Here is a 72,089-nt window from a genome sequence, read left to right on the forward strand (position 1 = left end):
TTCCCTTCTGGTGAATGTATAAGGATTACAATTTGACTTGATAGATTCGTTTGTACAGCATTTAGCTGAGGTTTGGACAACAGCGCTCTCTTGTGGTGAGAAAAAAAATACTCAAACGCACCTGTCCAAAACTAAAAAGTTAAATTAGAGCACCACCTGCAGGTGAAAAGGCATGGTGTCCATACAATATGTTCAGTGATATAATTTCACCCTTACCTACAGTATTTATCTCTACTCTATTCAGTGTCATGCAAGACAACATGCATGTATTGTAACACTGCACTCATATCGCTATTTCATTCATAGATTGTTGCATATTTCTAAATGTTAAGTACTTAGTTCAGTTGTTTTCAAATAACAGCAATGGTTGATGAATTCTGACTACTGAGATGTCTATCTAAGCATCAATCCCCATCACTGTGCCCAGTTTCCACCCTGGCATTGTTCACACCATAGTTGAGGTGGCACTGGCAGATGTATCTACCATTACGGCTCTGGCTCTATAAATCCCTGGTGCCTCCATTGCTCATTAATCTAGCGGTGTGTTTAGGGTGACTGGGACACAGATGGCATTGAACTAGAGCCACTGGAGCCCTGCTAGCTCTTCAGTAGGACTGGCTAGTTGTCACCAATGGGGTGTGAAGGTGTTTAGAGCTGAGCAGACCTCCAGACCTGCATGCCCTGCAGAGTACCAGATAAGCAGCCTCTTTCTATCTCGCGTTGGGGGGAACCTGGAGGGGCTGTCTAGGCTAATTGGAGAGCCAGGAATCAGTGGTTACATTCCACTCACTGTACTAACATCCTATGCACAGTAAGCTGTAATCTATCAAGTGGAATGAAAAGAAGGATACACCTGTATGGCAGGAACTGGCTGATAATGTTGTCTGTCCCTCATTGTAAGAATGTAGATGGAATTCCTTTGTATTGAATCAACAGACAATCTATTTCATGTTCAGTGGTTATTGTACACATGTTCATATGCAAGCCTGATGACTGCGTAGGTCTAAATCACTCATTAGTCACACAGTTCGTGTCAGGTGGTTTGTGCTTTCAGCAGCTGAAACACTGTCCAAGTGGACTGTCTGGTTCTCTGTTTCTGGAATGACAAACTGTAGCAAGAGACCTGATTGGTTGACCAGAACGAGATGGCTTGATGCAACCTGGGCTTAACAGGTGCCCCGCTAAACGCTGCAGCTATTCAGGACTCATGGAGGTCCCTCCCTGGTTCCTCCCTCCCCCTTCCTTCCCACCCGCCCTCGGTAGCTGAGAGCAGCTGCTCCAGCATACAGTAGAGCTGATCTGCAGTAGCCACGTCTCCAGATGTCTCTGCTGGGAGGTATTAGTGGAGGGTCATGCTCTGGAATTTACTGCAAATCTTCCCCATCCTTCACTGCTACCAGAATGTGCGGACCCCCCTGGAGTTTGGCCCTGAGACGAGTTAGCGGGAAGCATTTCAGTGCGATACCTACTGCATTTTTGTAGACCCTAGCATTAGGCCTAGGCTATATCTGTATGGGCTATGCTGAGTTAAGGGAAAGCACTGGTTAATAATGGTTTACTGACTGTAGTGGCTCCCACATGTGTGACAGGTGAGGAGACAAAGTTGAGATCCGTTTTCCCCATCCAGTGAAATAAAAACCTTGTTAAAGCTCAGCTCTGTTTGCTTTTTAAAGCCAGGTGGTCATGGTGATGGCCACTTAAAGGTCAGAGGTCAGAGGGAGTGGGGCATCTATTACTCGACACCGACGTGCACTATTTCCACCACCAGGTGCGGAGAGCGCTGTGACAGCCGTTGTTAATGGATGGTATGCCACTAATGTGGCGCAGATGTCTTCGCATGTGGTTCCCCCACCGCCACACCGTTTCATTGGAGTTGAACGAATTAGGCAGGTGGCCGCGGAACGGAAACTCAGACATAACTGGAGCGTATTCATTAGGGCACATCGTAGCAAAACGTTTTGCAAGGACAATTATAAATGTCTTATTGGAAGTGTTCAAATTGCCCCTCCTTGTCTAAGTTTGTTTTCTACCGTTTCGTGCCTAATGAATACAACCCGGATAATCAAAAGTGATAGGCTTCCTCTCTCAGAACTGTCTGTATGGATATTCCGTGAGAGGACCTATACCAACATGCTGTTTAGAGGTGGGTCGCCATTATGGAATGTATGACACTGTATGCCACATGTTTACTGAAGAAAATAGGCAGGTTGGTTGAACAGCTGAAAAATATAGGCCTACATCAGGAACATGACTGTGTCCAAAATGGCACCATATTCCCTATATAGGGGAGCATTAGCTAATGACAAGAGCTGAGCCTTGGTCATGGTGAAAGGAAGCAAATTGTTAAGTCATAAATCCTCATCTTGTCATCCTCTCGATTTGTCTTCTCTGAGATAAGAGGGTTTGCAGAGAAACACGCCATCAGCCCCAGAGGGCTTTCACTCTCTACCCTGTCTGGTCTTGTCTGGAGTGCCACAGCAATAGGACAAATTGTTATTCTGTAGGGAAGACTGATGGTGCAGCAAGTTGAGCAGTGCTATTACAATATCAGAAAGAAAGATAGATATATTGAGCAATGCATACATGTATATGACTTGGCTTTATGTCTGTACTGCTTACGTTTTGCTTTCGTCTGTGCCGCCCCCATCTTTCCCTGAGGATGGGATTGGAAGCCTCTTCCTTATAGGAAACATATTTCTGGCCACTGGTCTTATCACAAAAGTAACTTCGTGTTTAATAGTATTAGAAACCTCTACCACAATAGCACATCTGTTAGCTGTCTGCTGTAAATCGTTATTTGTAAGGGTTAACGTTAGGAGGACTATTTTGGTACTTGAGATGAGGGTACTTCAACACTAGATGGTGCTCTGGTCTTACTCTGAATTCAAAACAAATCAACAAAGTTGATATTACTCACAAGTCTATAATACTGAACCAACATTTTGGCACAAAGCCTGCGTTTACACAGGCAGCGTTTACACAGGCAGCACAATTCTGATATTTTTTTTCTCTCATTTGTCTTTTGACCAATCAGATCAGCTCTTTTGCCAATAATTGGAGAAAATATCTGAATTGGGCTGCCTGTCTAATTGCAGCTATGGTGACTCAGGGCTATGACATAGTTGAAACAGGTTATTTGTATGCAGTGTAACCAATGACCATAGTGAAAGGTAACGCAATCTTAGTTGTGTACTCAGTGGTTTTTAAACAATTCATATCTGGCTTCCATTTGATAATATCTAAAAGCATTTAATGAAATACCATTTTCTGAGTGTTTATTGAGTGTGGTTTGTCTGAGGCTGAGGGAGGAATCAACATGCAGCCAACTGAGCCACATTCCCTCTCCCACTCCCCACCACAGAGTGAGACATCCAACCAGGCAGGAGTATAGCCTGACAGATAGAAGCATTAGGGAAGACCGGGGCCCCGTACACTGACATGGAATCTGAACCTTGGAAGGACATTGGGGAACTACTTGCAAGCCCATTGATCCCATTTGTTTAGATGGCAGGCTTATGAACTCAATTCCAGCCATTTCTTCAACATAGAAACATAGCATAGGTCTATGTCAAATCCTCTTCAGTATAATGTGTGGCTTCCATAGTGTTCATCAGTATTCAAGTTAAAACTCCGCAGGGAAAGGCCTTCAATACACTCTTAGACAAAAGGGTTCCAAAAGGGGTTCTGCGGCTGTCCCCATCGGATAAACTTTTTTGGTTTCAGGTAGAACTATTTTGGGTTCCATATGGAACGTTCTGTGGAAAGGGTTCTACATGGAACCCCAAAGGGTTCTACCTTAAACCCTTTCACCTATGGCGACAGCCAATGAACCCTTTTTGGTTCTAGATAGCACCTTTTTTTTCCTAAAAGTGTAGTGCTAACATCCTTCTTTTAGCCACGAAACCAAAACATTAGCTTACTTCGAAAAATGAAGAAATGGTCAATGGAATGTACAGTACATAACGTTAAGTACATGTAAACAACAATACTGTGTGTCTACTCAGATGTAGATAGTACAAAGGGCTTGGAGATATTTTCAACTTAAGATAATCTAGCCAATATAGACTGAATATGCCTTCTGTATGCATGCATGTACACACCGCCAGTATAGGTTGTGCATCGTTGTATTAATTCAATTACATATCAAGATGATAGAAACGGGAGGAGGTGTTATGTGACATCAAATATACATACAGCTAATAATTTAGGGTTGAGACGACATCTATTCCTAACGAGAGTTTACACAGCATGGAGATGTGTGATGTTTAGTTTTAGACTTCACATTGCATACACGGTGCAAGTGACAAGTGAGTAGGACGCAGAGCATGGAAACAGACCCTCAGGGCCTGCAGAGGCTAACATGGCCCACAACAACCCATTATTATTTACAGCATTGATACAGGTGTAGGATCTTAATTTGATCACTTGCTGCAAGAGAACCTGCATGCAGGACATTTTCAACGTGCGGTGTATTTGAGGTTTACAAAGGCTTCTGAATTTTGAAATTTCCACTTAGAAATTTCAGACTTGATTTTCCCTTACGAAATGTTTTTATCAACCCCTACAAAAATAGCCATTAATTATAATCCACACAATAATTCACATTTCCTGTTGTTGCGGGATTCATTTCCTGTTGTAGCAAACGGGTTCAAATTAAGCTTTCTGCTCGAAATCTCTCACACAGACCTTCACCAGAACTGACAGTGGACATAAGAATATTCTCAAGGCATGGGAAGGATAGCCTCAGGACCAGGTCATTTGCCCTATCGTACCAACTCCTCGTCACTCATTGTCAAGAAAAACAATATTTGGCTTGACAATGAAAGTAAGGGAGTTGACAAGAGCACCTTCAGATCTTGGACCAGACTATAAGAAGGAGGCTTCAGGTGTAAGAATGAGAAAAGGACATATTGATGTTAGCAAGAACTTACAAATGCTCCATATACTGTATGATAAGATGTATTCTGGAGATAAGCAGCTATTTTTTGTTTTGAACAATACAATAAACCAATTCAGCTAGCACAGTTTCGGCACTTCAGTGATCCATGTGTAAAAGCGTCCTCTGGCTAAGTAGCGAGGATTGCGTACTGTATAATAGCTAACAAACCATGCAGTGCTACAGTCAAATGTCCATTTGACATAGTATCATCCAGGTCAGAATTGTATTCCTTTCTAGGGTGGTGAGAGCGACCCCCCCTCCCCCACCATAGACTTTAAAAAGACAGCAGCGACAGAATCCCTAAGCGCATGAATAATAACAAAGTGCAATGCCCATCACAAGTGAATCTGTCTTGCAACAATGGGGATCTCCTCATATAGAGATCGGAGCAGTGTGCTGTTGTCATTTGGCTGTGTATCCCTCCACATCGCTCAAGCGCAAGGCCTATTTTGTAGCCTGGTTAAACCAGACTGAATGCTGTGCTCAACATTGTCTCACACAATGGGGAAGCATAGAAAACTCAATGTATCAGATACATGGCTCTGAGGCTACCTATTTTGTACTTTCCTTCTCTCAAATAGGTTCGTTCGGTCAGAGGAGACTCAGTATGAAGCTGACTCACAGGACAGTGTTTAATTTGTTCCGGTAAAGTAATTAAATCTCTCTCAGTTTATGCATCCCAAATGCCACCCTATTCCCTATATAGTGCACTACTTTTAACCAGAGCCCTATGGTTCTGCAGGTAGTGCACTTAAAAGGGTGCCATTCAGGACGCAAACAGTCTGTCTATAAAATAATCACACAAGTCACTGGCTAGATCCATGGGACTACAGTAGAAAATTAGCCGGCTGGCTAATGTGGCACAGATATTTTCACACATGTTGATTAATGTGCACTATAACAGGGATATCACACCCAATGTGTGCATGGATTTGTATCGTATACAATAAATGAATGAGCAGCAATAACCTCCAACCTGTTTAACTTACCATCTGAACCACTGGGACACTGAGTAGCCAATGGAAACTTAGGCAGGATTAAAGACTTCAGATTCACTGTCGTTCCAGACATCTGAATGCTGTGCAGAATATATTATTTTGATGCCTACATTTACTTGGCTCTCAGATGGAAAAATCGACAGAAAGCCTCTCAGTATGAGACCCAGAGAGACCTGTCACGGACATCTCATTGGCAGAACACAGTTGTTTTTCTAAACTTCTTTATTGTTCAATCAATCCAAAGACAATGGCTATTCATCTGAAGTGTAACAAACCCCAGTAAAAACAAAGACCGTAAACTCGTACAATATTCTGATAGATCAACCCCTGCGACACATATCTCAAAAATATACACACTGTATACTGGAAACGTACAGCTGAAAACAGCATATCATAAGACATGAAAAATAGCACATTATCAAATAATTCATGGTGTTATGTCCTATGTAACATCACCTAATACGTGTCTATATATGTGCGTGTCAGTAACTGAAAGTAAAATGTAGACATTATTAGAGCACACATAAAGAATGGGATAAGACAGACGGAAAGCGGTAGAGTTGTGTTCATGCTTATTACAATTGGAATAATGTGGATAAACGTGGGCTTCAACAAAAGTATGCTTTTCACAGTATGATGATACAGCTGATGGTAAAAGCTGTGGAGGGAGAAACCAGTGTTTCACTGAGTGGAATTTAAAAAATGTAAAACAAAAATGACATTTAACCCTCAGATTTGGTCCAACCACTGCGTTATTCTACAAATAGAAAGCCTCCATGATCTGTAGTCCTGTTTGTTGCAAGCACGCACACACGCACACACAAACCAAACACACACACATACACACACACACACACACACATCACATTACCCCACATCAGCTACAGTTGAAGTCGGAAGTTTACATACACCTCAGCCAAATACATTTAAACTCAGTTTTTCACAATTCCTGACATTTAATCCTAGTAAAAAATCCCTGTCTTAGGTCAGTTAGGATCGCCACTTTATTTAAAGAATGTGAAATGTCAGAATAATAGTAGAGAGAATAATTTATTCCAGCTTTTATTTCTTTCATCACATTCCCAGTGGGTCAGAAGTTTACATACACTCAATTAGTATTTGGTAGCATTGCCTTTAAATTGTTTAACTTGGGTCAAACATTTTGGGTAGCCTTCCACAAGCTTCCCACAATAAGTTGGGTGAATTTTGGCCCATTCCTCCTGATAGAGCTGGTGTAACTGAGTCAGGTTTGTAGGCCTCCTTACTCGCACACACTTTTTCAGTTCTGCCCACAAATTATCTATAGGATTGAGGTCAGGGCTTTGTGATGGCCACTCCAATACCTTGACTTTGTTGTCCTTAAGCCATTTTGCCACAAATTTGGAAGTCTGCTCGGGGTCATTGTCCATTTGGAAGACCCATTTATGACCAAGCATTAACTTCTTGACTGATGTCTTGAGATGTTGCGTCAATACATCCACATAATTTTCTTGCCTCATGATGCCATCTATTTTGTGAAGTGCACCAGTCCCTCCTACAGCAAAGCACCCCCACAACATGATGATGTCACCCCCGTGCGTCACGGTTGGGATGGTGTTCTTCGGCTTGCAAGAATCCCTTTTTCCTCAAACATAACGATGTTCATTATGGCCAAACAGTTCTATTTTTGTTTCATCAGACCAGAGGACATTTCTCCAAAAAGTACGATCTTTGTCCCCTTGTGCAGTTGCAAACCATAGTCTGGCTAATTTATGGTGGTTTTGGAGCAGTGGCATCTTCCTTGCTGAGCGGCCTTTCAGGTTATGTTGATATATGTCTCATTTTACTGTGGGTATAGATACTTTTGTACCTGTTTCCTCGAGCATCTTCACAAGGTCCTTTGCTGTTGTTCTGGGATTGATTTGCACTTTTCGCACCAATGTACGTTAATCTCTAGGAGACAGAACGTGTCTCCTTCCTGAGCGTTATGACGGCTGAGTGGTCCCATGGTGTTTATACTTGCCTACTATTGTTTGTACAGATAAACGTGGTACCTTCAGACGTTTGGAAATTGCTCCCAAGGATGAACTAGACTTGTGGAGGTCTACAATTTTTCTACTGCGGTTTCTTTAGATTTTCCTATGATGTCAAGCAAAGAGGCACTGAGTTTGAAGGTAGGCCTTGAAATACATTCACAGGTACACCTCCAGCTGACTCCTATGATGTCAATTAGCCTATCAGAAGCTTCCAAAGCATGACATCATTTTCTGGAATTTTACAAGCTGTTTATTAAAAGGCACAGTCAACTTAGTGTATGTAAACTTCTGACCCACTAAATTTGTGATACAGTGAATTATAAGTGAAATAATCTGTCTGTAAACAATTGTTGGAAAAATTACTTGTGTCATGCACAAAGTAGATGTCTTAACCGACTTGCCAAAACTATAGTTTGTTAATTAACAAGAAATTTGCGTAGTGGTTGAAAAACGAGTTTTAATGACTCCAACATAAGTGTATGTCAACTTCCAACTTCAACTGTATGTCTTGCCTACATTGGACACCTAATCAACAGCAAACATCCCTCGCGAGGGCAGAGCAGTCATTGTACTGCTTCAACATAGCGATCCCAGATCCACACACGGCCCGCCTGCACGTCCTCCTGTCAGTCACCATCTAAACCTAGCCCTGTCAGTCATCATCTATCCCTAAACCTGTCAGTCATCGTCTAACCCCAACCCTGTCAGTCATCATCCTCTTTCCCTATCTCCTCAGGTAGCGGTGTGCTGAAGTCCTGAAAACATGTTCTGAAGTAGCCAACCAGGGACTCAGACAGGTGCTTCTGGCTCTGCAGGGACAGGAAGTGGCCCTCGTCTGGGTAGAGCTGTCTCAAACAAAGGTCAAAGGTCAAACACAAGGTCAGTCAGGATAGTACTGTCCAGGATTGGGACTGTCATTTCTGTAGTGAATTGTGGTTACTCCTCTATCAGTTAGAAGGAACAAGAAAGTAACTCAATGTTTTTCCTGAGAGGTGTGTGTGTGTGTGTGTGCGTGTGTGCGTTGCATATGTGTGTGTGTGTGTGTGTGTGTGTGTGTGTGTGTGTGTGTGTGGGGGTGTGCATGTGTGTACGTGCGAAGGTGGTGGGTGAGTGAAAATATATTGGCTAGCAATCAAAATCACTTCAATAATCACATTATATAATCACTCATTCAACATTTTCATTCAAATTTGTTTATCACGGCTCGTACCTGCATTGTGTAGTTCGCTCCAATTTTGATCAAGTGCTTAATCAACTCTGCTGAATGTTGGAAATGAACATTTGCTGAAAAAAAGGACAAAAAAGCACCAATGGGTTTTGCAAATTGACTTTGAATACAACACCAATCACTGATTTTGACAGATTTAGGATTGTCTATTTTCCATTTCTGTTGGACAAAAGGGTATTTACCATCAGCGGTTCCATGAATCAACAGAAAATCCGGTCCTTGCGGTCCTTTCATCATGTTTCCTTGCAACCCTTTCATATTTGGAAGCACTCTAGAAACCTGAAAGAAAAGATATGGGAGACAGCGTAACCTCAAGGTTTTCCATTATTTTTTTACCATTATTTTTGACAAGGAGTCATGCTGAGACCAAGGTCTTTCTCACAGATGAGCCCTGTATACACATCAATATAAACATCAATATACACATAAATATTCACATCAATATACACTATACACATCAATATTCACATCAATATGCACTACCGGTCAAACGTTTTAGAACACATACTCATAACAGGTTTTTCTTTAGTTTGACTATTTTCTACATCGTAGAATAATAGTGAAGACATCAAAACTATGAAATAACACATATAGAATCATGGAGTAACCAAAAAAGTGTTAAACAAATATAAATATCTGTTATATTTGATATTCTTCAAATAGCCACCCTTTGCATTGATGACAGCAGCTTTGCACACTCTTGGCATTCTCTCAACCAGCTTCATGAGGTAGTCACCTGGAGTGTTGTGTTGAGACAAGGTAGGGTTTGTATACAGAAGATAGCCATATTTGGTAAAAGACCAAGTACATATTACAGCAAAAAAAGCTCAAATAAACAAAGAGAAATGACAGTCCATCATTAAGACATGAAGGTCAGTCAAAACGAAACTTTGAAAGTGTATTCAAGTGCAGTCGCAAAAACCATCAAGCTGGATGAAACTGGATCTCATGAGGACCGCCACAGGAATGGAAGACCCAGAGTTATCTCTGCTGCAGAGGATGGGTTCATTAGAGTTACCAGCCTCAGAAATTGCAGCCCATATAAATGCTTCACAGAGTTCAAGTAACAGACACATCTCAACATCAACTGTTCAAAGGAGACTGTGTGAATCAGGCCTTCATGGTTGAATTGCCGCAAAGAAACCACTACTTAAGGACACCAATAAGAAGAAGAGACTTGCTTTGGCCAAGAAACACGAGCAATGGACATTAGACCTTTGGTCTGGAGTCCAAATAGAAGATTTTTGGTTCCAACCACTGTGTCTTTGTGAGATGCGGTGTGGGTTAACGGATGATCTCCACATTTGTATTTCCCACCGTAAAGCATGGAGGAGGAGGTGTTATGGTGTGGGGGTGCTTTGCTAGTGACACTGTCAGTGATTTATTTAGAATTCAAAGCACACTTAACCAGCATGGATACCACAGCATTCTGCAGTGATATGCCATCCCATCTGGTTTGTGCTTAGTGGGACTATCATTTGTTTTTGAACAGGACAATGACCGAACACACTTCGAAGCTGTGTAAGGGCTATTTGACCAAGAAGGAGAGTGATGGAGTCCTGCATCAGATGACCTGTCCTCCACAATCCCCCGACCTCAACCAAATTGAGATGGTTTGGGATGAGTTGGACCGCAGAGTTAAGGAAAAGCAGCCAACAAGTGCTCAGCATATGTGGGAACTCCTTCAAGACTGTTGGAAAAGCATTCCAGGTGAAGCTGGTTGAGAGAATGCCAAGAGTGTGTAAAGCTGTCATCAAGGCAAAGAGTGGCTATTTGAAGAATCTCAAATATAAAATATATTTGTATTTGTTTAACACTTTTTTGGTTACTACATGATTCCTTATGTGTTATTTCATTGTTTTGATGTCTTCACTATTATTCTACAACGTATAAAATAGTAAAAATAAAGAAAACCCTTGAATGAGTATGTGCTCTAAAACATTTGACCTGTAGTGTACACCATACTTATCAATATGCACATCAATATGCACTATACACATCACAATATACACTATAAACTACACACATCAATATACATCAATTATCACATGAATATTCACATCAATACACGAAAAGCAAAACAAAACCTCAGGTTTGAACAGAAAGCAATATTTGAGGGAAAACCAACCACAGCACTGAATAAATAGTTGTGAAAAGATCGCGTTAAACAATTAGCCTTGTTAAATCAGACTGCTCACTTATTCCTTCACTTCACAAACAATGCTGAGCACAGTGTTCAGTCTGGTTGAGCCAGGCTACAATACAGGACTGGATCAAACCTGTCTAACACCCTAGGGGATCCAGTGTGTTGCTTCATTATAAATCTTCTTCGGGATCGGTGTCACTTCCACGGGACGGTTAAGCTAACGTAGGCTAATTCGATTAGCATGAGGTTGTAAATAACAAGAACATTTCCCAGGACATAGACATATCTGATATTGGCAGAAAGTTTAAATTCTTGTTAATCTAACTACACTGTCCAATTTACAGTAGCTATTACAGGGAAATAATACCATGCTATTGTTTAAGGAGAGTGCACCGTTTTGAACATGAACGTTATTAACAAATTAGGCACATTGAAACAAATGTTTTAACAGAAATGCAATGGTTCATTGGATCAGTCTTAAACGTTGCACATACACTGATGCCATGTAGTGTCCAAAATCTAAATTGCGCCTGGGCTGGAATAATACATTATGGCCTTTCTCTTGCATTTCAAAGATGATGGTACAAAAAAAATACAAAAGAACGGTTGGTTTTGTCTTTGTATTATCTTTTACCAGATCTATTGTGTTATATTCTACTACATTCCTTTCTCATTTCCAAAAATTTCAAAGTGTTTCCTTTCAAATGGTACCAAGAATATGCATATCCTTGCTTCAGGGCCTGAGCTACAGGCAGTTCGATTTGGGTATGTCATTTTAGGCGAAAATTGAAAAAAGGGGCTAATCCAGAACGTGCCTTTTTCCATCTACCTCTAAGGACTGTATGAGTGATGCCCCGCTGTTTGTTTATGATCAATTTTACCTACTTCTCTGGACCAGCATCATTTACATATTAAATGGCTGGAACTGGATGGCCCACAAATCAACAACCCACTTTCAGGGGAACACTTATAACACAGTAATCTCACACAGGAAGTTGTACAGCTTCACTAGTTATTATTCTGACTGATGAACAATACCTGGCCCAAGAACATACGCACACACAAAAATTTGCGCACGTACACACACATAAATACGAACACCCAACACACACACACACGCACGCACGCACGCACACACACACGCACACACGCTTCAGTGTGACAGTTCCCGCTGTTCTCCAATCTGCTGTGATATACTGTAGAACAACAAATAGAAAAGCATCAATAACAACAACAGATGGACTGTGATAAACAACTTACTTGATATCTGTTGTCGTTCTTTGACGTCAGGCCAAAGTATCGCTCTGAAAATGCTGAAGCTTCATGTGGAGAAAGTACGCAACATTTCAAAAAAGTATTCAGTTCTTTCATCTCCAATTTCATTGATAATCACATTTGTACAATATTTAATGTAATTTGTTGTGGAAAATGTACTCACACAAAACACACAGCACCGGTTACCCAATCCTAGATTGAGCCTAAACCTTGACTCAAAAACCTATTTCAATGGAGATTGTCCATTCAGCTTGCTTTTCAATTCAGGACTAGGTTTAATCTGTCAAGGAAACTGACCTAAAGGGTACGATCATGGAAACATTACTCACCGTAAAGTTTCCAGTCAACCACTGGGGAATTAGCAGCTGCACACTTAATCAGCGCAGTGGACCTCAGAAGCATCAAGGTGAGGTAAGCACCGTATCCCTGGAAAGAGAAGAAACACCTTCACTTGTTGAAAACGCCCGTGAGTGTGAAGCATGGTGATCAACTGAAAGACAGCCGTTAAACTTGCCTTTCCGTAGATTCCGATCCGCGCGCGGTCAATGTATGGGAGTGTCATCAAGTAACTGTAATGAGTAAAAAATAAATGCAACCCAAAACAGAATGACTAATTATTTTTTACAGACATTTCATGGGGGCTTTAACACAGATGACTGACAGTGAAGTTAGAGGGCACAACCATGACATTCATTTTCAATGGAAAAATATTGTGTCGTACCATATTACATCCTGTCTTATGGTATTGTCTTATATCATATTGTATGGCATCGCACCGCACTGTATATAGCATTACATCTTATATATTGCATATCGTATCATATCATATAATAGTGTATATCGCATCGTATCGTATTGTATTCTATATTATATATACATATATACATATTCTATACAAATACTGTCCATAATGTCTATACATCCCATCATATGTAAATAAATACATATATATAGATATGATAAAATATACACTGCTCAAAAAAATAAAGGGAACACTAAAATAACACATCCTAGATCTGAATGAATGAAATATTCTTATTAAATACTTTTTTCTTTACATATTTGAATGTGCTGACAACAAAATCACACAAAATTATCAATGGATATCAAATTTATCAACCCATGGAAGTCTGGATTTGGAGTCACACTCAAAATTCAAGTGGAAAACCACACTACAGGCTGATCCAACTTCGATGTAATGTCCTTAAAACAAGTAAAAATGAGGCTCAGTAGTGTGTGTGGCCTCCACGTGCCTGTATGACCTCCCTACAACGCCTGGGCATGCTCCTGATGAGGTGGCGGATGGTCTCCTGAGGGATCTCCTCCCAGACCTGGACTAAAGCATCCGCCAACTCCTGGACAGTCTGTGGTGCAACGTGGCGTTGGTGGATGGAGCGAGACATGATGTCCCAGATGTGCTCAATTGGATTCAGGTCTGGGGAACGGGCGGGCCAGTCCATAGCATCAATGCCTTCCTCTTGCAGGAACTGCCACATGAGGTCTAGCATTGTCTTGCATTAGGAGGAACCCAGGGCCAACCGCAACAGCATATGGTCTCACAAGGGGTCTGAGGATATCATCTCGGTACCTAATGGCAGTCAGGCTACCTCTGGCGAGGACATGGAGGGCTGTGCGGCCCCCCAAAGAAATGCCACCCCACACCATGACTGACCCACCGCCAAACCGGTCATGCTGGAGGATGTTGCAGGCAGCAGAACGTTCTCCACGGCATCTCCAGACTCTGTCACATCTGTCACATGTGCTCAGTGTGAACCTGCTTTAATCTGTGAAGAGCACAGGGCGCCAGTGGCGAATTTGCCAATCTTGGTGTTCTCTGGCAAATGCCAAATGTCCTGCACGGTTTTGGGCTGTAAGCACAACCCCCACCTGTGGACGTCAGGCCCTCATACCACCCTCATGGAGTCTGTTTCTGACCGTTTGAGCAGACACATGCACATTTGTGGCCTGCTGGAGGTCATTTTGCAAGGCTCTGGCAGTGCTCCTCCTGCTCCCCCTTGCACAAAGGCGGAGGTAGCGGTCCTGCTCCACGTCTCCTGATGTACTGGCTTGTCTCCTGGTAGCGCCTCCATGCTCTGGACACTACGCTGTCAGACACAGCAAACCTTCTTGCCACAGCTCACATTGATGTGCCATCCTGGGTGAGCTGCACTACCTGAGCCACTTGTGTGGGTTGTAGACTCCGTCTCATGCTACCACTAGAGTGAAAGCGCCGCCAGCATTCAAAAGTGACCAAAACCTCAGCCAGGAAGCATAGGAACTGAGAAGTGGTCACCTGCAGAACCACTCCTTTATTTGGGGTGTCTTGCTAATTGCCTATAATTTCCACCTGTTTGTCCATTTGCAAAACAGCATGTGAAATTTATTGTCAATCAGTGTTGCTTCCTAAGTGGACAGTTTGAATTCACAGAAGTGTGATTGACTTGGAGTTACATTGTGTTGTTTAAGTGTTCCCTTTATTTTTTTGAGCAGTGTATATATATATATATATATATATATATATATATATATCACATGCTGGTCGGGGGTTACATACTCCAGTGCAGCTATCTGGTCCTGAACATCCACGGTACCCAGGCGCTGGTGGACCTGCTGCAGGACTCTCAGGCCCCGGAAGCCTGTCCCCCTGCCGTCCAGCCTGGCCACGATCACCTCATCACTACTTACCAGCACCGAGTCCCAACCCAGCTCATACTCATCACTCACCGACTGACTGCCAGGCCCACCATCACTAAGAGAGGGGCGGTAGGGAGAGGGGAGGGAGAGGGAGAGGGATGAAAGAGGGTGGTTAATTCAAGCTTCTCAAACAAGATGACAAATTGAAAGTTCCACATTATGTGAAAACATATTCCCGTAATTAAAGAAAGCATAATCTCACATCATGGACTTAGAAAATCATTGTGTTTGTTCTCAAGGTACTCAGTTCTAAACGTATTGCTGAATGAAAATGGACTGAAGACTGTGTAACTATGTTAGAACGCTAGGAAAGAGGAGCGATGCTTACACAATCAAAAGAAGGCCGTAGAGAAGAGATTCAGAAAAGTCAAGGGGATAGGTGAGTTTCAAAGGCAGCTCTGTGAGGAAGAAAATACTGAATTACAGTAGTTATTAAAATAAACAATATACTGTAGAGAGAGAGAGAGAGAGAGAGAGAAATGTGACCGACAGACTATAGAGCAGAGAGAGAGAGAGAGAGAGACAGAAACAGAGACTACACAGTGGCAGAATACCTGACCACTGTGACTGACCCAAACTTAAGGAAAGCTTTGACTGTGTACAGACTCAGTGAGCATAGCCTTGCTATTGAGAAAGGCCGCCGTAGGCAGACATGGCTCTCAAGAGAAGACAGGCTATGTGCACAATGCCCACAAATGCCACCGTGTGCCATCACAGCAGCAAGATTTGTGACCTGTTGCCACAAGAAAAGGGCAGCCAGTGAAGAACAAACACCATTGTAAATACAACCCATATTTATGTTTATTTATTTTCCATTTTTTTACTTTAACCATTTGTACATTGTTACAACACTGTATATACATATAATATGACACTTGTAATGTCTTTATTGTTTTGAAACTTCTGTATGTGTAATGTTTACTGTTCATTTTTATTGTTTATTTCACTTTTGTATATTATCTACCTCACTTGCTTTGGCAATGTTGACACATGTTTCCCATGCCAATAAAGCCCCTTGAATTGAATTGAATTGAGAGAGAGAGAGAGACAGGGAGAGAGAGAGAGACAGAGACAGAGAGAGACAGAGAGAGACAGAGACAGAGACAGAGACAGAGACAGAGACAGAAATATACACAGAGAGAAAGATTTAGTTACCAAAGTCTTCACTTGGAATAACCCTGACATCTGACTTAGAGATCTTTTTGATTTCCAAGGCAGCTCTCAGAGGCATGTTGTTGTCCAATATAAAGTAAGCTGTGAGGATAAAGTGTGAAAGTAACCATTGACACACTGTGTGTAAAGAGACACAAGGATAGCGATTATATGGGGTATTAAACTGTGATGGAAAAATCAATCAACATATTGTTTCACAAAGCACATTCATTTGAGTTGAACATTTTTCTAATACAGTTGGCTGACTTCACATAGGCCACTGCATCTAAACCACATGTCCTGTGATCCTTTGTTTTAGACTGTCACCAATCACATCATTTCAGTACAATTATGCCTCATATTCAGTATCATTGAAAAGCATCCAGGCATATAAAAGACAAATCAATACAATTTGCATTAAAAAACACTTCCCAGATGCTCATTTAAACCTTGGCAGAACATTTCATTTGGACAGCTGTTGAAAATGTATTTCACACGATGTGAAACACAGCCAACAATCTCGTGGCCAAATATGAAATAGGAACCATTAAAACAGACTGGAAATAGTACAGTACAGTACAGTACAGGAGATGAGAATTCATATCAATACTTAGCATTACTCACTGTTTACATCATTAAAACTCTGCAGCATCACAGATGGAGCACCGGGACCTGTGGAACAGAAGATACTCTAGCAATACTGCATGGCATCGTTTTGAGACTGAACAAATGTTCAGTAGGATTTCCTAACATGGTTTTATAGTAGTATCGTAGCTACCCTAGACTATGTGAGCCCAACGACGTCACCCGCGGGATATACTTATTAAAGCAGTGGTTCGGAGACCCAGGCGCCATCTGCTACTGTATCATAAAATACATCATGGCATAATTACTCCCTAACCATGTCTCATATATTACCCAGAACAGGTTGGGTTTTACTACATAAAGCTGTATTTGGCTGAATGATATCCAGAAGGAAAAAGCACAGACCTTACCTTTACACTGTAGAATAACATGCTGTTTGTTCGGGCTGATGTCTGCATCAAAGAACGCGCATGCTTCCTGGTTCATCTCACAGGTCAAACATCGTTGAGAGAACAGACCAATAGTAGACGCACTGAAAGAGGGATTTTTGTGTTGGTTTGTTGAAGCACTTCTTCGCATTCTTGAGATAATTGCATTTCAACAATGTATTATGTCTATGCAATACGGATGGGGTAAGATACACTGTAGCTGAATAGGGCTAACAGCTACTAGAATGCAGCTGAAATGTCTGGTGTTATTGAGAAGAATGTTTTCGACATACAGCATGCGCATTTCTTGATGGGGAGAACGTTTTGGAATGATTTCTCACCTGTACACGTGTCTCTTTTGTGGGGAGTCTTGAGTACTGATAAAATATCTATATAGGTGAAAGCAGAATGACTTTAACCAGGGCAAGTACAATAATCTACAGTTACAAATAGGATAGTTTCAACAGAAGAGATGTTTGAAAATAGAAAAAAGGTCAACACTTGTTTGAGCTCATATCTGTAACACAAAATATGACATTCATTTATTCTCCTATTCTCTAGACTTACATGGTTTGCTCCCCCTCATCATAAGCTAATATCTTGGTCACCTCCCAGTTGCCTGACGTCAAGTGACGGACATCATTTTGATCACTTCTGAACTGAGAAAAGACAAATTGTGATTTTTTTTCTCTCTCGATAAAAAACATGTAAAAACGTTTTTTTTTTTTTTTTAAAGACACAAAGTGAGCCCTGAAAAAGCCGGAGAACGACAAGATGACCAAGGTGTATTTCAGAATTGGAGTATGACAGCACCCACCGATTTGGTGAACATGGCAATATGATGGAAGTCTCCTTGTCCCCCCTGCTTCACCGGTATGGTCAGGAAAAACCTGCTCCTGTCCTTTGAAAACACTGGCTTCTGGTTCTGAGGACATTGGATTTTAAGGGACAGTCAAAGTGCATCAATTTCCTCTTTACTATTAGCATATAGATACAATACTCACTGTTTTAAAATTGCAGCACAATGCGGACCACATCAAGCCCACAGTAGCATTCAAATAAAATGTTACTAGATAGAAATATGAATTTGCTAATGTTATAGAACATTAACATTTCAAACTTACCTGTCTGGTGAGCCAGAGATCTGAAGCTTCCTCATGTTTCTGAAATTCAAGTGAAGGAATACGTCTTAGATCCAACATGGAGTACGACACAGACGACGCCAATAAAACCCTTTTCTAGGGAGGACCACCTTAGCATAGATGAAGGAAAAAACCCACCTGTACACAGGATCCGACGGTGGCGTCACACACGGTGAGGAAGGACACGTTCTGGGGCCGGTTGAGCCATCGAACCGCTGCATGGGTGTTGCTGATCCACTTCACCATACTCACATAGTGTTCTCTGGGTCAACGTCAGACACATATTCAGATGTATAGCAACTACTTCTCCGGGCCATTTGAATCATATTTCTGAATGATGGTTGTGTACTTGTGAATGGAACTTGATCAAACATGCACAGTAACAATCAGGGGCGGACTGGCCTTCTGGCATTTTGGGCAAATGCCAGATGGGCTGGTTCATTTTTAGGGCCTCAGTCTATGGGCCTCTTTAACCTGGATTTTTCATGCAAAATGAAACCATTCAGGCTAATAATTGGAGCGTCGATGGGAAAAATGGGCCAATGTGGGGGCCTTGAGGAATATAATGGACCAGTGTGGGGGTTTCAAGGAAAAAAAGAGCCGGTGTGTTAGAAATTACAATACCGATTTCTGGTCTCAGTCTGCCCCTGGAAACAATTAAACATGCAGCCATACAAATTCAATTGTCGTATACTGGTTATAACGGTTAGTAAAGAAATAACATGCAAAGAATAACCTGACAAGCCTGGTGGCACCACAACAATTACAAATGCACACTAAAAGAACTAAGGGGCTGCCAGAATGATGTGTCTTCCTCACCTTCCTCTCAGGCCATCAGGTGGTACCAGCTCCTGAGTGTGTGTGGGACCGTACAGGTTCACCACCAACAGCCTGACTGTAGGGTTGGGCTGGCCAGCCTGTCAGCAAACAGATCCTCATAAGGTCAATTATTAAGTATTTCCGAGAAAAACAAATACTGTTGCTACACCGCTTTCAAACCAAGGTGCATGAACAGTGGATATTCAGCAACTCATTATAAACTAGGCTAACAATCAATGTTTCAAATGACCTCACAGGTTATTATTTTCTTAACATCTTTGTTTTGCCTGGACCATTTGGACGTCTGTCCTAGCTTAACATCTCTGGACCATTTGGATATTTGTCCTAGCTTAACATCTCTGGACCATTTGGATGTCTGTCCTAGCTTAACATCTTTGTTTTGCCTGGACCATTTGGATATCTGTCCTAGCTTAACATCTTTGTTTTGTCTGGACCATTTGGATGTCTGTCCTAGCTTAACATCTTTGTTTTGCCTGGACCATTTGGATATCTGTCCTAGCTTAACATCTCTGGACCATTTGGATATCTGTCCTAGCTTAACATCTCTGGACCATTTGGATGTCTGTCCTAGCTTAACATCTCTGGACCATTTGGATATCTGTCCTAGCTTAACATCTCTGGACCATTTGGATGTCTGTCCTAGCTTAACATCTCTGGACCATTTGGATGTCTGTCCTAGCTTAACATCTCTGGACCATTTGGATATCTGTCCTAGCTTAACATCTTTGTTTTGCCTGGACCATTTGGATGTCTGTCCTAGCTTAACATCTCTGGACCATTTGGATATTTGTCCTAGCTTAACATCTCTGGACCATTTGGATGTCTGTCCTAGCTTAACATCTTTGTTTTGCCTGGACCATTTGGATATCTGTCCTAGCTTAACATCTTTGTTTTGTCTGGACCATTTGGATGTCTGTCCTAGCTTAACATCTTTGTTTTGCCTGGACCATTTGGATATCTGTCCTAGCTTAACATCTCTGGACCATTTGGATATCTGTCCTAGCTTAACATCTCTGGACCATTTGGATGTCTGTCCTAGCTTAACATCTCTGGACCATTTGGATATCTGTCCTAGCTTAACATCTCTGGACCATTTGGATGTCTGTCCTAGCTTAACATCTCTGGACCATTTGGATGTCTGTCCTAGCTTAACATCTCTGGACCATTTGGATATCTGTCCTAGCTTAACATCTTTGTTTTGCCTGGACCATTTGGATGTCTGTCCTAGCTTAACATCTCTGGACCATTTGGATATCTGTCCTAGCTTAACATCTTTGTTTTGCCTGGACCATTTGGATGTCTGTCCTAGTTTAACATCTCTGGACAATTTGGATGTCTGTCCTAGCTTAACATCTTTGTTTTGCCTGGACCATTTGGATGTCTGCCCTAGCTTAACATCTCTGGACCATTTGGATGTCTGTCCTAGCTAAAGACTTTTGTTTTGTCTACACCATTTGGATGTCTGTCCTAGCTTAACATATCTGGACCATTTGGATATCTGTCCTAGCTTAACATCTCTGGACCATTTGGATGTCTGTCCTAGCTTAACATCTTTGTTTTGCCTGGACCATTTGGATGTCTGCCCTAGCTTAACATCTCTGGACCATTTGGATGTCTGTCCTAGCTAAAGACTTTTGTTTTGTCTACACCATTTGGATGTCTGCCCTAGCTTAACATCTTTGTTTTGTCTGGGCCATTTGGATGTCTGTCCTAGCTTAACATCCAACGAGAGATTATCTCAGAGATGACTGAGCAAATCATCTATTTATTTTAAATCCCGAGAGGGAATGACTGAACTGGCAGAACATCATTGTGAATACCTCATACAAGCAAGGCAAATGTAGATGTGTTAGAAGTAGGGCTGGCACGGTAATTCTATAATCGTGTAAACAACGATTATGGATGAAGAACGTCATTTTTAAGTCGACAAAGTTGACCTAAAAGCAATAAGTAAGAGTAAGCCTTATTCACGAACAACCAATATAAGGAGAGATGAGAGAAGATAAAAGCTGACTGTAGACTGTAGACAGCTGACTGTAGACTGTAGACAACCGGGCATTCAAAAAGACCAGACGTGCAGTCAGCAGAGAGAGGAGAAGATGTGCTTCTTTTTCTTTGCTATTCGAACGGTTATACTTGTAACTATAAACGTGACCATTTGGCTGACAAATAACCGTAATTCAAAATTCCATAACCATCACAGCCTTTGTTAGAAGCGCCATTACCACCTATAAAATCTGAGCAGTGTTCTGATCATTTTGTCTAATCATTTATTCAGTTTCCAATTTCCCTTTTGTTGAGACTCCATAAATACTTGATCTACCAGAATATAAGACCTTGATGTGAGCAGTATTTCTAACCAACTCTATGCACAGGATAATCTCGATAACTCGATAGCCATAGTTGTTGTATCGACCTGCAGAACATATAATACATCAGTCGATAGCACAGAGACGTGATTTCCAAAGCTCAAATCTAGTATACTGTGTGAATCAACAAAGACACACAATAGTTACAGTGTTGTTTTTCAAATAAACAAGCACAATTTCACCAATGGAGGCAAAATAATGACGCAGATAGATAGATGCACTTTCTTCAGCAGCATGCTGTCCCATTATATCGCGTCTTTCCATTACCTTGGGGTATGGGTACTCCTGTGACCTGGGGTAGGGGCTGCCAGTGAACCGGGGCAGGAACATGGTAGGTACCAGGGTATCGTTGATCATGAGGAAGGCCAGTCTCTCTCCGTCAGGTGACAACCAGTGTGCTATGTGTGACTGCAGAATCTCCTCTGAAAACACAAGGACCCAACTGCCATCAATTCAACTCTGAACTATACTATTGTTTTTTTCTTCTTCGGATCGAGTCCTATCCACATGAATATAGGCTTCTTCTGTACACCAGTACTTGAAGTTGCTATATACTGTATATCAGCAATATGTTACTGTAAGTGAAGTTAAGAGAAAGTTAGAATTTGTGTCTGCATCAATTGGAAATCTGTGTTTTACACAACCTTGTTGAATATATGTCAAGAGGATGACAAATGAAGAATTCTTACAGTTTTTTGACGGACGTTGTTTTGGGCTGATGTAGATAAAACACACAATTGGTCTTAATTAAGTCAAAGCTACAATTCATCATTAAGCTGTAAATAATAAGTGCAAATTGTGAATGAAATTGTGAATGAAATTGTCCCTGCTATCCCTGAGCATGGAACAATGTGTGGATTATGGCCCATTCATGAGGAGACAACACTGCTGTAGTGAAGTAATGACTTTCCTTCATCTATATTTAATTAACTTTGATAAAAATTCGGAGTTAGTTCTCATTTATCCTTCAGAAATGGGACTAATATCGTTAGTAGAGTTCATTTTGAATTCTTATTCCATCCGACCCTGAATGTGACTGAGAGCCGTTCAACTGTGAAAGTGATGAATTCCTTTGTGGCTGAACATTATTTATTTCCAATGTCTGGAATACCTTTCCTGACATTGTGTTCTTGGGTACAAGGCATTCAGACAAACCTTCATACAGCCAGTCAGCGATTCCATTAAATATGACTCCTTCCTCTCCCGACGAAGTAATCCTAAGAGAATTGCTCTGCACATCTGATTGGTAATAGATGTTGTTTTCAAAGATGTAGATCTGAAATGAGAGTAAAGAGAATTGTAGTTGCGCTTTGCATGGAGGCTATACAACTATAGCACAGCAAAAGCCAGACTCTGATTCCCATCAGTATCTACAATACAGCACTAGTTCACTGCCAGAGAAATTTGGTAGGGATTTTATGACATATTTCCATTTATGATCCATCTCAGGAATTAAAGTGCACCGTAATGGGTAGCATTGACTAATGACTATATATTGCTAGACTTCAGTATTCTCTTCTTCAATCAGTTCCTTTCACATGTTCACTTTTGTACCCTTTTAACAATCAAGTGTGCTTTGTTAGGCCGCCAGATGTTCGGCAAGACAAAAATCGCATGCTGGGTTTTGTTTGTGACCAAAAAAACTCAGAACAGAGTAACAGATGCTCAAGTGTCTGGTCCGGGAAAAGCGTAGTCTGCATCCCCATCTGTAACAGGACCACCTGCTGTCACAATGGCCGCCTGATATACAGCAAATGGTGCTTTCTACTCCTTCACATGAGAAACTGTACCACAACTGGTCATCATAACAAATATAAATACGGCAAATTTTATACCAACCCCTAGTGTGACGACTGGGTTTGAAACCGAGTCTCCCGCATGCCAGAAAAGCACATTCAACACATCTTGATGGAACACTGTACAAAATCCATCAATAATGCTCACACCTATCAATTTCTTTCATATGTGTGATGAGGCATCTGTGACAGTCTAGGAGCCGTGCCCATAGGTTGATTTCCGATTGGGTGAGAGAGAGAGGGAAACTAGGAAGTATATGGCATCATAGAAGAGGAGAGACTCACCAGCTGCTGTCCCTTCACACCCCACGCTGCATGCTGGAGCACTGCATTCTGGACCTCCGGAGGATTCAACTCCCACACCTCTCTGAAACACAAGGACGCGCACAAAAGTACACAAAGACAGGCAGACAGGCATGAACAAACCCCATCTGTTGTTGAACTAGAGATGTCAAAGATGGGGTGTATCATACATAATGCGGTATGTTCTTCAGCATGCATGTCAATACAAGACACGAAGCATCAACCAGTCCATTCAGTCTCTTACCTTGTGTGGATGTTGTAAACAATGTACGCTGCAGTATAGGAATGTCTATACACCTGAAATTAAAAGTATTGACAATTAATGTTACAATAAATAATAGACAACAATAAAGCATATAGGATGCAAATGAATCATGTTAGAAACCAAGTGTCGGGATTCCACAATGTAACTGTTTCCGAAAATAATTCAAGACTGTGTTAGCCCGCACAGCTCAGGGAGCCAACGCAACTCTTCAGCTGTCAGGTAAGGTTAATCATCATGCAAACTTGGCAGCACACCACCGATACTGCATAATAATAATGCATAACACAACTAAACAACATTTGCATCAGTCCATTCTCTAGGGAATCCCATTCTGGTGCAATGTTCCCAAACCTTGGTTGCCAGCGATCCAGCCATTAAACAAAGAGGAAATCAATGACAGATCCCTGGTTTGGGCTTAAATATTAATACGTAAAAACACATAAAAGGTGAATAAAGAAAGAAAAAGAAGATAAAACCTCAATGAGGTCAGTACACCCGCCATTAACCCAGCTGGTGCAATCTGATTTCTGATCAGAGCCCATTTGCGGTTTGGTCTCCTTCTTCTTATGGGCTAATCTCAATTGCAATTTCCTTGAATCGTCGCGTCCCCTCTCCTCGCGTCCTTCTCAAAACGCATTAAAACAGAAATCTGAGATTTCCTTCGGACCTTCTCCTCCTATGCATTCTGAGAATGAGGCGAGGAAAGAGGCTAGGAATCAGGGAATAACAATTGAGACTGAACCTATGCTTAGGGTCATGGGAAACACTGATATATTCTGTAGTTCCATTTTTCTTTTGGTTAGCTGAAACATTTGCACTGGGTTCGTGTTTGGTTATTTATTTATTTATTTATTTGGCTGAAAGGTGATTCATATCTCATATACTGCTCTGGTGGAAGACAATTGTATTCAGTTGACTGTTTGTATACTAATAATGCCCTGTGACGTTGTACTGTATGTGTTGACATGTTTATCTCTCGTAACTGTTATTCAAAAGTGTATTGGTAAATAACAAACAACAGTCATTTAACCCTCCTGTTGTGTTCCGGTCAAATTGGACCGATTTACAAGTCTTCTCTCTGAAAAATGTAGTTAATTTAATCTGATTGTCATAAGGTTCCATGACTTTGTCCAAACAGGGCATCTGAACACACAAAATACATTTAGATGATTTTCATTACATTTTGGGTGTTTTATTTAACCTTTGTACACCTGTGGTGTTCCCAGTCAAAAATGACTGGTCATTAGAAATGAATGGGTGAGACTACAATTAGTGTATAAATTGAGTTCCGGCACATGCCCATTCATCAGATGGACACACTTCCTCTCCCAGATCCCCACATGCATGTGTGTTTGATCACACACACACCTCACTCCCATTCTTGGCTTCCATGGCAACCCCCACGGGAACCTTTCCCCAATAGAATATTTCCCCCACGGGAACAACACCTGTTGGCATTCTCACAAACAATCGCAACATTGGTTCAATAATATATAGAACTTTTCTCGCAGCTCTGGTATATAAAGCTTATTTGAGGCCTTGTTCACAATTCATTCTGTGGCAGCACAATGACCAGATGATATACTGTATGTGAGGCTCTTGATCATATCTTTGATCATGACACTGATGAGGAGGAGAGAGGCCAGGAAACTGACAGTGATGTAGTCTGTGATAAATAGCACAATGTGTTTCATCTGAGTCTTTGTTATAGTCAAAATAATCCATACATGATGCTTTTTTAAAACTCAAAAACGAGTTGTATGAGCTCGGGTCAATGAGGCCTACAGGCCATAAATAGCAAATAGAAGTTCAAAACTTGTAATGTTCACAATAACTTAAGTTGATCAAAAAGATCTAACACAACATTGGGTGATAATATACATATATTATTATGGATTGCTAATCAGCTATAATGGGGCGGTCATTTTGGACCGGGAACACAGAATGAATTAACATGAAACGAACACAACAGGAAGGTTAACGACTATTCATATCCTACCTGTTTCACTTCGTAAGCAAATAGCACATATTTCATGTCTGGAGAGAGAGAATATTTGGCAACTTTGAAAGACACCTAGGACAAGGGAAAGACAGAAGTCACAAATAAAACATCTAAAGGTTAACACATATTGTACATAGATCTAGGAAGTATCTTGTACATAGATCTAGGACATATCTTGTACATAGATCTAGGAAGTATCTTGTACATAGGTCTAGGAAGTATCTTGTACATAGGTCTAGGAAGTATCTTGTACATAGATCTAGGAAGTATATTGTACATAGATCTAGGACGTATCTTGTACATAGATCTAGGAAGTATCTTGTACATAGATCTAGGGAGTATCTTGTACATAGATCTAGGAAGTATCTTGTACATAGATCTAGGAAGAATCTTGTACATAGATCTAGGAAGTATCTTGTACATAGATCTAGGAAGTATCTTGTACATAGATCTAGGATGTATCTTGTACATAGATCTAGGAAGTATATTGTACATAGATCTAGGAAGCATCTTGTACCTAGATCTAGGAAGTATTTTGTACATAGATCTAGGAAGTATCTTGTACACAGATCTAGGAAGTATATTGTACATAGATCTAGGAAGTATCTTGTGCATAGATCTAGGAAGTATCTTGTACATAGATCTAGGACGTATCTCGTACATAGATCTAGGACGTATCTCGTACATAGATCTAGGAAGTATCTTGTACATAGATCTAGGAAGTATCTTGTACATGGATCTAGGAAGCATCTTGTGCACACAGTACATTTGGAAAGTATTCAGACCCCTTCACTTTTTCCACATTTTGTTACATTACAGCCTTATTCTGAAATGTATTTCAAAAATGTTTTTCCCTCATTAATCTACACACAACACCCCATAAGCAAAAACTGTTTTTTTGTAAAAAAAACAACAACAATTTATCACAGTTACATAAGTATTCAGACGCTTTACCGAGTACTTTGCTGAAGCACCTTTGGCAGTGATTACAGCCTTCTTGGGCAGAACGCTACAAGCTTGACACACCTGTATTTGGGGAGTATATTCCATTTTTCTCTGCAGATCCTCTCAAGCTCTGTATGGTTGGATAGGGAGAGTTGCTGCACAGCTATTGTCACGTCTCTCCAGACATGATTGATCGGGTTCAAGTCCGGGCTCTGGCTGGGCCACTCAAAGACATTTAGAGACTTGTCCCGAAGCCACTCCTGCATTGTCTTGGCTGTGTGCTTAAAATTGTTGTCCTGTTGGAAAGTGAACCTTCACTCCAGTCTGAGGTCCTGAGCGTTATGAAGCAGGTTTTCATCAAGGATCTCTCTGTACTTTGCTTCGTTCATCTTTCCATTGATCCTGACTAGTCTTGATGCTGCCACCCCCATGATTCAATGTAGGGATGGTGCCAGTTTTCCTCCAGGCATGATGCTTGGCATTCAAGCCAAAGAGTTCAGTCTTGGTTTCATCAGACCAGAGAATCTTGTTTCTCATGGTCTGAGAGTCATTTAGGTGCCTTTTGGCAAATTCCAAGCGGGCTGTCATGTTCCTTATACTGAGGAGTTTCTTCCGTCTGGCCACCCTACCATAAAGGCCTGATTGGTGGAGTGCAGAAGAGATGGTTGTCCTTCTGGAAGGTTCTCCCATCTCCTCAGAGGAACTCTGGATATCTGTCAGAGTGACCATCGGGTTCTTGGTCACCTCTCTGACCAAGGCCCATCTCCCCCCGATTGCTTCTCAGTTTGGCCGGGAGGCCAGCTCTAGGAAGGGTCTTGGTGGTTCCAAACTTCTTCAATTTAAGAATGATGAAGCCCACTGTGTTCTTTTTTTTAATAAAAAAAAAAAAAAATTAAATACATTTTACCCCTTTTTTCTCCCCAATTTCGTGGTATCCAATTGTTTAGTAGCTACTATCTTGTCTCATTGCTACAACTCCCGTACAGGCTCGGGAGAGACGAAGGCTGAATGTCATGCGTCCTCCGATACACAACCCAACCAGCCGTACTGCTTCTTAACACAGCGCGCATCCAACCCGGAAGCCAGCCGCACCAATGTGTCGGAGGCTACACCGTGCACCTGGCAACCTTGGCTAGCACGCACTGTGCCCGGCCCGCCACAGGAGTCGCTGGTGCGCGATGAGACAAGGAGATCCCTACCGACCAATCCCTCCCTAACCCGGACGACGCTAGGCCAATTGTGCGTCGCGCCACGGACCTCCCGGTCGCGGCCGGTTACGACAGAGCCTGGGCACGAACCCAGGGACTCTGATGGCACAGCTGGCGCTGCAGTACAGCACCCTTAACCACTGCGCCACCCGGGAGGCGCCCACTGTGTTCTTGGGGACCTTCGACGCTGCAGACATTTTTTGGTACTCTTCCTCAAGTCTGTGCCTCGACACAGTCCTGTCTCAAAGCTCTATGGACAATTCCTTCGACCTCATGGCTTGGTTTTTGCTCTGACATGCACGGTCAACTGTGGGTGCTTATATAGATGATGTGTGCCTTTCCAAATTATGTCCAATCAACTAAATGTACCACAGGTGGACTCCAATCAAGTTGTAGAAACATGGAAACAGGATGCACCTGAGCTCAATTTCAAGTCTCAAAGCAAAGGGTCTGTAAATAAGGTATTTCTGTTTTTTATTTTTAATACATCCCCCCCCCCCCAAATATGTTTTTGCTTTGTCTTTGCTTTGTCATTATGGGGTATTGTGTGTAGATTTATTGAGAAAAAAAGTATTTAATCAATTTTAGAATAAGGCTATAACGTAACATAATGTGGAACAATGGAGGGGATCTGAATAATTACCGAATGCACTGTAGATCTCAGAAATAATTCAGATGATGGTAAACCAATACACAGCCTGTATACTGTACCATGCTATTACAATCACAGGCATATAACCTTTCCACCCAAAATTGTAGCTAGCATGTCTAAACATGAATCAGGGATTAATGGTGCCCTGCTTTCCGCCCAGTTAGATTATTAAATGGCAAAAAGCAAGCCTGCCAATGACAGTCAAAAGCCGCTTAGCCTTATGCAACACATAAAACATGACCTGTCAGATCAGTCTTTTTTTAAAACGATTATATCATTTTTTCTCAAACAATAACAACCATACATAAACAAAAGACAATAAACAGACAGACATACATTTCATCAAACATCAATGACATCACACCTGCTCAGACCTACGTTTCCACCACAATGTCTCACAACCACACGTCCCCTCATCCTTTATCCCCTGGAACTTTCCTGTGCATGTAATAGTCTATGCCATATTTTTCTCCGTAGCCCACACCTTTTCAATATTTAAATTGATTTATCACAATGCTACAGGAGGCAAATAATGACAATGTGCTCAGTTTTGATATTTCTATGCAATATGGTACTGTGTTATGAATGCTGATGGGTCAATATGGTACTGTGTTATGAATGCTGATGGGTCAATATGGTACTGTGTTATGAATGTTGATGGGTCAATATAGTACTGTGTTATGAATGCTTATGGATCAATATGGTACTGTGTTATGAATGATGATGGGTCAATATAGTACTGTGTTATGAATGCTTATGGATCAATATGGTACTGTGTTATGAATGCTGATGGGTCAATATAGTACTGTGTTTTGAATGCTTATGGATCAATATAGTACTGTGTTATGAATGCTGATAGATCAATATAGTACTGTGTTATGAATGCTTATGGATCAATATGGTACTGTGTTATGAATGCTGATAGATCAATATTGTACTGTGTTATGAATGCTGATGGGTCAATATGGTACTGTGTTATGAATGCTGATGGGTCAATATGGTACTGTGTTATGAATGCTGATGGGTCAATATGGTACTGTGTTATGAATGCTGATGGGTCAATATGGTACTGCGTTATGAATGTTGATGGGTCAATATGGTACTGTGTTATGAATGCTGATCAATCAATATGGTACTGTGTTATGAATGCTGATGGGTCAATATGGTACTGTGTTATGAATGCTGATGGGTCAATATGGTACTGTGTTATGAATGTTGATGGGTCAATATGGTACTGTGTTATGAATGTTGATGGGTCAATATGGTACTGTGTTATGAATGTTGATGGGTCAACATGGTACTGTGTTATGAATGTTGATGGGTCAAAATGGTACTGTGTTATGAATGTTGATGGGTCAATATGGTACTGTGTTATGAATGTTGATGGATCAATATGGTACTGTGTTATGAATGTTGATGGGTCAATATTGTACTGTGTTATGAATGTTGATGCGTCAATATGGTACTGTGTTATGAATGTTGATGGGTCAATATGGTACTGTGTTATGAATGTTGATGGGTCAATATTGTACTGTGATATGAATGTTGATGGGTCAATATGGTACTGTGTTATGAATGCTGACCGGTAAATTGAGGTTAGCGAGGGGGACCCATTGGTGGCAAGCTACTTACAAACGTGCTATTTCTCAGGATCATTTCTGTTTCGTTTAAAGCAAAGTTGAACTTGATGACGTGGCCGTCTCGGTTCCTGTACAAAACCTCTGAATCTGTAAAAGGATACAATACATTTTTTGTAAAATGTTCCTTGATAACCACATTTTAGATAACATGAAAAAAATAGGCCTACACATTCTGACATTTTATAACCACTTATCAATATCCATTTCAGACCCCAAAGAGAGAGGGAGAAGGCATTTAATTTTCCAGCAGTTCATTTTAAGTGTGCCTCTCATCTCTCATCATTTCTACTGAGCAAAACCTTTTTGACCTGCAGCCAGCCAGCCAGCCAGCCACATTATTGCAATGGCTTCATTTTGTTCTGCATTACAAATCTCACTATCTATCTTTAGGAAGATGGCTCCCAATTCACAGTTGTTGGCCTCGGGCAGTTGCTCTGAGTAAAAATGTGATCTTAAATGCAGCTACGTAACTGGTATGCTAAATAATGCAGAACGAGCGTAAAACGGTTGGTCAGCATTATATTATGTTATATATTATAGAACTGAATTCCTCAAATAATAAAAAATAACAATGGAAAATGTCATTCAAATCTACAAAGCCACCTAGCAATGCCCAAATGTGCGAAATGACTAGGAACGTTACAATGTTAGCTTACTGCTTGTTAAAACGTTACAATGTTAGCTTACTGCTTGTTAAAACGTTACAATGTTAGCTTACTGCTTGTTAAAACGTTACAATGTTAGCTTACTGCTTGTTAAAACGTTACAATGTTAGCTTACTGCTTGTTAAAACGTTACAATGTTAGCTTACTGCTTGTTAAAACGTTACAATGTTAGCTTACTGCTTGTTAAAACGTTACAATGTTAGCTTACTGCTTGTTAAAACGTTACAATGTTAGCTTCCTGCTTGTTAAAACGTTACAATGTTAGCTTACTGCTTGTTAAAACGTTACAATGTTAGCTTACTGCTTGTAAATACACCTTTGTGATTTCACACGAAACATCTCACAAAAACATGCCAAAGCATGAATTATTTTGGATGGGCAGTTCCTCAGATTGTTCCTAAAAACTGGAGGATGTACATGTCTAAGTGATCCGTTGTGAGGTTGATGGAGAGGAGTAGGAAGTGACATGCTTCACTGGTCCAACATAATTGGAATATTTGAATGACACCTCAACTCGTACTTTTGACATGATAATGAAGGGAAACTATGATGATATTCAACCAACTATGGTGGATGTGTAACCAGGCCGGTGCAGTACAGCTTGACTGGCTCAGTAGTGTGAAAAGGGTAGCCTACTACAACAGGGCTTCCCAAAGTCGGTCATGGGGCCCTCCATGGGGTGCACGTTTTGGTTCTTGCCCTAGCACTACACAGCTGATTCAAATAATCAAAGCTTCATGATGAGTTGGCTATTTGAATCAGCTGTGTAGTGCTAAGGCAATGACCTAAATGTGCACCCAGGGAGGGCCCCAGGACCGAGTTTGAGAAACCCTGGCCAACTATAGACCATTTAGCAATACTTTGATTTCAGGAGAACCTGGAATAAGACAACCAACAAGCCCAGTTTGAAGCCTGTAGCCTATGTGGTGAGTCACATTATCTAGCTGGAGCTCATGTGACACTGTAACCTTTAAATGGCCCATTTCGCTTAGCCACTGCAGTCTCTGCCTCGGTGACGTCATTCAAAATATATTTTTATTCAGTTCATGAAAATCCCTCCTATGTCTACAAGGCTAGGCAATAATAATATTTAAATAGCCTTCCTCACATGACATTCAACCACTATCTATGTAGACCATAATCAGGTCAAATTAGTGTTGTGGTCCTGTGTGGCTCAGTTGATAAGAGTATGGCACTAGCAACATCATAATTATGGGTTAGATTCCTGCTGGGGACGCCCATGAGAAAATGTAGGCACTTTGGATAAAAGCGTCTGTTAAAAATACGTCTTCCAATTTGAGATACTACTACGGTATTCATGATTAATAGAAATACTGTATCAGTCACCAAAACATGGACATGATATATATATGAATATATATGATATATATATAAATATATATGAATACAGAGGTGATCATGAATAATGAATTATTACAGAGACATGTCAGAAGTTATGAAATCACAAATGTTGGTAGTCATGATCATGCTGGAAATGTGTATGGAGCTAATAGGGTATGACTGTGGTGATGAAGTTGATACTATGTTGAATCACTCATGACATCCCCCAGGGTGCACCTATAATACACACTTCATATTCTATATGTATGGAGAACCACTTCATATTCTATATGTATAGACAACCACTTCATATTCTATATGTATAGACAACCACTTCATATTCTATATGTATGGAGAACCACTTCATATTCTATATGTATAGACAACCACTTCATATTCTATATGTATAGACAACCACTTCATATTCTATATGTATAGACAACCACTTCATATTCTATATGTATAGACAACCACTTCATATTCTATATGTATGGAGGACCAATTCATATTCTATATGTATGGAGGACCAATTCATATTCTATATGTTTAGACAACCACTTCATATTCTATATGTTTAGACAACCACTTCATATTCTATATGTATAGACAACAACTTCATATTCTATATGTATAGACAACCACTTCATATTCTATATGTATGGAGAACCACTTCATATTCTATATGTATAGACAACCACTTCATATTCTATATGTATGGAGAACCACTTCATATTCTATACTTATGGACAACTACTTCATATTCTATATGTATAGACAACCACTTCATATTCTATATGTATAGACAACCACTTTTTATATCACTAACGGTGTCACGACTCTCTCCGAAGGTGGCTCCCCTGTCTGTTCGGGCGGCGCTCGGTGGTCGTCGTCGCCGGTCTACTAGCCGCCACCGATCCCTTGTTCCTTTTCCGTTTGTTTGGTCTTATTGGTTGCACCTGTCTCTTATTTTGTTTCTTGATTCATGTCTAAATAAGCCTGTTAGACGCGCCTATTTCTGTGCGGGATTGTTTTCTGCTAGTCAAGGTGTGCGTGGTTTGTGTTCCTGTCCGTTTGTGCCCTGTGTTGGGTCGGACTATTTTTCTGTCGATTTTGCGCCTGTTGTTTTGGCCGTTTTTCTGGGGAATCCAAATAAAGTCGGTTTCCTCAGTATCTTCTGCTCTCTGCATTTGACTCTGCACCCACCACTCCAGGCGATTGTGACAAACGGGGTAAACAGAGTGTGTATGATGTTCACATTTCAGAGGCTATATTTAGTACGAACATCGTGTCGTCTTCCCTGATTAAAACACGTGTTCTGACTAATATGTTGTGTGAAAATGTAGGGTTAGTTCTCATTTCCATAAGTCAAATATACAGTACATCCCACTGGCCAGAACAAACAGTTGTTTATCCTTCCCCAGTCTGTCGAGAATGATACACCACGTACAATATATTCAGGAAATCGATAAATAAGGTATATAGTTTCTGTGGTTACACAAATTAATTGTATGATATTTTAAATGAATTGTTGGGATGCAGGCTGTTTGGATGTTCATGTAGTGTATGCACTAGAAAATAACAAGGGCCATACTACATATCATGATCAGCAAGAGTACGTTTACTATTACAACATTATTTACGACATGTGAAATTAACACTAATTGATACTTTTTGGTACTTATGTTTAAAAAAAATGATGAACTAGAACCGACAACGTGATACACAGTTAGTGCTGATAATTTCAAACAAGGTATTAAAAAAAGACAATTCTGTGAACATGTATGCGATTGTGAACACTAGTTTTCTAATGGTAATAGTCTAAACCTGAGCAGCTTTTCTAAGGGGCTGTGTCTACTTAGGAACAGTCTGATAGTGTTGTAGCAGAGCACGCTAGCAGCAGGCAGACAGGGAGCACTCACCAAGATAATCCCCCCAAATGTAATGAGGTCCTAGCAGGAACTGTCTCTGCAGCTGTGCCATGGCAGACCACTGCCTTTCACCATTACATGACTGTCTGTCTGTCTGTCTGTCTTTCTGTCTTTATGTCTGTCTTCATGCCACCTGTTAGCTTGGCTCTAATCTCACCAATATTTACCACTATAACGTAATGTCAGCTAACATGAGAGGTGGTGATGAAATCACTGGTCATTATATTTCTCACAGTGTTTCATGGGGGGGGGGGGGGGGGGGGGGGTAGCGAAGTTTTATTGCTGTGTCCTACAGAAGGAGAAACGTCAGCGTGAGCGGACGAGGGGGCGGACGATATGGCTTGATCCATCACGGAAGGCGTTGTGAAAAACGACGGGAGGCCCATAAGAGTTAATGCAGTCCATCAGGTCAACACAGTGTGCGAGAAGGCATCACACTCCAATCCCCATAATGAGAATCAACAGGCGACCGAAGAAGTCATTTGTATTTGCTACCCTTGGATGGAAAAGCTCTCCGCAGGCTTCCAGGCCTCAATTTCATACGCAGGCTGGAAGAGATTCCGCTCGCTGTGGCCAAGAGGAGCGAAGAAGAACCACACCAGCTCAGACAACAGAACAGACACCAGCGCTGCCACCCCAAACGATTCTCTCACACTATTATGAAACCTGCTAGGTTTTGGAGAAAGGGGTGTTGTTCTGGATACGGGCTGGGAGATTTGACCTGAGAGTATATCCCAGAGGGGCTCCCAGTGATGGCTTGAGATAGAGTCAACCCTGTTTTGGCAAACCGGACAGAATAGGGGCATGACTGGGAGGCCATCTGTTTTACTATGACTGGTCAGGAGGTGATGCTCCCATGCCATGCAAACTCTCAGCTGTCATTATAGCTCAAGATGAGATGAAAGCTTGCAGGAATACTCGCATGCTTGAGCTGAGAGGTTCAGAATGCTCTGCTTGTGAGTGAAACAAAGTTTAAAATGTATAACAACAAACAAACAAAAATCTAGGACTTAATCGTTTATAAGTACTTTGGGTTCTAGGATCATGTCAAGAGAATAGAATCTCTGTCACCCTCATCCACCTATCAGATAGACTGTAGCCCAATAGCTTTCAAAAACTAGCCAACCTGGCCACACCCTTTCTCTTATAATAGTAGCCTCCTGGGCAGACCCTTTCTCTTATAATACTAGCCTTCTGGCCACACCCCTTCTCTTATAATAGTAGCCTCCTGGGCAGACCCTTTCTCTTATAATACTAGCCTTCTGGCCACACCCTTTCTCTTATAATAGTAGCCTCCTGGGCAGACCCTTTCTCTTATAATACTAGCCTTCTGGCCACACCCTTTCTCTTATAATAGTAGCCTCCATACCCTTTGTGGCACTGCTGAGGGCTTATATATTTTTGCTTTGGGGGATGCTTTTAAATGAAATCCAACCTTTTCATGTGAGACTCAATCAGATTAAGAGTATAAGGATCAGTCTGAAGGCTTCGTTAGAACAGGAATGTTGGACGGTTACCCTGAAAGTTCTTACCACTTATCCACCTGGCCTCAGGATCGTGCACCGAGAACTCTGGCTTAAACAGGTCCAGCACAGTAAGTCTGGAGTTAGCGGCACCAGGAAGTTCCACTGCAAATAGGATATCAGTGTTAGGCCAGTTATCAAAATACAGATACTACAGCCTGATAAGGATAAAATCACACAGGAAAATAATTGATGTTCATACACACATAACAACAGTCAATATTACACTGATCATAAAACTGTTTTGAAAAATTCAGGGCTCTGACTATATGTCCTGACCAGTAAAAATTCTGGTTCTTATATTTTGTTAGTTAGAATACAGGCCTACAGTAACTATGACCCTGCAAATAAACTCCATGAGGTCTCTTGGTCCCCTGTTGGGTACAGTACCTGGTGTGAGAACAAAGACAGACATTGTGATGAGGGAGCAAACCGCCACTATGACCAGCAGGGAGATGGCTATTCCTTTGTAGTTCCTTGATTCAGGACTTAATTGCACAAAGTCCTGGAAAAAAACACACAAAGCAAACTGAGAACACTCTTCAAGTAAATATTGTACTGTAATGATTACTACCAGACATAAACATGTTCGGTAGTAGAGGCCCCTATGAAACATAGAGGCTCCTCTGGAATGAGGAAATATGGTGTTCATATGCACTTGTGGATTGTCAATTAAACAGTGTTGCAATATTCTAATTCTAAATTGTAATTAAGTGCAGTCAACGTTTGGTGTCAGCAATGGAAACCAACCCCACCACTTCCTACAACATAATCCCTAATATAATGACAGTACCAGTCAGTTACTGCAAGCTTATGGTTTAATTAAATGGGCTCACACACTGCTGTCTATGGACATGTTTTTGTCTCAAAGCAGTAGGTGTCCACCCTTTCATAATGATCATTCTGAATATGTCAAAGTGAATAGGTGTATGTCTAGCAACTGACCAGAGCTGACATGATTAGAGCTGAGAGGTGTATATAGATGGGTGTTACAATACACCACCTAGCCTTCCTTTCTCAGTAGAAAAGGGACGTAGGGAGGGCAGAGAGTGGTGGAAACACAAACTATTGATTGCTCTCAAGAAGCTATCTCCAGAGAGAATACTCCCTGAGACCTTCAAATGTCCCTTTCATTTCTCCTCTAAAAACACTGAGTCATAGAGTTTTATCACGACTTGTTACATCTATTTTTGGTATGTCTATAGTCTATGCATAAATAAATAAATTATGTCAATTTCATCTAATGTTGGTAAGAATGTAGAATAACAACCGTACACGGTTGGTTGCATTGATTTGGGATAGAATGCAGAATTACAATTGTAAAAGCACACCGGATTTACATGGTTGGTTCACAGCCTGTAACCTATGCCCAGTTAATGTAATATGTATAACTATAAAACCAAACAGATTTTTGGTAAATGTGCACATACTGTAGGTGTTTTTTCATCATTTTCTAGTTTGTCATGAGTAGGTTATAACAATTCAATAAAGAAAATATTTTGGACGGCAACATCCGGCCAATCATGTTTCCAACCTGTTACAGTGCCTTGCGAAAGTATTCGGCCCCCTTGAACTTTGCAACCTTTTGCCACATTTCAGGCTTCAAACATAAAGATATAAAACTGTATTTTTTTGTGAAGAATCAACAACAAGTGGGACACAATCATGAAGTGGAACGACATTTATTGGATATTTCTAACTTTTTTAACAAATCAAAAACTGAAAAATTGGGCGTGCAAAATTATTCAGCCCCCTTAAGTTAATACTTTGTAGCGCCACCTTTTGCTGCGATTACAGCTGTAAGTCGCTTGGGGTATGTCTCTATCAGTTTTGCACATCGAGAGACTGAAATATTTTCCCATTCCTCCTTGCAAAACAGCTCGAGCTCAGTGAGGTTGGATGGAGAGCATTTGTGAACAGCAGTTTTCAGTTCTTTCCACAGATTCTCGATTTGATTCAGGTCTGGACTTTGACTTGGCCATTCTAACACCTGGATATGTTTATTTTTGAACCTCTCCATTGTAGATTTTGCTTTATGTTTTGGATCATTGTCTTGTTGGAAGACAAATCTCCGTCCCAGTCTCAGGTCTTTTGCAGACACCATCAGAATGGTCCTGTATTTGGCTCCATCCATCTTCCCATCAATTTTAACCATCTTCCCTGTCCCTGCTGAAGAAAAGCAGGCCCAAACCATGATGCTGCCACCACCATGTTTGACAGTGGGGATGGTGTGTTCAGCTGTGTTGCTTTTACGCCAAACATAACGTTTTGCATTGTTGCCAAAAAGTTCAATTTTGGTTTCATCTCATACAAGGAGAAGACTGATCAGAGATGCAGCCAAGAGGCCCATGATCACTCTGGATGAACTGCAGAGATCTACAGCTGAGGTGGGAGACTCTGTCCATAGGACAACAATCAGTCGTATATTGCACAAATCTGGCCTTTATGGAAGAGTGGCAAGAAGAAAGCCATTTCTTAAAGATATCCATAAAAAGTGTCGTTTAAAGTTTGCCACAAGCCACCTGGGAGACACACCAAACATGTGGAAGTGTTTGGTGTGTCTCCCAGGTGGCTTGTGGCAAACTTGTGGCAAACTTTAAACGACACTTTTTATGGATATCTTTAAGAAATGGCTTTCTTCTTGCCACTCTTCCATAAAGGCCAGATTTGTGCAATATACGACTGATTGTTGTCCTATGGACAGAGTCTCCCACCTCAGCTGTAGATCTCTGCAGTTCATCCAGAGTGATCATGGGCCTCTTGGCTGCATCTCTGATCAGTCTTCTCCTTGTATGAGCTGAAAGTTTAGAGGGACGGCCAGGTCTTGGTAGATTTGCAGTGGTCTGATACTCTTTCCATTTCAATATTATCGCTTGCACAGTGCTCCTTGGGATGTTTACAGCTTGGGAAATCTTTTTGTATCCAAATCCGGCTTTAAACTTCTTCACAACAGTATCTCGGACCTGCCTGGTGTGTTCCTTGTTCTTCATGATGCTCTCTGCGCTTTTAACGGACCTCTGAGACTATCACAGTGCAGGTGCATTTATACGGAGACTTGATTACACACAGGTGGATTGTATTTATCATCATTAGTCATTTAGGTCAACATTGGATCATTCAGAGATCCTCACTGAACTTCTGGAGAGAGTTTGCTGCACTGAAAGTAAAGGGGCTTAATAATTTTGCACGCCCAATTTTTCAGTTTTTGATTTGTTAAAAAAGTTTGAAATATCCAATAAATGTCGTTCCACTTCATGATTGTGTCCCACTTGTTGTTGATTCTTCACAAAAAAAATACAGTTTTATATCTTTATGTTTGAAGCCTGAAATGTGGCAAAAGGTTGCAAAGTTCAAGGGGGCCGAATACTTTCGCAAGGCACTGTACATTTTGGAAACAAGACCATTCATCAGAACAATGCAAATAGACAACAAAGGATGCAAAACAGACAGGCAGTCCAGCGCAAGGTAATCAACACCGTAAGTAACACCTGTCATGTGAGACACTGCTGGGCAGACAAACAAACTAACGAGGTCATGTTCCAGCCAACTGTGGCGTTACATTAATCTTTTGATTAGCACTTAGAAACATGAGTCATGGCTCTGCGAGTCTGAACGTGTTCGTCTAGCCTACTGTGGAGAGCCTACTGTGATCTCCCAATGAACCAGTTAAGGAGAACATTGTTTTCACCAGGAGCAGAAACTTACTAGCCTGGATTTAATGTGAATTGTTCTGCTTCACTTCACAAAATGTAAATAGATAAATTCAGTTTGGATGCAGGCTAGAAAGTACAACTGTAGAGACAGTTAAAGTCGGAAGTTTACATACACCTTAGCCAAATACATTTCAACTCAGTTTTTCACAATTCCTGACATTTAATCCTAGTAAAAATTCCCTGTTTTAGGTCAGTTAGGATCACCACTTTATTTAAAGAATGTGAAATGTCAGAATAATAGTAGAGAGAATGATTTACTTCAGCTTTTATTTCTTTCATCACATTCCCAGTGTGTCAGTTTACATACACTCAATTAGTATTTGGTAGCATTGCCTTTAAATTGTTTAACTTGGGTCAAACATTTTGGGAACCTTCCACAAGCTTCCCACAATAAGTTGGGTGAATTTTGGCCCATTCCTCCTGACAGAGCAGGTGTAACTGAATCAGGTTTATAGGCCTCCTTGCTCGCACACGCTTTTTCAGTTCTGCCCACACATTTTTTATAGGATTGAGGTCAGGGCTTTGTGATGGCCACTCCAATACCTTGACTTTGTTGTCCTTAAGTCATTTTGCCACAACTTTGGAAGTATACTTGGGTTCATTGTCCATTTGGAAGAGCCATTTGCGACCAAGCATTAACTTCTTGACTGATGTCTTGAGATGTTGCGTCAATATATCCACATAATTATCCTTGTTCATGATGCCATCTACTTTGTGAAGTGCACCAGTCCCTCCTGCAGCAAAGCACCCCCACAACATGCTGCTGCCGCCCCCGTGCTTCACGTTTGGGATGGTGTTCTTTGGCTTGTAAGCCTTCCCATTTTTCCTCCAAACATATGGTCATTATGGCCAAACAGTTCTATATTTGTTTCATCAGACCAGAGGACATTTATCCAAAAAGTACAATCTTTGACCCAATGTGCAGTTGCAAACCGTAGTCTGGCTTTTTTTATGGTGGTTTTGGAGCAGTGGCTTCTTCCTTGCTGAGCGGCCTTTCAGGCTATGTCGATATAGGACTTGTTTTACTGTGGATATAGATACTTTTGTAACTGTTTCCTCCAGCATCTTCACAAGGCCCTTTGCTGTTGTTCTGGGATTGATTTGCACTTTTCGCACCAAAGTATGTTCATCTCTAGGAGACAGAGCGGTATGACGGCTGCGTGGTCCCATGGTGTTTATACTGGCATACTATTGTTTGTACAGATGAACGTGGTACCTTCAGGTGTTTGGAAATTGCTCTCAAGGATGAACCAGATTTGTGGTGGTCTACAATTTCTTTCCTGAGGTCTTGGTTGGTTTATTTAGATTTTCCCACAATGTCAAGCAAAGAGGGACTGAATTTGAATGTAGTCCTTGAATACATCCACAGGTACATCTCCAATTGACTCAAATGATGCCAATTAGCCTATCAGAAGCTTCCAAAGCAATGACAAAATTTTCTGGAATTTTCCAAGCTGTTTAAAGGCACTGGAATTGTGATACAGTGAATTATAAGTGAAATAATCTGTCTGTAAACAATTGTTGGAAAAAATGACTTGTGTCATGCACAAAGTAGATGTCCTAACCGACTTGCCAAAACTATAGTTTGTTAACAAGAATTTTGTGATGTGGTTGAAAAACAAGTTTTAATGACTCCGACCTATGTGTATGTAAACTTCCGACTTCAACTCTATACAGGCTACAGTCCTATATAATGCTGTGCTTGACGTGAGAAATCTACTGTATACAAAACCATGTTTGCACACATCATCCACTAGAATAGTGATTTTTGACAGAGCATCTTCTCAAGGCACTGGGATTTAGGAGAGCAGTGAGTTTTCTCCCTGCAGTCACTGAGTCTCATTAACTTCCTGACTATGTGCCAGCCACTACAAACAAGTGCAATTAGGGAGAGTGAGGCCTTGCCAAGTCCTTACAGAACACATCTCCCTAGCCCTCCACTCTGCTGTCAGACTCTTCTTGTTTGTGACCACAGGGCCACCTGTCACTGTCTGGCCCCTAATGATCCCTTTTATGAGTCCCAATTCCTAACAGATATTCATGTAAAACTCTGGTCCATGATGTTAGTGGGGCTTGCTAATGCTGAGCCTGTGAAGGAAAACACACTCACACCCAGGACCAGAGCTAATATGAATATAATATTTATAGATACGTGCCAGGAAAATAGATGGGTTTGATCTCCCAAGGCCCCCTACTCAGCCTTAACTCAGTCTAACCTGTCATGAAAGTATTGAATCGAACAGGCATGTGGAGTTACCCCTGGGCCGTATACAGTACATACCCATAACTCCCTACTGGGGCAGCTTTCAGTGAATTTTGAATTATTTAGAGGTGAGCTGTTGTAGTGGTTTCATTATGAGATCTGTTGGCAGTACATTCAGCTAGCCAGCCTCGCCATACATCAGAGCGGAGCTGTAGACAGGTATAGACTAGTAATGTCTCACTCTCTCCCTCTAGTTCATTGTATTCAGCCCATTGAAAAGAGGACCATGATGTGAGTGCAAAATAAGCAGCCTATAGGGAAGTCAGAGACCTGGCAGTGTGGTGCAAGGACAACAACCTCTCTCTCAATGTCAGCAAGACAAAGGAGCTGATCGTGAACTACAGGAAACGGAGGGGCGAGCATGCCCCTATTTACATCGACAAGGCACGTCAGCTCTTTCCCCTCAGGAGGCTGAAAAGATTTGCCATCGGCCCTCAGATCTTTAAAAAGTTTTACAGCTTCACCATTGAGAGCATCTTGACTGGCTGCATTACCGCTTGGTACGGCAAATGCAAGGCACAAGACCGCAAGGCGCTAAAGAGGGTAGTGAGTACAGCCCAGTACATCACTGGGGCCAAGCTCCCCGTCATCAGGACCCCTTTCAAAAGACTCCAGCCACTTAAGCAGTAGACTGCTCTCTCTGCTACAGCATAGCAAGCGGTACCAGTGAAGCAAGTCTGTAACCAACAGGACCCTGTACAGCTTCTACTAACCAAGCCATAAGACTGATAAAACAAATGGCTACCTAGACTACCTGCATTGACCCTTTTTGACTCTATGCACACACACTGGACTCTACCCATACACTCACACACACTCACACTGACATCCCAACACACACATACACACACATAGCACACGCACGCATGCATACTGGCACCACACACCCACGATCACACACACATTCACACTCACCATATGCTGCTGCTACTGTCTATTATCTGCATTATCCTGTTGCCTAGTCACTTTACTCCTGCCTAACTGTGTGATGGGGGGAAAAAAATATACAGTTACATATCAGGATATATATTTTTTAACATATCGTGTCGTTTTGACCAAATCTGAGTATTATTTTTTGCTGTACCAGCACCAAAACTCCAGTATTTTTCCTTCATAGCTGGTTCTCCGTCTTCTTTTTAAATTGGGAGCCAATTAGTATTCAGCACTTTCATTTCCATGACTGATCAACACTTGTTTTCTCGTGGCTGTCTTTTCTCTCTGCAGCAGACATATGGTGAGCAATACGTTTGGAACATCAAATGGCAATAAAATCTAAATATTGATTTGCAATACATAGAATCGCAATACATATCATATCGGCACCTAAGTATCGTGATCATATCGTATCGTGAGGTCCCTGATAAATCCCAGCCCTAATAGCTACCTCTATTACCTTGTACCCCTGCACATCGACTCGGTACTGGTACTCCCATGTTACCTGTACCTGGTATTGTTATTCAGTATTCACTGCGGATTTATTCCTTGTGTCACTATGTACATTTTTCATCACATTTTGTATCATTATCTTAACTCTACATTGTTTGACAAAGGACCCGTAGTCAAGCATTTCACTGTTAGTTGCCTGTTGTTTATGAAGCATGTGACAAATGAAAGATGTATTTGATTTGAAAATAGGCTACCACACTTGCCCTTTTGGATGACCTCCAGCCAATGGGGGGCATTCTCATGTGCATCAGTTAAAATGTGCATCTAGGCCACACACTTACGAGGACGGTTCTATCACTGTCAAGAGTGTTCACACAAACAAGGTTGGTGTAGAGTGAGGGAAAGGGTGAGCATGTCACACGCACACGCACCTGCACGCGCACCCACCCACCCCCCCCCCCCCCCCCCCCCCCCACACACACACACACACACACACACACACACACACACACACACACAGAGAGAGAGAGAGAGAGGTCACACACACAGAGGGCCAGATTTGTATTCTGCTCCTGATCCAGAGAAGATTTAGAATAAATCATGTTCCTTCCTACTGAGACTACATGTCCGTCAATAGGATTTCCGCTCTACTCACCAGCTGCCTGAGCAGTCACTGCACAGCACTGGGCTTTAAAAGTCCCCGAGTATTTGTTAAACACGTATCTGAGCTATCCTTCTACTTATCAAAGACAGATAAATCCCAAGCAGGGTGCTGGCCAGACTCTCCTGAAACCGCCTAAAACTATGTTTGCAAACTGGAATCATTAATGAAAACCAGAGAATAAGGCCTGTAAGAACTGCAGTCCAGTGGTTTTACATAACATTTTTAAAAAACTAGATTAAACAGCAAGGGCTGGCTGAGGAACTGTACTCGTCGCAATGTGTTTGGCTAATGAAAGGATTTGTACAACAAACATACCTTGATTGTCAGTTATGTAAGAGATTCACTGACACCGAATGACCATTTGGGGGGGTCTTTGGTATCTCTTATGTTATCATAAGGAAAGCGTTTGTCAATTTGCTGCTAAACATTTTAAACAGCATGCCTACATTTGTAGACAAAACAGACTATAGTCATTTCCAAAATGTGCAATGAGCTAAATAATTTCCTTTGTCCCTGTAGTTGAAGTGTATCATCCTCATGGATCCCAGAGAGCTGGAGATACCACATGGCAGGGTTGGTCGGACACACACACACACACACATATTAAGAAATCTCCCTCTACTCAATAGCACTCAATAGCACTTCCTACTCAGACAACTACAATAATAGGGAGCAGCAGTTAGCCTAGCAGTTAGAGCGTTGGGCCTAGAGCTGGGCAATATTGACAAAAATCCACATTGCAATAAATAATTATTGCTAATTTGTGTGGTAATGATAAATAGGTTACATTTATGACATCATTATGCAGCATCCTTTAAAGTATTACTACTGGTTTGATGGTTGTAGCTATTCATTGTCCCATTGGCAATCACCCATATTAGCAAACGCATTTAATTTCAAACGTCATATTTCTCTAGTATTGGCTAGTTATCATAATGAATGATATTAGTATGGTCCGTGTCGATCATTTCCGGTTTATCATCCCAGCTCTAGTTTGGCCAGTAACCAAAAGGTTGCGAGTTCAAATCCCAAAGCAGACAAGGCGAAAGATCTGCCGATGAACAAGACACTTAACCCTAAGTGCTCCAGGGTCGCCGTTGATAATGGCAGACCCTGGCCATGACCCCACTCCCAAAGGATGTCTCAGAGGGAGGGAGGATATGCAAAAAACGCATGTTCTATTCACACATGTGTATAATGCACACTTGTACATCTGTGAAATGGGACAAATATAAGCACCCACCAAATTATTATTATCATTATTATTGTTGTTAATAGGAATCACTTTCAAGTAATAAGATCTCACCTTGAAATAAGTGAATTGCCTCAGATAATGATCCGTGTGTCTTGGCTTGAATCCATGAGATGTACATATTTAATGTGAATATCAACTACACTTGTGTTCGATTGAAGCTACACATAACTGAATATGGGGTTTATTAACTGAGCTTGACACATCTGTAATGAGACTAAGTATATGTGGCTCCTATGCATGCATGCTATACTTCTCTGAGAGTTGGCTTAACAGCGCTCATATTGGTTTGAGCATGTGCTGAACTCGATTTTTTTTTTAATGTATTTTTAATTTCACCTTTATTTAACCAGGCTAGTTGAGAACAAGTTCTCATTTGCAACTGCGACCTGGCCAAGATAAAGCGTAGCAATTCGACTCATACAACAACACAGAGTTACACATGTTCGGGACATTGTTATTGCTGTGATAAGATGAGGCAACTTCAGAAACCTATGAAACAGTTCATCTTAGCATTCATGGTGTAGTAGCCAGGGTCATGATGGAAGGATGTCAATACAAGATGCATCATTGGGAGTCAATTAATAAAAGCACCATGAATGGTTGGCTAAATCTTAATAAAACATTTATTCAAAGTGTGCCTATCCGAAGAGATCAATACATCTCACGTCATTTCAAACCAAACGAATCCCTTGCATTATGGCATCAGTTCTGTTTTGCATGATGACGGATCTGTTGCATCCATCACGCAGTTGACACAGACTCAACTGGAAAATAAGCACTCCATCTCTACACAAATGCAATGCCTCAATCAAAATCAGTATTAGCGTATACCATCCTACCTCATCTCCTTCCTTTGAAGCTGTCATTGTGGAATCTCTATTTTCGGACCTCCTCGGTCAGATGGACTCGATAATGTGTGCAATGTATGCACAGACCTTTCGGGGTAGCTACGTATCAACCCAGAGAATGGCGAGGGGCTTGACACACAACACAATCGAGAAATGTTAACCCAAGTCAAGTAGGGGGATTCACGATTTCAAGAAATCTACTGGCGCTCGCATTTCAAAGAAGCATATATGAAGAAAAGGTACCCCCCCCCCCCTCCCTCTCCCCCTCCCCAGTGTATCAAATATCCCCTCTCTTTTAAGCAGAGGAAAGCACGCTATACCATGAGAAAGAAAGTATGTGAGGTGTTTGTTGCTAACGCAGTAAACATCCACGACCACGAGTAGAAATATCCCCCGCTCACACAACAATAAAAGAGACAAACACTCGGCAAAGGGGGCGGGAAAATAATACACTTCGTGTTCATGACAAGAGTTTTCAGAGTACTGGATACAATTAGACTGGCAAGGGGTTCTGTCATTAGTGTGATGTGTCTATTCTTTGTATCATAATCCAGTTTAGCGTAAGTGTGAGATTGAATAAATCCGTCTCGCACTTTGAAGGATACAGCGCTCAATGTGAGCTGTCCATGGTGCTGAAGTTCCAAACTACACTACGGCATTGTGCTTTGAGAGAATGGACAGTCAGTCGTTCACTGAAGCAAACAAATCTAACAAACCAGAAATATTACAAGGAAAATTAGATATCACCTACATGGACTTTGAGCAAATAATCTTGCCAGTCTTAAACCAGCGGCCTACAAGGCATTTCATGCAGAGGCCTCCTCAGATTATTTCTGTAAAAAAATAAAAATATTATAGAAAACTATTTCATCTTTTATTTTAAATACATTGTTGTTGTTTCTCTGTAGTACTACTAGCTTCTACCAATTTTATGAAGTTGGCTTTACAGTGGCTTGCGAAAGTATTCACCCCCCTTGGCATTTTTCCTATTTTGATGCCTTACAACCTGGAATTAATATGGATTTTTGGGGGGTTAGTATCATTTGATTTACACAACATGCCTACCACTTTGAAGATGCAAAATATTTTTTAATGTGAAACAAACAGGAAGTAAGACAAAAATAACAGACAACTTGTGCATAACTGTACCCCCCAAAGGCAATACTTTGTAGAGCCATCTTTTGCAGCAATTACAGCTGCAAGTCTCTTGGTGTATGTCTCTATAAGCTTGGCACATCTAGCCACTGGGATTTTTTCCCATTCTTCAAGGCAAAACTGCTCCAGCACCTTCAAGTTGGATGGGTTCCGCTGATGTACAGCAATCTTTAAGTCATACCACAGATTCTCAATTGGATTGAGGTCTGGGCTTTGACTAGGCCATTCCAAGACATTTAAATGTTTCCCCTTAAACCACTCGAGTGTTGCTTTAGCAGTATTCTTAGGGTCACTGTCCTGCTGGAAGGTGAACCTCCGTCCCAGTCTCAAATCTCTGGATGACTGAAACAGGTTTCCCTCAAGAATTTACCTGTATTTTGCGCCATCCATCATTCCTTCAATTCTGACCAGTTTCCCAGTCCCTGCCGATGAAAAACATCCCCACAGCATAATGTTGCCACCACCATGCTTGGGGATGGTGTTCTCGAGGTGATGAGCGTTTGTGCCAGATATAGCATTTTCCTTGATGGCCAAAAAGCTCAATTTTAATCTCATCTGACCAGATTACCTTCTTCCATATGTTTGACCTTTTGGCGAACACTAAGCGTTTTTCTGGTCACTCTTCCGTAAAGCCCAGCTTTGTGGAGTGTCCAGCATAAAGTCATCCTATGGACAGATACTTCAATCTCCGCTGTGGAGCTTCGCAGCTCCTCCGGGGTTATCTTTGGTCACTTTGTTGCCTCTCTGATTAATGCCCTCCTTGCCTGGTCTGTGAGTTTTGGTAGGTTTGTTGTGGTGCCATATTCTTTCCATTTTTTAATAATGGATTTAATGGTGCCCCGTGGGATGTTCAAAGTTTCAGATATTATTTTATAACCCAACCCTGATCTGTACTTCTTCACAACTTTGTCCCTGACCTGTTTGGAGAGCTATTTGGTCTTCATGGTGCCTCTTGCTTGGTGCTGCCCCTTGCTTAGTTGTGTTGCAGACTCTGGGGCCTTTCAGAACAGGTGTATATATACAGAGACCATGTGCAGATCATGTGACACTTAGATTGCACACAGGTGGACTTTAATTAATTATGTGATTTGTGAAGGTAATTGGTGTCACCCCCTGGCCTTAGTTATCTTTGTTTTCTTTATTATTTTGGTTAGGCCAGGGTGTGACATGGGTGATGTATGGTTTTTGTCTCATCTAGGGTGTTTGTACTGTCTAGGGTTTTTTGTAGATTTATGGGGTTGTGTTCATTCTAGGTGTTTATGTAAGTCTATGGTTGCCTAGATTGGTTCTCAATCAGAGGCAGGTGTTTATCGTTGTCTCTGATTGGGAACCATATTTAGGCAGCCATGTTCTTTGGGTATTTTGTGGGTGATTGTTTCCTGTGTCAATGTTTGTGCCACACGGGACTGTTTCGTTGCCAGTTCACTTTATTATTTTGTATTTGTGTTCATGTTTAGTTTTTCTTATTAAAAACCATGGACACCTACCACGCTGCGTATTGGTCCGATCCTTGTTTCACCTCTTCAGAGGAAGAGGAGGAAATCTGCCTTGACAATTGGTTGCACCAGGTCTTATGTAGGGGCTTCATAGGAAAGGGGGTGAATACCTATGCACGCACAACTTTACTGTCTTTAATTTTTTTTTATTTTATGAAATATATATTTTTTTAATTTCACTTCACCAATTTGGACAATTTTGTGTATGTCCATTACATGAAATTCAAATAAAAATCTGTTTAAATTACAGGTTGTAATGCAACAAAATTGTAAAAATGCCAAGGGGTATGAATACTTTGCAAGGCACTGTAGCTAGCCCAGATAGGCTCCAAATCTCCCAACCTCATAACTAGGTACCAATAAGCCATTTCAGGCTATCAATCAAGTTAGAGTAGCTAGCTTGTCTAACTATCCTGCAGGCAAGGTCAGTATACTTTAGAAAAGCAAGCAAATTACTAAATGTACTAAATAGGACTCACATTCCTGTTAATCCTTTACCCAGATATTATATTTTGGACATAGAATTAAGCATGATGAGTATGGCTCTAGATTACAGGAAGATGCTGTTTCAGGTGTTTGAAAAATCTCCAGCCTGAGTTAATGATGCAGATTGCAGCGTTCCTTTATCTGCTGCACTGCCAAGCAATCATGGTCCACATAGCGGTTCTCAGAATAGCCATTCATCCCCGGTCCTGTTGAATGACTCTGTGAGTCATACGCGGGCCTGCATATTCTTCACAACATCATTACTCTTCCAAATGAGTGCCATGTCCTGCAAGATTATAATTGTGATTTACAAATTGGTACAAATTCCCTGCTGCTCACAAACACAGGGCTGAGTTGTCATTGAGTTAGTGTTGAAGGTGTGTGTTTTTGGCATGGTGTGGGTGTGTACCAGAGAGAGAGAAAGAGAGAGAGAGGAGAAAGAGAGAGCGAGAGAAATACAGTACCTTTGGAATGTATTCAGACCCCTTAAGTTTTTCCACATTTTGTTACTTTACAGCCTTATTCTAAAATGGATTCAATAAAAGAGATGCCCTCAGCAATCTACACACAATACCACATAATGACAACGCGAAAACCGTTTTTTTTTTATAGCAATTTAGGAACCTGTTTTGAAAGGCACACAACTGTCTACATAAGGTCCTACAGTTGACAGTGCATGTCAGAGCAAAAACCAAGCCATGAGGTTGAAGAAATTGTCTGTAGAGCTCCGAGACAGGATTGTGTCGAGGCACAGATCTGGGGAGAAGGGCCTTGGTCAGGGAGGTGTTCAAGAACCCGATGGTCACTCTGACAGAGCTCTATAGTTCCTCTGTGGAGATGGGAGAACGTTCCAGAAGGACAACCATCTCTGTAGCACTCCACCAATCAGGCCTTTATGGTAGAGTGGACAGATGGAAGTCACTCCTCAGTAAAAAGCACATGACAGCCCACTTGCAGTTTGCCAAAAGGTGCATAAAGACTCTCAGACCATGAGAAACAATATTATTTAGTCTGAGGAGACCAATAAATAACTATTTGGCCTGAATGCCAAGCATCGTGTCTGGAGGAAACCTGGCACCATCCCTATGGTGAAGCATGGTGGTGGCAGCATCATGCTGTGGGGATGTTTTTCAGCGGCAGGGACTGGGAGACTAGTCAGGATCGAGGCAAAGATGAAGGGAGCAAAGTACAGAGAGATCCTTGATGAAAACCTGCTCCAGAGCACTCAGGACCTCAGACTGGGGCGAAGGTTTACCTTCCAACAGGACAATGACCCTAAGCACACAGTCAAGACAGCGCAGGAGTGGCTTCGGGACAAGTCTTTGAATATCCTTTACCCAGTCAGAGCCTGGACTTGAACCGTATAGCAACGCTCCCCATCCAACCTGACAGAGCTTGAGAGGATCTGTAGAGAAGAATGTGAGAAACTCCCCAAATACAGGTCTGCCAAGCTTGTAGCATCATACCCAAGAAGACTTGAGGCTGTAGTCGCTGCCAAAGGTGCATCAACAAAGTACTGAGTAAAGGGTCTGAATACTTATGAAAATGTGATATTTAGCAAATCATTCTAAAAACCTGTTTTTGCAAGGGGTCTGAATACTAATCGAAGGCACTGTAGAAGAGATTGAGAGAGAGAGAGAAATAGAAAATATTGAGAGACAGACAGACAGACAGACAGACAGACAGACAGACAGACAGACAGACAGACAGACAGACAGACAGACAGACAGACGAGAGAGACAATACTACTATGAGAAGATATCTCAAGACCCCACTATAAGGAAAGTGATCCAACCCGCCAAATCCACGTTAAAGTCCTCTAACTTACAAATACGACCAATCAAAATATAATAATAACAGCCATGTTACATCAGTGATAGAACAGCAGCCAATGGGTGTGACTGAGATCGACCTTTAGATTTTATTCAAGCTCCCCTCTAAAAAATAAAAGGAGGGAGGAAAGGTAATTAACAGCCCGGGGATATTTTTCTTTAATTGTCTTTTTTGGAGTTGGGAGATACTGTATAAGTGATATTTTTGTTTACTTATTAAACTTGTATTTATTCCCAAATCAACAGGATAATTCAACAAAACAGCAAAAAAAAGAAACTACAACATACAGCAGTTACAGATACACTGCAACAACACAAATACATTATTACAACAAATACATTATTACTATCAACCAAAACACCCGAAGACCTCAGTGAATCCGTTCCTCTTCACCGTTCTAAACGGCCCTGTTGGCACCGGGGATTCAAGATGTAACGAGGTTTGTCAATTCTCCCAAAAAAGGGGATGCATTAAAGCTAAAGGCTGATGTTCCGAGGTTGGTAGAGACACCAGGGACCTCAAGAGTTAACCAACCCTGTGAGTGGATTTGGTGCCTTCTATTTGTGTACTTTAACAGAGTAGTGCGATATGTCGGACGCTTGTGCCGCAGAGCTTTGTAAACAAAAAGGGAGAAATAAATGGATCTACGGGAATTCATAGAGGTCCAGCCGACTTTCTGATAAAGGATGCAGTGATGAGTATTATACCTGTCGCCTGTGATAAAGCGAAGCACGCTATGGTGCACCGTATCCAACGGTTTTAGAGTAGTGGCTGCTGCATTCTGATAAATGGTGTCACCATAATCAAGAGCTGGCAGGAAGGTTTCCTGTACAATCTGCTTCCTGCTGTTCAGGGAGAGGCATGATCTATTTCTATAAAATAAGCCTAATTTAACTTCAGCTTCTTAATTAGTTCATCTGTGTGTTATTGCAGCTCTAACATAGCCTTGTCAGCAGTAGGGGCAATTTCGTGCATGCAGATGAATGTTACTAATTTTTGCAGATAGACCAATATTATTTAAATAAATAGTAAAGACGACATGTCCCAAAATCGACCCCATATTACCTTTAGTAATATCGAGGTAACTTGACTTATGGTCCTGGTCGAGGCCCATTTCAGACAGCCTCCGAATGAGTAGGGGATGGTTGACAGTATCAAAGGCCTTGGATAGGTCTATAAATATGGCAATTTAACACATAATTTAAGACAAGCATAGCTTGTCTATAACCAGTCTATAACCAGACTGGTGCACATTAAGCACATCATTTGGAATGAGCAGGGGAAGAGAGAGAGAAATCAAAACCACTCTCCCATTAAATATTTAAACAGAGAAATCAGAGACTGTGTGTGTGTGTGCGTGCGTGTGTGTGTGAGTGTGTGTGTGTGCATGTGTGCATTCGTGTGTGTGCATGCGTGCGTGTTTAAATGGTCTTCGCTCTGACTCAAGGAGAGGTGTTACCTCCCCTAGAGTGCTGAAGTTCAGTCATATCCTCTAGACTGGACAGAGTCCACGTTGTGTCGTTCTATTCTAAATGAACATGTATAGGGAGCCTTCCTCCCTTCTCTTCTTACTCATGCCCTGACTAATTGAGGCAATTTACATGGCGAACATCCGAAGAATACAATGCAAAACAATCACGGATGAAGATCTTGCTGTGGCAATTTGAAACACCGTAATCATGATAGCTCAATTTGAATTGACCTTGATGTGTAGGCTACACCATTTCTAGATAGTTGATGAGTAGGGTTCGTCTATAGCTCCAGGTGGTTTTCTAAGTGCGATATCCTGGTATTTTTAGCCTGGTGTGCTCTCCCAGTGGAGGAGAGGCTGGGGTAGGGCAGGAGTCTCGTCTGTCTATTAGGATTGTAGGTCATAGGAAGCGACTCAAATGAGAGCTTGCAAGATCCAACTCTGTTTCCTAAGGGGTGTCGCCACTTAGTCTCTACTTATTTTTTTTGTTGCCAAGAATCTTCACACTGATCTTTGGTTGGGCAATTTCAAAAGGCATATTATCATTGTGGAGAGACAAACGCCCTATAATCTTCCTTTTCATTCCTCTCTTGTAGAAGGAGAAGACACATGCTCAATGTGGTACTCACGGCCCAGAGCTCCGCTGATGTCAGTAATCAAATATTCTCATCTGAAATACTCTCAACTGGCCGACCTCCCAGGGCGTGTTCCAAATAACACCCTATTCCCTATTTAGTGTGCTACTTTTGACTAGGGCTGCATAGGGTTCTGGTCAAAAGTAGTGCACTATATAAGGAATGCCATCCAGAAGTTCCTAACCGCCAGGTCCCAAATGAGAGCCTGTAAGACTGTGTTCCGGAAGACAATGCACAGACAATATTATCTCGCCGGAGGCTGTCGATCTCTCAATCTCAATTACGGCTGCAGATTATCGTCTCATAACTCAATCCTGCATTAACCAGACTAGGCCCCACACACGGGCCTACTTCTCCACTCTGAGGCACGGTGTCAGAGTGCATCAACTACATTCACTTATTAAACAGACGCCTACAGTAGGGATGAAAACAGCAAAGCACTCAGACACCTGGTCTGCAGGACTGCATGAACTCTGAAACAGGTTACGTTGCCTTCTATCCAGAGGTAGGCACTAGAGAGGAGGAACAAGACAAGAGTCCTCGTCAAGTCGTCTGTTATTATAGCAATAGACTGACCTAGCCAACAAGCCTTTCCTCTGAATACTTAAACAGGCAGTGGACATGTACTGGAAGACAATGAGCATGGCTGAGTCGGGATGTGCTGCCCACAGGCTAGCCTAGGCCTTTGAAAACCAAGCCCAAATACACCAGTGTAGAGAGTCGGCGCTAGACAACTAACTGAACACACAGTGCTACAGTTACAATGGGTGCGTCCCAATAATATCTCCTTTCTCCTGAAGAGTGCACTCGTTCACTACTTTCCAAAAATCGAAAACCCTTGTATGGGGTAGAGGCACGGGCTAGTGGGAGCTTCCACCATATTTCTTGTATCGGCCATTTCCCTTTCAAATCAGTGAAGGGAAGTGAAGTGCACACTTCGGGAGGGAAGAGAGATAATTGGGACATAGCCCCATTTCCTCACATAAGCACTATAGTCAGTGAACCAACTCAGGAAGGAGATTGTCGGAGCGCCAGCTACACCGACTGTATCCCTGACTTTATCTACTGCGTGCGGTTAATGATAAGGTGTAGTGGTATACAGATAATTACACTCAAAATCATAGACAGACAGATAGAAATATGAGGAAGTTTCAACTATTCTCTACCCACTCCTGCTGGCACTAATAAATGCACCGGTCAATTGTTTTTTGACCCAGGTTGCCCCGACCATTTGAACAAATAGCCCACCTCCACCAAACACGGTTAAGCACAGCTAACATTTAAATCAGTATACAGACCATTTAAAAGGTTAACTCTTATGTGGTGATGATCTGCGGTGATTAAAGAGATCTAATGAAGCAAATGAGAAAAATGGAAGACGATAAACATGCCACTATGATTAATCTTCGCCCAGAGCCAGTTGACATAATGATGCATTATAACAGGGAACTGGAATTAAGGCATGAACGTAAGGGCCAAAGTAGCTGAAGTACACAACTGGCAAAGGCACGTCAACAGCATAGTGATAATCCCTTCAAACATTACATTTACATTGCAGTCATTCAGCAGATGCTCTTCTCCAGTGTGACATGCAGTGCATGCATTTTTTTTTTTTTTTTCTCCATACATATTGGACATTGACGTCTACTTAGAATATTAAAGGCATATTGGTGTTCAACAGCTATCTATGTATGTCAGTGCAGGGACACAATTATCTCTGGGATAGAACAAGTACAGCACTGACACACTTCAGATCCCTCAGGGTCTGTGTCTATATTTCATATGGCCTGTCTCTCCTAGGGATACATAACAGCCATAGGGTCTGTGTCTATATTTCTCATGGCCCTCTCTCTCACAGGGATCCATGCCAGCCACAGGGCCTGTGTCTTTATTTCTCATGGCCCGCTCTCTCCCAGGGATCCATCCTAGCCACAGGGTCTGTCTATATTTCTTATGGCCCTCTCTCTCACAGGGATCCATGCCAGGCACAGGGCCTGTGTCTATTTTCCTCATGGCCCTCTCTCTTCCAGGGATCCATACCAGCCAAGCACTGGAGTCTTACCCTTCACATCCCCTCCCCCTGTCCTCCTCTGTCCTGTTCTTAATCCAGCATCCCTCCAGGGACTTCAGCCTGTATGGTAGAAAGACTGTTTTCTCATAAGCGACCAGTCTCTAAACCCCTTCCGACACACTGGGGAAAAGGGGATGGGAGAGGGAGTAAGTGGGGTGTTGAGATCCGTCATGCACACTTCACCTCTGTAAAGTCGTCCTCAGTCATCTTTGGACGCGTTGTCGAAATATTTCTCCCATTCAAATCATCCTATCAGGGCGTTTTTTTCTTAGATGCCGTGACTCAGGACAGGACAGGATATATGTCGATTTCCTCTCCCCTGTCCGGTGTAGATTTACTTCTAGCACTGAGCAGTTTCGCCTTCACGGTTGAGTAATTTGTCCAGAGGATAACACAGCCAGTAATGCAGTGTAATTTGTTTCAGTGCGATTCCAAACATTGCATCAGCGCCACTAATCTAGCCTGCACGTGTCACAGGGAGGAGCCCTGGCTTGGCCTCTTGATTTTTATTTACATACACAGAAAGAATCCAGTACCTCAATATACATTACAACAAGACAACCAACCATCAAATCTCCCTTCTGTTCTGTTTAAAATCATACAGTACAAGTAAGATGGATTATAATTCCATTGTGTTCTTCCACATCAACTTATTGAAATTGTCCATATCACAATGTCCTGGTCTGGACACTGATCCTCCTCTCCACCCCTAACTTCCCTTTCACAGTATGACAGCCTACCGAACTGTTTCTAACGAACAGGAACGAAAATGGCTAATAGCAGCATCTCAAAAGATGAGGCTGATGGGAAAGGTCTTTGCCCCCACTGACCCCTCCCTTGTTCAAGCTCCAGAAATACCCCCCCTCCCCCTTCTCTGTCTGTCTGCTCCTGGAGTGACATCACGGATCATGGAAGGCTCTACTTGTTTGGGCAAAGCTTTACTAATGAGGAATAGCGAAGGCTGCCAGGCAACATTGTATGTCCTATAGTGATGCTCTGGGGCTGGTTGCACCAGGTGGGCTTACACCTGTCCCTGTTTATATTGACCTGACAGAATGGGGGAACAGAGTGGGGAAGCTATGGGCAACTACTAAACATATAATGTCCCCAATATTCACATAACACTTGTTCCTATAATGTAAACTACAATGTTATGGATGGAACAAAATAAGGATTATTGATTAATTGACATAACACCAACAAACACCAACAAATCAATTTCAAGATTTACTCAGTTTACAATTCAAGGAGTCAACTTCTGTTTGCCCACAGTTTCTCAACTCCCTTGAATTTCTCTCTTGGAACAGAGACATCCTGAACACCCAAAACCTTGGTGAAACTTACAGCCTTGTACAAGAATTAAATCCAGTTGGATTTTAATAGATGTTATGAGGCACATTCTGAGTCAGCCCAAATCTACGGACAATGACAATAACACAAACAAACAAGAAGTATAGGTCAATCTAAGGTGAAGATTTACATATTCCCACATATTGTCTATTACAGCCAATGTTTACACAGAGTTCTAGGTGTATTGCAGCCAGAAAACTGGTACTGTATATGAAGTTTAAGGTTGATATAACAGTCTGGTACTCCAGTCTATCCGCACACTATCCACAGAGCATTCCTTCCTGTTCCAGAACCTCTTGTAGAACTGATGGATACATCCTACTGTCATAACTCGGTGGAAAAACTGTATAACAACTCACAAAGATGTCCATTTATTCAACAAGAGCACCTAGCTGAGGGCTTTACATTTCCTCACAGATTGCTGTGAAATTGTCCATGTCTTGTTGGATTGTCTAGAAAGAGAACGTGGGTTACTTCAGCCTTTGATGTTCTCCACAATGATTTCATGAGCAGGGATGTTGGGTAACCACAGGACATTTCATATTTTTGTTTACCCTAAAGGGTACTCTAAACCTTGTATCCCATCAGTCCCCTGTCCCTGGCCTGTACACTGTGAAATTACATAATTATCTTCCTCAATGTTGGTTGAGATTAATTTACTTCAGCCATAAAGATGTAGTTCACTTTGATGGCAGTATAAATAAGATAGCGTTACCCTCTAGTGGTCAAGCATGAGATGCGCATGTATGACACTCATACAGCAAGGATGACTTCAATATAATGCATTACCACTAGGCGACAGTATTATCTGCCTTAGTTCTCTTTCTCTCTACGTTTTCACTCTATCTGATCGAAGCGACATGGTCTGTGGATCTGTACAGTGTGTCAACTGTTGACTATGATACACAGCTTTTTAATGCGCTCCTGAGTGGCGCAGGGGTCTAAGGCACTGCATCTCAGTGCAAAAGGTGTCACTACAGTCCCTGGTTCAATTACAGGCAGTATCACATGTGCTTGGGAGTCCCATGGGGCAGTGTGTAATTGGTCCAGTGTCACTGGGGTAGGCTGTCATTGTAAATAAGGACTTGATCTTAACTAACCTGCCTAGTTAAAAAAATATATATCTTGATGTCACCTGTTAATCAAATCAAAGTTTATTTGTCACGTGCGCCGAATACAACAGGTGTAGTTAGACCTTACAGTGAAATGCTTACTTACAGGCTCTAACCAATAGTGCGGAAAAAAGGTGTGTGCGTGCGTGTGTGCGCGTAAAGAAATAAAACAACAGTAAAAATACATTTGAAAATAAGAGTAGCAAGGCTATATACAGACACCGGTTAGTCAGGCTTATTGAGGTAGTATGTACATGTAGGTGTAGTTAAAGTGACTATGCATATACATGTATGATGAACAGAGAGTAGCAGTAGCGTAAAAGGAGGGGTTGGCGGGAGGTGGGACACAATGCAGATAGCCCAGTTAGCCAATGTGCGGGAGCAGTGGTTGGTCGGGCCAATTGAGGTAGTATGTACATGGATGTATGGTTAAAGTGACTATGCATATAAGATAAACAGAGAGTAGCAGCAACGTAAAAGAGGGGTTGGGGGGGCACACAATGCAAATAGTCCGGGTAACCATTGGTTACCTGTTCAGAAGTCTTATGGCTTGGGGGTAAAAACTGTTGAGAAGCTTTTTTGTCCTAGACTTGGCACTCATGTACCGCTTGCCATGCAGTAGTAGAGAGAACAGTCTATTACTGGGGTGGCTGGGATCTTTGACAATTCTTAGGGCCTTCCTCTGACTCTGACTCTTGCTCCACTACAGCCCCGTCGATGCGAATGGGGACGTGCTCGGTGTTCCTTTTCCAGTAATACATAATCATCTCCTTAGTCTTGGTTACGTTGAGGGACAGGTTGTTATTCTAGCACCACCCGGCCAGGTATCTGACCTCCTCCCTATAGGCTGTCTCGTCGTTGTCGGTGATCAGGCCTATCACTGTTGTGTCGTCTGCAAACTTAATGATGATGTTTGACTCGTGCCTGGCCATGCAGTCATGGGTGAACAGGGAGTACAGGAGGGGACTGAGCACGCACCTCTGGGGAGCTCCAGTGTTGAGGATCAGTGTGGCAGATGTGTTGCTACCTACCCTCACCACCTGGGGGCGACCCGTCAGGAAGTCCAGGATCCAGTTGCAGAGGGTGGTGTTTATTCCCAGATGATTTGCTTAGTGATGAGCTTTGAGGGTACTATGGTGTTGAACTCTGAGCTGTAGTCAATGAATAGCATTCTCACTTAGGTGTTCCTTTTGTCCAGGTGGGAAAGGGCAGTGTGGAGTGCAATAGAGATAGCATCATCTGTGGATCTGTTTGGGCGGTATGCAAATTGGAGTGAGTCTAGGGTTTCTGGGATAATGGTGTTGATGTGAGCTATTACCAGCCTTTCAAAGCACTTCATGGCTACAGACATGAGTGCTATGGGTCTGTAGTCATTTAGGCAGGTTGCCTTTGTGTTCTTGGGCACAGGGACTATGGTGGTCTGCTTGAAGCATGTTGGTATTACAGACTCAATCAGGGACATGTTGAAAATGTCAGTGAAGACACCTGCCAGTTGGTTAGCACATGCCCAGAGCACATGTCCTGGTAATCCGTCTGGCCCCGCAGCCTTGTGGATGTCGACCTGTTTAAAGGTATTACTCACGTCGGCTATGGAGAGAGTGATCACACAGTCATCCGGAACAGCTGATGCTCTCATAAATGCCTCAGTGTTGCTTGCCTCGAAGCGAGCATAGAAGTGATTTAGCTCGTCTGCTAGGCTTGTGTCACTGGGCAGCTCGCGGCTGTGCTTCCCTTTGTAGTCTGTAATAGTTTGCAAGCCCTGCCACATCCGACGAGCTTCGGAGCCGGTGTAGTATGATTCAATCTTAGCCCTGTATTGACGTTTTGCCTGTTTGATGGTTCGTCGCAGGTCATAGCGGGATTTCTTGTAAGCTTCCGGGTTAGTCCCGCACCCTGAAAGGGGCAACTCTACCCTTTAGCTCAGTGCGAATGTTGCCTGTAATCCATGGCTTCTGGTTGGGGTATGTACGTACAGTCACTGTGGGGACGACGTCCTCAATGCACTTATTGATAAAGCCAGTGACTGATGTGGTGTATTCCTCAATGTCATCGAAAGAATCCCGGAACATGTTCCAGTCTGTGATAGCAAAACAGTCCTGTAGTTTAGCATCTGCTTCATCTGACCATTTCTTATAGACCAGGGTACTAGTGCTTCCTGCTTTAATTTTTGTTTGTAAGCAGGAATCAGGAGGATAGAGTTGTGGTCGGATTTACCAAATGGAGGGCGAGGGAGAGCTTTGTACGCATCTCTGTGTGTGGAGTACAGGTGATCTAGAATTTTTTCCCCCTGGTTGCACATTTAACATGTTGATAGAGATTTGGAAGAACTGATTTAAGTTACCCTGCAGTAAAGTCTCTGGCCACTAGGAGCAACACCTCTGGGTGAGTGGTTTCCTGTTTGCTTATTTCCTTATACAGCTGACCGAGTGCGGTCTTAGTGCCCGTATCGGTTTGTGGTGGTGGTAAATAAACAGCCACGAAAAGTATAGCTGAGAACTCTCTAGGCAAGTAGTGTGGCCTGCAATTTATCACAATATACTCTACTTCAGGCGAGCAAAATCCAAAGACTTCCTTAGATTTCGTGCACCAGCTGTTGTTTACAAATATGCACAGACTGCCCCCCCCCCCCCTCGTCTCACCAGATTGTGCTGTTCTATCTTGCCGTTGCAGCGTATAACCCGCTAGCTGAATCTCCATGTCGTCATTCAGCCATAATTCCATGAAACATAGGATAATACAGTTTTTGATGTCCCGTTGGTAGGATATTCGTGATCATACCTCGTCTAGTTTACTGTCCAATGATTGCACGTTGGCGAGTAATATTGACGGTAACGGCAGCTTTCCTACTCGCCTTCTGCGGATCCGGACGAGGCATCGGGCTCCACCTCCTCTGCGTCGCTTCCTTATACGAATAATTGGGATGTCTGCCCTGCGGGGTGTTTGGAGAATATCGAGTCCTGCTTGTTGTTCTTGTTGTTGTTGAAGAAATCTTTGTCTAATCCGAGGTGAGTGATCGCTGTCCTGATATCCAGAAGCTCTTTTCTGCCATAAGATACGGTTGCAGAAACATTATGTACAAAATAATGTACAAATATCGCAAAAAAACCCACAATTGGTTAGGCGACCATCTCCTCCGGCGCCATCAGTGTAGCGAAGGGGAGGAGACGGGTTAAAGAATGTTTTTTAAACCTTGGGGTAAATGAGACATGGATTGTGTATGTGTGCCATTCAGAGGGTGACTGGGCAAGACAAAAGACTTAAGTGCCTTGGAACGGGGTATTGTAGTAGCTGTCAGGAGCACACACTGGTTTGAGTGTGTCAAGAACTGCAACGCTGCTGTGTTTTTTCACTCTCAACAGTTTCCTTTGTGTATCAGAAGCGGTCCACCACCCAAAGGACATCCAGCCAACTTGACACAACTGTAAGAAGTATTGGAGTCAACACGGGCAAGCATCCCTGTGGAACACCTTCGACACCATGTAGAGTCCATGCCCCGAATGAATTTAGGGTGTTCTGAGGGATAAAGGGGGTGCAACTCAATGCTCCTAATGTTTTGTACACTCAGTGTACATACTGAGTAGATGAAACAAACTTGTGAGCAGGGTGTTAATCTGTGAACTTGAAATCACGTTACAACATCCGAATTACATCCTTTCTCATTTTGAGAAATGTCTTTGTTACCAAAGTGTCAACACTCAAACAAACACAAATTAGTTGCTGCCAATCTTGCAGTAAATCAAGCCCAAATAATAAAATGATTTGGTCACATCTACCCTCCAAAACCTACTGTAGTCCACATTAGCATTTCTAGAGCAGAATTCTTGACAAGAATTCACACCATAAATCATGCATTTAAATGAGGGGATTAAAACTTGCCTGTCACCCTCAGAGACAGCTTGTCTGCATAGAGTTAAACACTTCCTTGGGCAAATCCTAATACCACAGCTCTTTTGAGGATCATAGTTTTCCTTCTAGTTTTATTTGTCACATGCACAAGCACAGTGAAATGCTTAACTTGTAAGCTCTACCACACAGTACAGTATTCATTATAACAAATATATATACATATATACATACACACACACACTACCGTTCAAAAGTTTGTGGTCACTTAGAAATGTATATTTTTTGGTCCATTGAAATAACATCAAATTGATCAGAAATACAGTGTAGACATTGTTAATGTTGTAAATTAATTTTGTAGCTGGAAACGGCTGAGTTTTAATGGGACATCTACAGAGGCGTACAGAGGACCATTATCAGCATCCATCACACCTGTGTTCCAATGGCACGCTGTGTTAGCTAATCCAAGTTTATCATTTTAAAAGGGTCAGTTTGTTATATCTGGAGTACTTCTCCTGTCCTATTCGGTGTCCTGTGTGAATTTAAGTGTGCTCTCTCTAATTCTCTCTTTCTCTCTTTCTTTCTCTCTCTCGGAGGACCTGAGCCCTAGAACCATGCCTCAGGACTACCTGACATGATGACTCCTTGCTGTCCCCAGTCCACCTGGCCGTGCTGCTGCTCCAGTTGAAACTGTTCTGCCTTATTATTATTGGACCATGCTGGTCATTTATGAACATTTGAACATCTTGGCCATGTTCTGTTATAATCTCCACCCGGCACAGCCAGAAGAGGACTGGCCACCCCACATAGCCTGGTTCCTCTCTAGGTTTCTTCCTAGGTTTTGGGCTTTCTAGGGAGTTTTTCCTAGCCACCGTGCATCTACACCTGCATTGCTTGCTGTTTGGGGTTTTAGGCTGGTTTTCTGTACAGCACTTTGAGATATCAGCTGATGTACGAAGGGCTATATAAATACATTTGATTTGATTTGATTTGAAAAGGCTAATTTATCATTAGAAAACCATTTTGCAATTATGTTAGCACAGTTGAAAACTGTTGTCCTGATTAAAGAAGCAATAAAACTGGCCTTCTTTAGACTATTTGAGTATCTGGAGCATCAGTATTTGAGGGTTCGATTACAGGCTCAAAATGGCCAGAAACAAAGAACTTTCTTCTAAAACTTGTCAGTCTATTCTTGTTTTGAGAAATGAAGGCTATTCCATGCGAGAAATTGCCATGAAACGGAAGATCTCGTAGAATGCTGTGCACTACTCACTTCAAAGAACAGCACAAACTGTCTCTAACCAGAATAGAAAGGGGAGTGGGAGGCCCCGGTGCACAAGTGAGCAAGAGGACAAGTACATTAGAGTGTCTAGTTTGAGAAACAGAGTCCTCAACTGGCAGCTTCATTTAATATAACAAAACACCAGTCTCAACGTCAACAGTGAAGAGGCGACCATGGGATGCTAGACTAAAAAAATTGCTTTTCTTTAGAAAAAACAAGGACTTTAGGGAGGGCTTGGCCGGTAGGGATATCCTTGTCTCATCGCGCACCAGCGACTCCTGTGGTGGGCCGGGCGCAGTGCGCGCTAACCAAGGTTGCCAGGTGCACAGTGTTTCCTCCGACACATTGGTGCAGCTGGCTTCCAGGTTGGATGCGCGCTGTGTTAAGAAGCAGTGCGGCAAGGTTGGGTTGTGTATCGGAGGACACATGACTTTCAACCTTCGTCTCTCCCTAGCCCGTACGGGAGTTGTAGCAATGAGACAAGATAGTAGCTTCTAAACAATTGGATACCATGAAATTGGGGAGAAAACAGGGTAAAATTAAAAAATATATAGATTAAAAAAAACAATAAAAAAAAAAACAAGGACGTTTCTAAGTGACCCCAAACTTTCGAATGGTAGTGTATACAGAGGGGAGAACAAGTATTTGATACACTGCAGATTTTGCAGGTTTTCCTACTTACAAAGCAAATTTTTATCATAGGTACATTTCAACTGTTAGAGCCGGAATCTAAAACAAAACTCCAGAAAATCACATTGTATGATTTTAAAGTAATGTAGTCCGTATTGCCCCAGGACAACTATAGTGTAGTCAATGAACAGAATTCTCACATAGGTATCCCTCTTTTCCGGGTGGGAGAGGGCAGAGTGGAGTGAAAATTCTGGCGGTATGCAAATTGGAGTGGGTCCATGATGTCTGGGATGATAGAGTTGATGTGTAATGATCAGCCTTTCAAAGCACTTACAGATGTGAGTGCTACAGGGTCATTGTGGCAGGATGCCTTAACTTTTTTGGGAACAGGAATGATGGTAGTCAGCTTGAAACGTGGGGATTACAGACTTGGAAAAGGAGAGTTTGGAATTGTCCGTGAAGACTCTGCCAGCTGGTCTGCACATGTCCTGAGGACATGCCCTGAGGACATGCCCTGGAATGTTGTCTGGCCCTGGCCCTGCGAGTATTGACAAATGTCAGCCTCAGAGAGAAAGCTCTTATGTCCCTATACCCCTTCCAATATCACAGATGTAAATGTACAGTATATCTGTGGCAAATATGTTAAGATAAACCAAATAAATAAAAAATATATATATATATATCTATACATACATACAGTTGAAATCGGAAGGTTACATACACTTCAACCAAATACATGTAAACTCAATTTTTCACAATTCCTGACATTTATTAATCTTCGTAAAAATTCCCTGTCTTAGGTCAGTGAGGATCACCACTTTATTTTAAGAATGTGAAATGTCAGAATAATCGTAGAGAGAATGATTTATTTCAGCTTTTATTTCTTTCATCACATTCCCAGTGGGTTTGAAGTTTACATACACTCAATTAGTATTTGGTAGCATTGCCTTTGAATTGTTTAACTTGGGTCAAACGTTTCGGGTAGCCTTCCACAAGCTTCCCACAATAAGTTGCGTGAATTTTACCTCATTCCTCCTGACAGAGCTGGTGCAACTGAGTCAGGTTTGTAGGCCTCCTTGCTCGCACACGCTTTTTCAGTTCTGCCCAGAATTTTTTAATAAGATTGAGGTCAGGGCTTTGTGATGGCCACTCCAATACCTTGACTTTGTTGTCCTTAAGCCATTTTGCCTCAACTTTGGAAGTATGCTTGGGGTCATTGTCCATTTGGAAGACCCATTTGCAACCAAGCTTTCTCTTCCTGACTGATGTCTTGATATGTTGCTTCAATATACACACATCATTTTCCTGCCTCATGATGTCATTCATTTTGTGAAGTGCACCAGTCCCTCCTGCAGCCAAGCACCCCCACAACATGATGCTGCCACCCCCGTGTTTTACGGTTGGGATGGTGTTCTTTGGCTTGCAAGCCTTCCCCTTTTTCCTCCAAACATGACAATGGTCATTATGGCCAAACAGTTCTATTTTTGTTTCATCAGACCAGAGGACATTTTTCCAAAAAGTGCAATCTTTGTCCCGATGTGCAGTTGCAAACCGTAGTCTGGCTTTTTTTATGGCGGTTTTGGAGCAGTGGCTTCTTCCTTGCTGAGCGGCCTTTCAGGTTATTTATTTTTTTAAATGTTTTATTTATTTTACAAAGCAAGTCAGTTAAGAACAAATTCTTATTTTCAATGACAGCTGAGGAACAGTGGGTTAACTGCCTTGTTCAGGGGCAGAATAACAGATTTTTACCTTGTCAGCTCGGGGATTCGATCTTGCAACCTTTCGGTTACAAGTCCAATGCTCTAGCCACTAGGCTACCTTACGCCATGTCAATATAATACTTGTTTTACTGTGAATAAAGATACTTTTTTTTACCTGTTTCCTCCATCATCAAGGTTCTTTGCTGTTGTTCTGGGATTGATTTGCACTTTTCGCACCAAAGTACGTTCATCTCTAGGAGACAGAACGTTTCTCCTTCCTGAGCGGTATGACGGCTGTGTGGTCCCATTGTGATTATAGTTGCGTACTATTGTTTGTACAGATGAACGTGGTACCTTCAGGCATTTGGAAATTGCTCCCAAGGATAAACCAGACTTGTGGTCGTCTGAAATTATTTTCTGAGGTCTTGGCTGATTTCTTTAGATTTTCCCATGATGTCAAGCAAAGAGGCACTGAGTTTGAAGATAAGACTTTAAATACATCCACAGGTACATCTCCAATTGACTCAAATGATGTAAATTAGCCTATCAGAAGCTTCTAAAGCCATGACATCATTTTCTGGAATTTTCCAAGCTATTTAAAGGCACAGTCAACTTAGTGTATGTAAACTTCTGACCCACTGCAATTGTGAAACAGTGAATTATAAGTGCAATAATCTGTCTGTAAACAATTGTTGGAAAAATTACTTGTGTCATGTACAAAGCAGATGTCATAACCGACTTGCCAAAACTATAGTTTGTTAACCAGAAATTTGTGGAGTGATTGAAAAACGAGTTATAATAACTCCAACCTAATTGTATGTAAACCTCCGACTTCAACTGTATATATTACCTTTGGTTAAGCCAATGAATTGTGTGCATTTCATTTTCATGGTAAGAAATGTTATTACTTGCCCAAACATAACACTTGCCTTGAACACATGATGCAGCCTTCTATGTCTCTAGCAGTGGAGGCTCCTCAGATGAGGAAGGGGAGGAGGATCCTCCTCAGTGAATTTTATAAAAATATAAATAGTGAAACATTAAAAAAATTATCCCTTTTAGATAAAACTATACTAAACATTTTCACGTCACCAAATAATTGACGAAAACACACTGTTTTGCAATGGAAGTCTGCATTAGCCTCAACAGCACTGTAAGGTAGCACCATGGTATAGCTGGAGGACAGCTAGTTTCCGTCCTCCTCTGAGTACATTGACTTCAATACAAAATCTAGGAGGCTCGTGATTCTCACCCCCTTCCATAAACTTACACAGTAATTATGACAACTTCCAGAGGATGTCCTCCTACCTATCAGAGCTCTTGAAGCATGAACTGACATATTGTCCACCCAATCAAAGGATCAGATAATTATTCTAGTACTGAAAGCATAAGCTGCAGGTAGTTAGCACTGCAGTGCATACAATGTAGTGAGTAGTTTATTCAAAAAGAGAGAATGACAATAGTTGAACAGTTTTGAACAGAGTAATTTCTTCAAAAATGAAGGATAAGCAAGAGAGAGAGAGAGAAAGATAGAGAGAGGGCTATAATTTAGTTTTTTTTCTCAATTTCACTTAGCTAGTGAATACAGATAGCTAGTTTACCTTACTCAAACACCCGGCTCAAACAGAGAGTTACCTAGCTGTCTATGGCTATCCAACACTGGAACTCTTCCAAGTCAAGGTAAGCTGTTTGTTTTATAAATGTATTGCCACCGGGGCCCTCCGGTGTAACTGCTAAACTGCTAGCTAACTGTACACTGTACTGCATGATTGTAGTGGGTTTACTAACGCGTTAGTTCAAGTATCTATGTTGACTTGACGTTAGCTGATATGGTGACAACCATGTTGGCTTTGTGTAGCCGTTAGCGGTTATGATATGAAGGTTTGAACGTTTTTTTCGTCCACAAGTGAAGGGAAAAGGTGAGAGGAGGACGGCGCGTAGATGCGAGAAGGAATTATGCAACCACTAAAGGTATCATGTTGTTTGTATGTCGCTGCTATGAAAGTGAACTGTGTTTGCGTGTGATCAGGGGTGTATTCATTCCGCCGATTCTTTCTTAAATGGAAGCAAACATAATGAAACTGGGATAAACATACCTGTAGTTGTCTAATAGAAATTCTCGTTTGCAACTGTTGGATCAATAGGGGACTTTTATCAATATATTCACCTCTATTTAATCTCAGATTCAAAAATGTTAATTAGCATCAGTAGACATCATGCAAGACTATAAATCGCTGCAAGCTCCTGCACGTTATCTCTAGCTGACACCTTTACCAAGAGGTATTGTGTCAATTTAAAACGTGCACAAGACAGTTCATAAAATTGTCTATTTAAAGTAATCTTGCCATTTATTCATTACGAACATTTAGCTAACATTTGATAGTTAATTCTAACCTTTGCCTCGATTCATCATTCTTGTCTAGATCATGATATGTAGTTCTTTATAATAGCCACATTTGCAGCTAATTAGTATTTCATTTTTGGGGGGTAAATACAGGCAAATATATTGATAAAAGTCAGCTTGTCCTAGAGAGATTTACACAGTTATCAAAACATCATGCCAAGGTGAGCCTACACGAAACACAGCCCTTATTTTAAGTGTTTCTAAAATCTCCTATGGGAAAAATGAATGGTGGAAAAATGATTGGAACCATTTCCCTGTTTAACCACTAGGTTTTATGGGTATTATGACTCTGGTACTCTATGCTTACAACCTAGATCAGCTAGATGCAGGCAAGATGCAGGCGATATATTGAATGTGTCAATGTCTGTCATCTCGATTACTCAAATTTCTCTCGACCTGTGCACCTGCATTGTAAACTTTCCTTCAAGGGATAGTTTGTAGCAACCTCATGATGGGTATAGGGAAAATTGGATTATCACGTATGTTACATTGAGCTGTGTGAATGGAATATGTTCATCAATTATGCTGTATCAATTATGCTGTAATAGAAAAAAGGCCATGCTCAAAAAAATCAATGTCCTCCCTGATCTTAAACAGCACCGACTGCCACTGAATCCATTGGAGTGAATGTCTATGTTTTCAGACCATGCAATCACCGTTGTTGCTAAGAGACCAGTTGTGGTCCCTTTATTTTTGGTATTTCGGATGTTGATAAAGATAATATCCCTTTAATGTGCAGCCACTGTAATCATTTCATATGACAAGGTTTAATTGTTTGCGTGGTGTCTCGTGACAGATTTATAAATTACACACGTAAGATTGGGTTCTGGGTGCTTAGATTGTTTGAATAACTAGTTTCTATAAAGGCAGAAGCTGCGCAGATACTCATTCATCTTTCAAGTCCAGAAGAGACAACTTTTAGCCTGAGCAACGCACCATTGTGATTGACAGTGATGGAAAAAAATGGAGCTCTGAATACGATTGTTTGCACACACCTGTTCAAACCATTGATCACAATCCCATTATCATACAGGCAACATTGTAAGCCACAGGTGGTGATTAGGCTACTGCAGACTTTAGACATAGGAAGAAATATGACATGTATCTGAATGTATAAGTAGGTTGTGGACCTCATGCATTATAAAATAAACACACTTACCATGTCTTTAGATGATTGGCATGGTATTTGATGAGAGACGCAGGCGGTTTGATTCATCTTGGACACAGTTTCCTTTGACGGAGATAAAGACAAATTGATAAAGACAAATGAAATGTGGTCTAGAGTTTTCCAAGCTCAGGGTGCGTGTTGCTATCAAATGTGTTCTGTATCTAGAACATTTTGCAGTTACTGCATTCGATCTTTGTTGCCTCCTGGTGATGAGTTTTTCGGTCGCTGCTCCTCTCTCTCCCTCTGTGAAAAATATATCTGACACACCTCCTCCAAAGCAGACTCTGAATATGTTACTGGTTTTACTGGGTTTGCTTCATGTAGAGAAGGGATAGTAAAAAAAAAAACTAAGAGCTACAGCTGATTTTTTTATTTTTATATTAAGGTTATTCAGTTGTCAAGTGTTTTGTCGTTTTTGGTTCCTCTGAATTTCAGAAGTAAGACTTGAAATTAAAGGTTTCGGCATTAAGTATGTCATGGTTGAGACTAAAATACTGTTATGCACCTCTGAAATATTGTTCTGTTGCCTTCACTGATCTGCTTCGAGGACCACAACCTGAACATTGCAGTAGCCTAGTACATGTCTCACAACGTTTCGCTCACATTCCTTGAAGAGCTACCCTTTAGATGAAGTCCCATTGGAGAAAATAATACCTTGATTGTAAAACATGTATACTGAAGGATTTCTGGCATGCCTACACACTGCCTGAATATGTACATGGGGAGCTATCTTTAAGATGCTCAGGCAGTTCCTAAAGGCATGTTGAGCCCCAGTCCCTTGTAATGCCCTCTCTTTCCAAATACACGTTGCATTTACTGAATGGTCGTCATCTACACGTGGAAATGATGTTACTGTAAAATAAATCAACAGAGTATGTTTGGTTATCACATTCATGGGATGTGCATTGCACTTGCTGAGATGATCCCTGACTGCTGTACATTAAGTATACACTGATTGTACAAAACATTAAGAACACCTTCCTAATATTTGAGTTGCAGCCCCCTTTTGTCCCTCAGAACAGTCTCACACGGATGCTGGCCCATGTTGCCTCCAACGCCTCCCACAGTTGTGTCAAGTTGGCTGGATGTCCTTTGGGTGGTGGACCATTCTTGATACACACGGGAAACTGTTGAGTGTGAAGACTCCAGCAGCGTTACCGTTCTTGACACACACTGATTGAAGTGGTTTTAACAGGTGACATAAATAAGGGCTTTCACCTGGATTAACCTGGAATGTCTATGTCATAGAAAGAGCAGCTGTTCCTAATGCTTTGTACACTTAGTGTACATATTTAAGGACAACCCATTGGGCATCAGTTAAATGTCTAGTTTTGATTTACATTTGGCTGAGTTGTCAACTAATGTGAATTCAACGTGAATTCAACATTTAGTTAGAGTTTGCTTTAAAGTTGGGTACAAAATTCCCTGATGTTGGTAGCTTTTTGCAAATCCAATCAGTTTTCCACATTGATTCAACGTCATCGCAATTTTTGTTTATTGTTGAAGTGACGTGGAAACAATGTTGATTCAACCCGTTTTTGCAGAGTGGGAAATTAATCATTGCCAGCCTCTTCACATTCTTATGTAACTAACAATACTGCTGCTGTATCAATGAGCTATTAGGCATATCATCATGAGGAAAAATAACCAATACCTCAAAGTCATGAAGCTGGGGGAGGTAATATTAATGCATGTAAATACTATTCATATGACTATTATTCACAGTTCAGACAGCACAATTATGTAAAAAAATATATAAGTATACCAGTAGGTTTTCACGTTGTAGCACTTCCATTTAGGATTTCATTCATCGGCAACATTAATAATTGCCACATTGATCCTAATATTTCCCTTTTTTTTTTTTTCACACTGAGGTGAATTTTTATTATGAAGAGACACACATGGAGAGGAGGCAATGTGTCAACAGAGTGGGCTGAAGCTGAGAGAGGACTCAGAGCATGAATACTGGCATAATTATAGAGAATACATGTTGATCTCCAAATAGCAGCAGTGCAAAAACCACTCTCCTCAAACCAACACTGACACTTACATTACAGGACCAAATGTATGTGGACACCTGCTCGTCGAACATCTCATTTCAAAACCATGGGCATTAATATGGAGTTGGTCCCCATTTGCTTTTATAGCAGCCTCAACTCCTATGGGAAGGCTTTCCACTAGATGTTAGAACATTGCTGCAGGCACATGCTCCCATTCAGCCACAAGAGTATTAGTGAGGTCGGGCACTGATGTTTGGCAATTAGGCCTGGCTCGCAGTCGGCGTTCCAATTCATCCCAAAGGGTTTCGATGGGGTTGAGGTCAGGGCTCTGTGCAGGCCAGTCAAGTTCTTCCACACCGATCTCGACAAACCATTTCTGTACGGACCTCGCTTTGTGCACGGGGGCATTGTCATGCTGAAACAGGAAAGGGCCTTTCCCAAACTGTTGGCACAAAGATGAAAGCACAGAATAGTCTAGAATGTCATTGTATGCTGTAGCGTTATGATTTTGCTTCACTGAACTAGCCCTAACCATAAAAAACAGCCCCAGACCATTATTCCTCCTCCACCAAACTTTACAGTTGACACTGTGCATTCGGGCAGGTAGCATTCTCCTGGCATCCGCCAAACCCAGATACGTCCATCGGACTGCCAGATGGTGAAGCGTGATTCATCACTCCAGAGAACGCATGGTGATCTTAGGCTTGCTCGACCATGGAAACCCAGCTCACGAAGCTACCGCCAAACAGTTCTTGTGCTGAAGTTGCTTCCAGAGGCAGTTTGGAACGCGGTAGTGAGTGTTGCAACCAAGGACAGATGATTTTTAAGTGAGCGGTCCCGTTCTGTGAGCTTGTGTGGCTTACCACTTCGCGGCTGAGCCGTTGTTGCTCTTAGATGTTTCCACTTCTCAATAACAGCACTTACAGTTGACCGCCACAGCTCTAGCAGGGCAGAAATTTGACGAACTGACTCATTGGAAAGGTGGCATCCTATGACGATGCTACATTGAAAGTCACTGTGCTCTTCAGTAAGGCTATTCTACTGCCAATCTTTGTCTATGGAGATTGCATCCTCAATTTTATACACCTGTCAGCAACAAGTGTAGCTGAAATAGCCAAATCCACTCATTTGAAGGGGTGTCCACATACTTTTGTATATATAGTGTAGCAAAACGCATGCAAGATTGTAACATTAAATAAACCTTGACGCTATGCCTCCGAATGATGGAGATACAGATATTCCCCC

General features: G+C 41.7%; 1 protein-coding gene across 2 annotated transcripts; it reads right to left on the minus strand.

The window, feature by feature from the left end:
- Positions 1-8,390: 8,390 nt before the first annotated feature.
- On the minus strand, positions 8,391-55,751 carry LOC110527455 (inactive dipeptidyl peptidase 10). 2 transcript variants are annotated; one of them, XM_036982867.1, is made up of 26 exons: positions 55,539-55,751; positions 36,470-36,584; positions 36,089-36,184; positions 30,615-30,709; positions 26,175-26,249; positions 24,155-24,207; positions 23,893-23,974; positions 22,967-23,087; positions 22,079-22,233; positions 19,422-19,519; positions 18,741-18,864; positions 18,585-18,623; positions 18,278-18,385; positions 18,028-18,119; positions 17,802-17,849; positions 17,443-17,564; positions 17,072-17,119; positions 16,451-16,549; positions 15,624-15,693; positions 15,156-15,350; positions 13,116-13,170; positions 12,931-13,027; positions 12,587-12,645; positions 9,363-9,459; positions 9,163-9,236; positions 8,391-8,797 (listed from the first exon to the last, which is right to left on the minus strand). In XM_036982867.1, exons 1-26 carry the CDS (start codon positions 55,560-55,562, stop codon positions 8,657-8,659), a joined length of 2,382 nt encoding a protein of 793 aa, XP_036838762.1. In that variant the 5' UTR covers positions 55,563-55,751; the 3' UTR covers positions 8,391-8,656. The 2 variants fall into 2 exon arrangements, with proteins under 2 accessions (XP_036838762.1, XP_036838761.1); XM_036982866.1 differs by lacking the exon at positions 55,539-55,751 and adding an exon at positions 46,200-46,440.
- Between the last annotated feature and the right edge of the window lie 16,338 nt (positions 55,752-72,089).

Source organism: Oncorhynchus mykiss, chromosome 7 (genome assembly GCF_013265735.2).
Source record: "Oncorhynchus mykiss isolate Arlee chromosome 7, USDA_OmykA_1.1, whole genome shotgun sequence".
Lineage (NCBI taxonomy): Eukaryota > Metazoa > Chordata > Actinopteri > Salmoniformes > Salmonidae > Oncorhynchus > Oncorhynchus mykiss.

What these genes read in the sequence shown, in the direction of transcription:
- LOC110527455 (XM_036982866.1), bottom strand. Translation starts at nt 46,226, where the DNA reads ATGACAGCTTCAAAGGAAGGAGATGAG. An exon ending in CTTCAAAGGAAGGAGATGAG is followed by an intron (nt 36,585 to 46,199) that starts GTAGGATGGTAT and finishes GTTTTTTTCCAG; the next exon opens with GACTTTGTGCAATTAAGTCC. An exon ending in AGAACGACAACAGATATCAA is followed by an intron (nt 9,460 to 12,586) that starts GTAAGTTGTTTA and finishes CTTTTCTTTCAG; the next exon opens with GTTTCTAGAGTGCTTCCAAA.